This window comes from Equus caballus, chromosome 27, assembly GCF_041296265.1.
Source record: "Equus caballus isolate H_3958 breed thoroughbred chromosome 27, TB-T2T, whole genome shotgun sequence".
NCBI lineage: Eukaryota > Metazoa > Chordata > Mammalia > Perissodactyla > Equidae > Equus > Equus caballus.
Window position 1 is genome coordinate 17882099 of NC_091710.1, and position 61938 is coordinate 17944036.

Below are 61938 nucleotides of genomic sequence, written 5' to 3' on the forward strand. Positions count from 1 at the left end.
AGTTCTGTGGCTGGGCAAGTAAGTTGCCCATATGGAGGGCAGAGGTCTCCTAACTCCTAGTCTGGGGTTCTTCCCATGACATGGGTAGGGATCTGCTCCAGAAGCTCTTGCTTCCAGGATGCGGTCTCTCTGCGTGCACTGAAAATGCTCCTCAGCAAGAGACTGGTCCTTAACCGGTAACTGTCAATAGTGTCAGGAAGATGCACACGCTTGGTATAAAGCCTGTTTTTTCTTTTTCTTTTGAAATCATTTTAGATTTAGACAAATTTGCAAATCTGTCACCGGGTTTTCTCTAATGTTAACATCTTACCTAACCGGGTACATTTATCAGAACTATGAAATTAGCATTGGTACAATAAAATTAACTGCAGGCTTTATTCAGATTCCTCCAGTTTTTCTGCTAACGTTCTTTTTTCTGTTCCAGGATCCAATCCAGGATACTATACTATATTTATGGGGCATATATATCATACATACATATAGCATATATATCATATATCTATATCTCTCTCATGTCTCCTTAGTCTCCTCCAATCTATGACAATTATTTAGTCTTTCCTTGTCTTTTGTGACCTTGACACTTTTTTTTTTGGAAGATTTTATTTTTTTCCTTTTTCTCCCCAAAGCCCCCCGGTACATAGTTGTATATTCTTTGTTGTGGGTCCTTCTAGTTTTGGCATGTGGGACGCTGCCTCAGCGTGGTTTGATGAGCAGTGCCATGTCCACGCCCAGGATTCAAACCAACGAAACGCTGGGCCGCCTGCAGCAGAGAGCGAGAACTTAACCACTCAGCCACGGGGCCAGCCCCTTACCTTGACACTTTTAATGAGTAGTTATGTTAGTAGTTATGTAGTTAGTAGTAGTTAGTAGTTATGTAGAATGTTCTTGAATTTGAATTTTCTCATGAGCAGATTGAACTTTCTGCTGTAAGGGGAAGCACAGTACAGAGGCCATGTGCCCCTCTGTCGCATCGTATCTGGGGCACGTGTTATCAACATTGCTTCTGACCAGCGATGTGAACCTTCCCCACATGGTCATGGGGGTTTCTCCACCATAAAGTTACTATTTTCCCCTCAGGCACCAAGTAATCCCAGATGCAAGAGGAGGGGAGCAGAGTGGTAATCAAAGAATTTGTGGTCATGTGTTAAAGCCACTACAGTAATTAGCAAATTTTTGGAGGCATATTTTTCTTTTTTTTTTAAGGAAGATTAGCTCAGAGCTAACATCTGCCGCCAATCCTCCTCTTTTTGCTGAGGAAGACTGGCCCTGAGCTAACAGCCGTGCCCATCTTCCTCTACTTTATATGTGGGACCCCTACTACAGCATGGCTTGCCAAGCAGTGCCATGTCCGCACCCAGGATCTGAACCGGCGAACCCCGGGCCACCAAAGTGGAACGTGAGCACTTAACCACGGTGCCAACAGGCCGGCCCCTGGAGGGATATTTTTGAGGCTGTGCAAACATCCTGTTTTTCCTTAAAGTTTCATCTATTTCATCTTTCGTCAATGGGCCCTGCTGCAGCAGCTCTTACTGTGGCGTCCTCGTGGTGATTTCCTCTCCCCCTCACTGCTTCCACATTCATTCATCAGAATTCTGCTGACAGGAATAGTTGTCCCTCTCCCTCACTTATTTATTCCAATAATTTATATCGGTTGGATTCACTCTTTGGGTTGTAACTGGTATCACGTTGTTAGTTTTGTTGCTCAAATTGTCCCCAGTTTTGGTTACTGGAAGCTCTTTCAAGTTGGCTCCTCTGTCTTTTTCCGATGCCCCCACCTAATTTTTAATCCTTTCTTACTTTTTGGCATTACCAAGTGCTCAGTACAAAGGATTTAAAAAGGTAAAGTGTGTCCAGGGCCTATTTACACAGGTTGGTGGTCTGCATAAGTGGTTAGGGGGTAAATGTGAGAAAAGCAGGGGAAATAGCAATTTTTCTCTTCAAATGAGAGAAAAGTAATTTTTATATTTTTAACTTTCTATTTGGAAATAATTTCAAGATTGTGAAATGTTACAAGAATAGTTCAAAGAATTCCCACCGACCATAATCAGATGCACCTGTTGCCCCGTTAGTTTTGTCCTTTGCTTCATCTATCTGCATATTTTTTCTGAACCCCTTGAGAAGAAGCTGACTCATCATGAGCCTTCCCTTCTACACTTCAGTCTACTTCCTGAGAACATGGTCGTTGTCTTCCATGATCACAGCACAGCTGTCAGCCCCAGGAAACTTAACATTGATGCAATCCTGTTATTGTCCATATTCCAATTTGGTCCCTTGATTCAATATTGACCTTGATAGCATTTTGAAATTTACTTTTTGAACAGATTAACTAACTGACTGATGTTCATGATTTCACTGGTCCTCACCCCCAGCTGGGTGCCCAGAGCTCCTTTACCCCACTGGCTGCTGTCTGATTTGGTTGCTATGGCTCCCAGACCAAGCCCACCAGGACACTCAGGACTGAGTGCAGGTTGGACCTGGATGGGTCCAAGAAATGCCCTTGCAGAGCTTCTGGGGTGATTATATTCTCTGATGAAAGACACCAATTAGTCCCTCTTTTTTCTGGGGTCGGTGAACTTCCCCCTAAACAAGTGGAGAAAGTAGTTCACACTGGAGAGGTGATGGCAGGACCTTCGGAATCAGATAGCGCAGGTTCAGAGCTCAGCACCAGCTTTTACATTTGAACAAAAGCTTCAACCTTCTAAGCCTGGCTTCTTGTCTGGCAACTGCGGAAACAATCCTACCTCCCAGAGCTGTTGAGATCATTAGATGAGAGAATTTTCAAGATCTCACTAGCAACTGCAAAGCATGACTCACTGCTTACTGTTACTTATGTGGGGTGTCAGCACCTGATGAGAGAACAGACCAGGGACTATGAAGTCAGCAGGTCAGGCTGGATTCCTGGCTCTCCTCCTTGTCAGCTGTCGGACTAGTGGAAAGTCACTTAGCTCTCAGATTCATTTCTTCATCCACATATACAGGAATAATAGAACCTAATACAATATGTTCAGGATTAAATGAGATAACGTTTAAGTCGATGCAGGTTGCTAATATGAATATAGATGATGATGATGAGTGTTTTTTCATGGGCCAGATATTATGTTAAGTGCTCTGGATGCTAATCTCATTTACTTATCAGAACAATCCATTTCTTATATGAGAAATGTTTCCCAAGGTCACATGGACTCAAAGCTACTTCTTTACTTACTTAATTATTAAATACTTGCCTAATAATGGTTGGTGTCCTTCCTTCATGACTTAGTGTCATCTCAATTAATTCAGATAAACCTCAGAGGAAAAAACAGGACTAAGTTATTATAGGCCCATTCAATACAAGATTATTTTTCTTATGTCTTCTCTTATTTAAAATTTCCAGCTATCCAAGAACTCACTCATACTGCCTCAGGAGGTCTTTTATTTCACCTGCATCTTTTCCTTTTTCTTTTTCTTTTCTTTTCTTTTTTTTTTTTTGGCGAGGAAGATTGGCTCTGAGCTAACGTCTGTTGCCAGTCTTCCTCTTTTTTTTCCCTCCCCAAATCCCCAGTACATAGTTGTATATCCTAGTTATAGGTTATTCTAGTTCTTCTATGTGGGATGCTGCCACAGCATGGCCTGATGAGCAGTACATAGGTCCACACCAGGATACAAACCAACAAACCCCAGGTCACCAAAGTGGAGTGTGCAAACTTAACCACTCAGGCACGGGGCCAACCCCTGCACCTTTTCTTAAGACCCAAATATCATACTGTGTGCAAAATGTGAGATGGCTTTGAAGGACATTAATTGGAGGAAAAACTGTGGAGAGGGACTCAAGACTTAAATTCAAATAGTGTGACTGAATTTTGAAGGAGAGGTTAAACAGAAAATGTTTCCTGGAACAGTGCTAACCAGAGAAATGCTTTCATGCAGTGCTCCGACTCCTATCTGGGAAGGAGGAGGGGGAAGAAAACTCCCCTTACTCTGTCCACTGGGGCCTGACAGTGGGATGGGAAGAAATCCGGGGAAACATCTCAGGCCACAGTCAGCCGTGGTCATCTTAGCAGCTGGACCTAGGACCGTCCTTCCTAAGGCATCTCACTGTGAGTGAGACAGACCCCCTGAGAGGACACGGAGCAAGGGCATGTCCCCGCAGCTGCAGAGGCAGTGTCTGCCGGGCCGCCAGCATCTGTGCAGGATAGCGGGGCACACACTTTACAGAGTGCCCCTGTCAGGAGGAGTCAGTGCCCCTGGTATATGTGTGTGTGTTTGCTTGTTGTAGTCCTCATCATAACACAAATAAAACTGATAATGGTGGGCACTTCTAATAGAAGGTGTTGGAGAAGAGAAATAGGTATTAATGCAATAAGCATGGAATAATCTTAAAAACAAAATTTAACCTAGATATGCCTTGATAAAGAATTGATGATTTGCATGTTGCTCAGAACAAATGCAACCAGCACGCATGCTCTTCACGTTAGCCAGCTCTTCCCATGAGCAGCCACCTTTCTGTTGGGCTGCCCTGGTGATGTGACAGTGGTGAGAACAGGCTTTGAAGTTGGGCAGGGCTGGAATCCGATCTCCATCATTGTTGACAAGGTGACCTTGGGCAATGGCTTGCCTCTTTGCACCTCCTCTGTCAAATGCAGCTAAGAACAGGGTTCTGAGAAATGAATGTAAGATATAAAGCACTTTGAAGAATGAAGGTATTCAGTAAGTACTCAATAAAGAGCATTGAGACAAAGCAGAACTCCAAGGCCAGCAGCACCAGCCAGTAGGGGAAGGAAGGCAGGCAGCAGGTCTTGTCTGGCCTGTTAGTAGGGGCAGGTCTCCTCCATCCCTGAACTTACTTTCACTCCCTGTTGTCACCCCAGGGCTGAGCATCAGTTGCCAATACCAAAGCATTTTATCCCATTGTCTGTCTTAAAGAAGAGAAATATTTCTCCATACCCATGTTTTTATCAAAATTGAGAAAACAAAAAGATAAATGCAGTGACTCTGATACGTATTTTTAAAGAGGGGGAAGCAGATGTTATTCCTAAGTGTTTATTATGAAATTATCAGAATAACTCATTTATGTGAACTTCTGGCCACTATGCTTATTTAAATTTGCTGCTTCTGAGTTTTGAGCCATTGAGAGTGGAGGAAAACACAGCTCCCTGAATGTCAAGAAAAAGAAATTACCCTAAATTCTTAGGGAATCTCAAGATTAGAGGGAGCTAAAAAGGCATCAAAAGCACACACACGCTTACCAGAGATGTCTACTCGCCCAGTCTGCGCACCATGTGGTAAGAGCAGTCAGCAGAGATGTGAAAGGAGCAAATGTGAAGATCTAAACTTGGGTTTACAAAAACATCAGTTGCACAAGGACAGATTGGAGACACCTGAGTTTGAAAAGTCCCTCATGGAAAAAATAGGAGTTTAATCTCAAAGATCTCCAAGAGTGACTCAGGAGGCTTCAGGAATCTGGTGGCTTTACATGTCTTTACGTTCCTTACCATTTCTTATTACTGTGATTATAAAAGCACCACCCCCCTGTCCCACAGGAGATCACTCAGCTTTCCCTTCTTCCTGGCTCCAGCAAGAGAACAACTTGGGAAAGGAATCCTTTTCACTCCCATTGGAGCCCCTGAAGGGGCAGCACCGAACTCACAGGGTGTGTAGGCGATGCCTTTCTCTGCCTGGACCAGGTGCAGGTGCAACCGTCAGTGCTGGGTTTTCCATCGGTCTCCCCAGGGAAAACTGGACACCCATCTTTTTTCCTGCTCCCAGCTTGATTTTGATATTTTCCTTAAAAAGCTTTTCTAAAGTTGCTTTCAATTCTGTTTCTTGAGGGTGGAAAGTGGATGACACCAGCTACCACTGTGCTCCTCACGGTGAGCACAGTAAATGGGCAAAAATGTAAACAAGTAAACACCAAAGGGAGGGAGGACAGCACAGCCTGTCTGAAACACAAGGTGCATCTCCTCTCATTGAAGTTCTTACAAGTTGTCATGATCCTAAATGATCAAGTTCAAGGTTGCCAGAGGTTTCCAGCAGAAGGAGCAGTCAGGCTGTGGAATCACTTGGGAGGACTGAGTCCAACCTTGAGCAGCGTGGCAGCTTCAGTAAGACAGTCACTTCTCAAACATGTTGGGCATCACCCAGTGAATGTGATTATGGGGTCCGACCACAAACATTCCCAAAGACAACATCCTAAATGATATAAGGGTGAAACTCATCACCACGAGCTTTTGCTACGGGCTTCTGTGTATGCAGTCCAACGCTGGCCCTGGACAAGAAGGGAAACATCCATCTTATCTCTGTAGTCTAAGGCTTTCTAGTGCTGAAAATCCAGAAACAGAGATAAATAAATCTTAAATAGGGCTGAGTCAATAAGAAGCAAGGCATTTAATATTATGTATAAACCAGAGACAATGAGAACTTATTGAGATGGTGGTTCAAATTCAGTTAACATTTTTGATTGCTGACCAAGGGTGGGACAATAGACTGGGAGTTCCCCAAGGGCAAGCACGAGCTCTGCTGGCAGGTGAACATTCGGGAAATGGATAGATGGCAGTGTGGTAGGCACTTTCTTCTGTGTTACCACATTTAATCTCTACTACATGGAAAATGAAACTGGGGCTCAGAGCAGTGAAGGACTTATTGTCCAAAGTCACAATAATGACAACAGTCCTCTGTCCTCCTTCTCGGCTCCTTGGCTGTCCTGGCTGTCAGGACATAGCCTCCAGCCCTGGTGAATGAGGCAGGGATGGCAGTTGTGTTTGGCAGGCGGGAGCTGTGTGCACACGTCCCTTAGAGGGTGAGGTGTGGCTCAGTGGGGAGTTCCAATCCCAGCTGCTGCTGGTACGACTGCAAGAGCAAACCTGGCCAAGGAGGGTGGCATCTGCAAGCTCAGGGTCAGAGCAGGAAAGGGCTGTTCAGAGAGACTCAGTAGGAAGGAAGGAGGAAGGGAGAAAGCGAAATAGTCCAGGATGCCCTGCAGGGAAACACAGGGAGGGGGTTTGAGAAAAGCTAAGAAAGAAAGACAGCAGGCTAAAGCTGTAGACAGAGAACACATCCCTTAAGATGAGCAGCCAGGGAGCCCTCAGAGGGCATCCAGCAAAAAGCTGTCTTTTCTTTGCCCAGCACAGTGCTCCACTCCTTTTTGAGTGTGACGTCTTGCTCTGCCGACGACCGCAGTACCCACTGCTACCTGGTGCTCAGGTCCACTAGTGTCACTCCTTTATGACACATGCCTGGCCCCTGAGGACATCTCAGTTCAGGTCCCTTCTTGAAGCCGTCCGTAAGGTCACAGCCGCTGCACTCAAGCTCTCCACAAAAACAGAAGCCTCCCGACCCTAGGGGAACAGGACGCAGAGCCAGCGTGCATCAGATTCTTCACAGCCTGCTGACTGATTTCCTTTGTCTCACCCTGATTTAGTTTATTCCTGGAGTATGTGGACACCACTCTGCTTTCAGCTATTTCTCTTAGGCTAGCTTATAATTATGCAGTTACAGGGTCTGCTAGAATAAGTCGTCCTTGCATGTCCAAACCACAGCTTTTCCGAATGGAGTTGGTGTGAAACGACGCGATGATGGGAGCAGTCTGTGTTCCTGCACAGGCCTCTTTTTGTTTTGTTTTGTTTTAACAAAAAGCTCTTTAGAAGAAAATGTTAATTCTAAATTACAAGAAAAGAAAAAAATTCCGGTGGATACCTATTTGACCAAACTCTCCTTTCTCTGAATACCAGATACCTAATAGAAACTTGAAATTCTTAGGAGAACTTCGTAATAAAGGAAGGTGTGAGTAAATCACGCATTACCTTCTGTCTACTTGAATTGCAGATTCTGCATTAACACCCTGCTCCCAGTTCATCCAGCATCTTCACAGCAGAGGTCACGGCAGGAAAGAGGCCTGAGAGCCCTTCAGCTGGAACTAACCCACAGGAAGCCTCAGCGTTCCACGAAGGAAAGGTAAAATCTGTACGTGCTTTTTTGTTAACAACTCCTTCAGTGTCAAGTGACTGGGAATTACCAGGATTCTGCGGCCTGACTCTTAGCCTAGGAAGGGACATAAATGGACACACACCCTTAGAAGGGAGCGCGCCCTGCCCGCGCCCTGCAGAGCTCGCGGCAGCTGGGGACCGGGCCCCCTGTGGGGTGGCACAGGAGGCGACCGACCGGATGTGAGAGCTTCCCTTCCCCAGAGAGAACAAAAGTCTCTCCCACGAGGACCCTCCCTCAGGGTCACAGACACTCCAGCGGGGCCATTGTCATTTCCAGGCGAACTCTTTTCAGGAAAAAATTAACTTGGAAAGGGGTCATTTAATTTAATTTAATGAAGAATAACTGAGCACCTTTTATGTGCTTCAAGATCCTAAAAACAACAGCAACAAAATAAGACCTGGTCCCTCCCTGTCTTCAAGAAACTGCCCTGCTCGGGCCCAGGACTGAGCGAGACAGGCCGGCGGAGGGCGCCCCGGCTCCTTTCCATCAGCTGCCGCGTGGACAAGAGGAGGAAACAGTGGCTCACACGTGGCTGTGTGTGACAATAAGAGAGAGTCACCTCAAAGCCCCGGGCAGAGGTAGGTGGTAGACCCTCTGGAAGATGTCCTCCCACCCCGCCGCCACCGGCTGCCATCCCCACGCTGACCCACTCCCGCAAACGTGCTCCCTCACGCTCCAGGCGCAGCTTTGCCCAGGGCAGATGTAGCTACAGAAACGACCAGACGCTTAGAAGACGGGTCTAGGAGGAAAAACAAGAGAAGCAGATTTTTAAAGATTCTTTAGAGAATACTCAGCTGCTTTCAGTTACAGAAAAACAAGCTTCTTCCTGCCTCAGGGCATTTACCATCTTGTCACCTCTCTGATACAGATGTCAATCTATTATTATAAATATATTATAAAGAAAATACTCTATTCTCCATATTATAAATTACATATTCTATATTCTAATATGTTATTCTATACTATAAAATATAATTCTATAACATAGAATTCCTATTCCATGTTATAAATATAAAATAATAACTGTCTCAGTTATTCCTTGAAGCCTTTTCTAAACTCCTCTCTCACCTCCAATCCTCTGGTGGCCCTGGGCAATCCAGCTTCATGGGACCCCTGGGACCCTGCAGTGGGGGAGTGAAGGGCCGGGTCTCTCCCACTGTCCAGCCAGGGCTGAAGCTCCTCTCTGAGCAGGTGCTCCCCAGCAGGCATAGAGGGACCTGTTTTGCAGTCCTTTGCATCTACCTGCCTGCCAGAGCCACTAAGATCTGGAAAATGGGCAATGTTCAGGTAAAAGCTCAACTTTTCTTGGTATTAAACATGTACTTTCATAGGACGTACACACACATGCCACACGAGCTTATGCTGGACGCAACCATTTCTTGTGATGAGGATTGGCGGAGCAGAGAGCATCCGCTCTGAAGACTGACAGACTGAGGTTCAAATTCCCACTTTTATGAGGGAATTGTGCAATCATGAGGCTATAGGCAAGTTGTATCTCTCAGTTTCCTCCTCTGAACAGTGAGTGTAGCATCACACATCTCACAGAGCTGGAGTGAGGATCAAATGCAACAGTGTGTGTGGAATGCCTGTCACACATTATGTGCTCAATAAATGGTACAGGTGGTTGTTACTCTGTGAGGAAGGAGGGAAAGAGCACGGGATTCACTGAGCGCCATGATCTGCCGTGCATTGTGTTTAGAGTGTCTGCATACACCATGTCATTTTATACACACACTACTGTGAAGTGGCTGTTCAAGGGTATTTTTTAAGCTAAAATCATCATTATCATACAAATATAAAATGAACATGTGTCAAATATTTTATTTAACTTATGAATTAATGAGAAAACTAGTAAGATATTACAACTGATTCGAGGACAATCCAAAAAAACACACATGTACTGGCAATCAGGAATACTAAGATGAATTGATAAATAGCTGAAAATTGGTTGATATCCACAGGGATATTAACTGCATTCCACTGGACAAAATTTATTTGAATCTCTATCTTCAATAATCATTTGCATTACTATATTTTGTCCATAATTTACAGAGTTGTAAAGTAGCTTGAATATGATGAAAGAGGCAGGCCCTTATTGAATCAGGTAATCTGGAAGGGTTATTAGATAGCCTTTTTATCTTAGTTCATGTCAGAATTTTTCACAATATTTTCTGACATAACCATTATTATTCTATTTGTAGTTGAGGAAACAAAATCATAGTGACCGTGTGATTTGTCTACAGTCAGAAAATATGTAACTGACAGTGTCTGGATTCAAACTCATCTTTCTTTCATGCCTCCAAAAGTAGAGTGGCTTTATTTGAAGGACTGGGATTTGTTTTCTCTTTTATTTTTCAGGGGATGAACAATCAATACATCCGTCGTGAAGTCTTCTGCTGTGAAACTTGTCACGAGCTCAAAAGCTTCTGGGAAAAAGAAATTAGCAAACAGACTTGTTACCAGGAGCTGGAGGAAGATCGCCAGGGAAGGAGCGCCCTGAAAAGGTAGGTGGATTGTTTCTCTTCTATTTTTTTTAAAGTAGATTTCCTCAGAAATATACCAGATGTGAACATGGGGAGAACGCACTATTTTCGTTACTCGCTGTTCTAAGAATGAAGATGTTGGATGTGGTATGGTCAAGCTGGTGCAGCCACAAGAAGAAGGAGAATGAGGCCTGGAAGGAAAAAGTTTGTTATACTCATAGGTCTCAGAGAGGGGTGACCACACACCATGCAGGGCCACAGCGGAAGCATCGGGTCTTGGCCAGGTGGCAGAAGCAAGGGGAAAGTCTAAGGCATAGCCTTTATTTGCGTTTCCAAGAGAAAGACAAGGCAGGGCAGAGTAACCAGCTTACGGCTGGCTGGTTTGAACAGTTTCCAAAGGCTTTGGGCTGTAGATGTGGTCTCCAGTTGTCTGGCACCTGGCCTGGCCCTGGAATGATTTCAGGAAGGGGAATTATGGCTTCCTGTGTGAGAGGTAGATAACGAGGTGGGTGGGGTCACAGACTTGGGATTGGTTGACATGCTCGAAGCCAAGCCCTTTGCTATTTCTAAGAAAGCGTTAGCACCGGGAAGGGCATTTTTTTCCTGGCCACCAAGCTTTTTAAGATGTCAAAATATGATAAAATATAGAAAATTAAAGACATGACTGATTCATCCACTCACTCAGACTTGCCACCATGTATACCAGGGTTTCTCAACCTGAGCGCCATTGACATTTAGGGCCTTATAATTCTTTCTTATGGGGGATATCCTGTGCTTTGCAAGATGTTTAGCAGCATCCTTCAAAATGTTAGACATGTGTAGGACTCCTCTCCCCCATTGCAACAACTGAAAACAACCTGACTTGGCCAAAGGTTCCCTGGAGGGCAAAGTCATCCCTGATTGAGAACCACTGACACAGACATGAAGGAGCCTTTTTTTATAAAAACAAAAATGAGGTTCCGTTATTTATATTTTGATAAACTCAAAAAATCTCTTCCTTACCCCATCCCTTTTGCCATCCCCAGCACATGAAGTTACACTAAGTTTCAGGGTTAGGTCAACAGATATGTGTAAGTGTGAGAGAGCCCATGTCTGAGATGATACATATTCAGATTCTTGGAGGAAGGATAATGTAGTCTTCCCCTCACTGCCAAGTGAACTTGGTGTTCTAACCAAAGGAGTCTGCTGAGACGGGAGCATTTACTTTTACGAGAAGACGTGTCACATGTGTCAACATCACTTTGACTGAAAGGGCCAGCCCCTGCCCTCCCACACACAGCGCCTTGAAGTAGACAGCTCAGCTCAGCTCGTCCGGGACTGTCCAGATTCCCTGTCCCTAAAGAGGGAACAGCCCAGCCAGGCTGTCTGTTGCTAAGATGTCCACTCACAAGTGGCAGCTGTGTGTTCTGCTGGACAGCAAGACACGGTGCCTCCACATTTCTGAGCTGAAAACATATGTAATTCACATGTGTTGAACCAACATTGACTTCTAAAAACCTTTCTTAAGCCCCTGGGGAGAAATAACCTCTTCCCCAGAGAAGAGCTCTGGTGTCATTTCAGCTGCATTCCTGGTTGTCTGTCGAGCAAAACCAGGCTTCTCTACTGGCTAGAAGAGTCACATGCTAGAGCATCCAGTCCTGCAGGTGCCAGGGGAGCAAGGAGAGTCAGTGGCGTGGCCCCTGCCATCTTCCTCCCCAGTCCTGACCCACAAGCTCACTGAGAGCCAGGTCCCAGCATGGGCCCTGTACTGCATCCTCCTTTCCAGAAGCCCTGGGATGCAGAACTAAAAGCAAAATTTGCAATATTATCTGATATTTGTCAAAATATATATACAATCTATCTGTATGTTTAGGAAAAATATTAGAAGAAAATACAGAGATACTAAGGTTATTTTGACTGGTTGAATGGCAGATTTCATATGTATGTGCTCTCCTATTTTTTCCAAAGTTTCTACAATGATACTGCGCCATTTTATAATTAGGAAAAAAAATCTTAAAAAAAGGCAACCTATAATAGTCCATAGAACAAATACATTAATTCTCCAGGCTCCCACTTGCCCCAGAAATGACCCCCTTCAAAGTCTGGAGCACTTTTCTCTTCCTTCTATAGCCAAGAGAATAAATCTTCAAAATGTGCTTATCCTGAAACATTTCATCATTGTGTCCCCCAAATGAACGCTCAAAGACGTGGACAGAGCCACTGCTCTGCTCGGAGCAGAGGAAGATCAAGGGGCCCAGGAGCAGAGGCAGCTTCCTACGGTCCCTGCTCTATTCCTGTCTCACTTACCAGAGCTGTTGCCCTTAACAACTGTGAATAAAAACCCAACAGCCTTCTTAATTTGGTAAACAATGAAAGAAAACCTAGTGGTTTTGTTATTATTTTTGCTAAAAAACAAAAATAAAACAAAAAACATCCACATATATCTCAGATGAACCAGACGTTTTCAAACCAAAACCAGAAAGTTGGAACATTTGCTCAAATCCTGCAGATCTGAGTAAACGGTCTGAAACACTGCCCTAACAGAGTCATCTCTCGGTGCACTGCAGACCAGGGAGTGCCACGGACCCCAGGGCGCCATTTCAGCCCCACGGGCTGTGCCTCCCCAAACACCAGTACACACAAGCATACACGCCCAACAAACACAGAACACTCACTCACTCTTTTATTCTAACCTCCATTTGTAAAAGGCAGATTCACATCACTGTGCAATCAAGAAATGTTCTAAGTGAGCAGTAGAAGACAAAAACCTCAAATTTTCCACCAACCTCTTTGCTGATAGGACAAAGCCAGTATTGCCTTATTCCTCTCTCCCTGCTGCACTGACCCTCAAGGACTTGAGCCAAAGCTGTGTGAGTGGAAACAGGTGTTTTGCCGTGGGCATGCGCATAAGCACTCACCGGCAGGTTCGCTGACTGGGAGGAAAGCAGCCAGAGCTGCAGAGAATCCCTTTACCCTGGTGACTGGTGTACCTGGCAGAGGGCCTGGAGGTGAGACACAAGGCTCCAGAGCTGGAAACCCCTTACTCTCTGAGTCTGGCCACAAAGAAGCAAGACAACAGGGATGGGCTTGGTCCCCTGCAGGAGTTGCAAACTGTTTGCAAATAATTGATTGAGGCAATTTGAGACAAGTCAAGGGCAGTGTAGCTATGATGACCAAACCTCCTGGTTTGTTGGGACAGTCCAGGAGTACACCTGTGTTCCATTATAATTATGGATTGCACTCCCTTTAATTTTCAGATCTATTGAGTTTACATGGTAAATTATATGGACACCTAAATCTAAACGCCAGCCTGTAACTGTAACTGAGAAGCTGCACAGTGCTTATACGAAAAAATAACAGTTAACTGCCAGAAGTACAGTCTTCAAACTACCTCTTCAGAATTTAGCAGAACTCACAGTGCCAGGTCGACACCAAATCTGGTGGGCTTGAGTGGGGAGAAGGGTTTAGCAGCCTCACCCACTCGCCTCCCTCTGTTCCGATTCCTGCCTGTCAAGTGTCATTCAGGATGCTTTCAGCTGCAGGCACCAAATATCAACCTTATCACCTCCCAGTCAGAGGAAATCATTATTCAAAATTTTTATAAGATAAGACTTAGCCTACAAAGAATAATCAGTGAGAAAAATTTTAGTTCAATTTTTCATTCAAACTGAGGGGTGGGGAATGTGGCTGGTGAGCTGAGTTGGTCAGATGGGCCTGCTGAGGCCGCCAGCCTGGGCTGAGTCACGACCAGACCCGCTGGAGGGCAGCAGGTCACAGGGAAACCAGGATCAGGCCCCTCTCTCTGTTACCACAGAGAGACTGCTGTGAAGGCATGTGCGCTCCTGTGCAGGAGCAGGGGCAGCACAGTCACCATCTGACCTTCATATTAAACAAAAGAGCAGAGGTTAAGATTGGAGCACAGAGATCCGAGATGAGAATCAGGAGCTCAGTGAACCATCAGTTCCTGGTGACAGGGCTTACTTCACTACTCTCTGTTACTTATTGGGGGAGCCGCAGAAGTGCTCTGCTCGGGCTCCTTCAAGACAACTTGCAGTGGGAGCACAGCTGACTGAGAGCTCCAGCTGCCGCCTTCCTGGATCTGCCGTTGCCTCCAAGCTGAGGCCACACTTACCCCTGACTGCTCCTGGCCAATGATGAACATGGCAGGGGTACCAGACCTGGGCAGTTCCTGTACCACAGCCCTCCTCAGGTGGGCAGCTGTGCTCAGGGCCTCCCCCTCAGCCCAGCCCCAACTTTCTCAAAACTGTGCTTGGTGTGGGCTATTCCCACCCAGGCCCTCCTTCCTTTTCTCTCTCCTTTCACAGCTGTCAGACCAGCATGGAAGTCAGAAGGCTGTCCCTTACCACTTCAGTTCCTTCCCCACTTTATTTTTCATGGGTGGTTCCTCCAAATTAGATCCCTGGAGGACCCAAACTGACACATATATTTCGTGCCTAGAATGTGATAGAAAAAACCTATTTATGACCCAATTGATCTTCACTGTTTCCAAGTAAAGACATTACAATTCTGGCTTAAGAACCTCACGAAAAATACCCCGCTTTCTAGTCAAACCCTATACTTGTCAAGGAGAATCTGTGTTTCTAGATATTGACTGCAACTCCTCCACAAGTCGAATAAATCTGGAACAATAAATAGTAAACATTGTTTGGTTTCTAATTGAAAAGTGAGGTCCATATTTCTAAGCTTAAGGAAAACATGTTCGCTTAATGATATTGCATTGCTCCTCTGCTGTCTGAGTCGGTACATCAATTTTCCAGCATTATCTTCCTCATGCTGACCTTTCTTCCTAGAAAATAAAAAGTCCACATATGCACTTGTATTCAGCAGTTTACTGAGAACCTGAAGATAAAGGGAAGCAACACAGTGATGAAAGATATTGATCAGAAGGGGGCAGCGAACAATCTAAATATTCATAAAACAGGGTTTAAAGGGAACTTGGGTAGATAGAGCCCTGAATCCCTCACCATCTGCCAATAAATAGTGACATAACTGCTATAAAAAGTGAATAACTGTGTCATAAACCCCAGATTCCTAAATTCTGTTGCTGGAATAAATTTGTCATTCCAAATGTGTTAATTCGGGTCCTCTAGGCAGCAGAGGGCAAGGCCAGATTAGATAGGTGTGAGAGTTACTGGGGGAAGCACCTGTGAGAGAAAAATAAGGAGGATCTTGTACTGTGCTTTAAATATATGACAATTGGATCTCTGCAGAAAAAATGTATACACGTATATTCATCCATAAGTTTAGTACAAATTTTACTGGTGTAAAGGATGTGTAGTGCACAATTTAAAAATACAATAGCCCCCGTCATCTGTGATTCCACTTTCCTCAGTTTCAGTTACCTGCCATCAACCACAGTCCAAAAATAGTAAATGGAAAATTCCAGAAATAAACAATTCATAAGTTTTAAATTGCACACCATTCTGCGTAGCATGCTGAAATCTCATGCCGTCCTGCTCTGTCCTGCCCAGGACGTGAATCCTCCCTCTGTCCAGTGGATCCATACTGTACACGCTACCCGCCCCTTAGTTACTCAGTATCCATCTCAGTTATCAGATTGACTGTCGCAGTGTCAGTGTTTGTATTCAAATAACCCTTATTTTACTTAATAATGGCCCCAAAGCACAAGAGTAGTGATGCTGGCAATTTTGACATGACAAAGAGAAGCCATAAAGTGCATCCTTTAAGTGAAAAGGTAAAAGTTCTCAGCTTAATGAGGAAAGAAAAAAACACTATCCTGAGGTTGCTAAAATCTATGGTAACTTTTATTACAGTATAGTGTCATAATTATGCTATTGTATTATCAATTATTATTGTTAATCTGTTACTGTGCCTAATTTATAAGTTAAACTTTATCATAGGTATGTATGTATAGGAAAAACATGGTAGATATAGGCTTCAGTACTATCCATGGTTTCAGGTATCCACCGGGGGTCTTGGAACATAAACCCTGAGGATAAGGGGGGATGCCTGCGATAAGAAAATGCACAATGCTGTTTATTGTAAATTCCATATAGCCAACTGATTCTCACAGTATGCTTTTATTGGTTTTTGTCAACCTGTTGTATCTATAGCCAACGTATGGTTGCAATTCAACCATGATTCAACAAAATCAGACTGTGAATAAATGCTTAATTACTATCCAATTCAGAAAATAAATCAGATCATTAAAGATACTAGTTTTCAAGTACTGGAAGAATATTTCCACAATTTTTGTTATTCTTCTTCTTCACAATGTAATAGCTATGGACACATCACACTTCTAAATTTAATCTGCATTAAGATTTTCTCCATCACTTTCTTAAGTCTAGATGAGGGGTCAAGAAATACTTTCTATAAAGGACGAGGTAGTAAATATTTTGGGGGCCATGTGGTCTTGTTGCAATTACTCAACTCTGCCATTGTTGTGTGAAAGCAGACTGAGACAATATGTAAACAAATAGGCAGGGCTATATTCCAATAAAAATTTATTTGCAAAAACAAGCAACTGCTTAGATTTGGCCTAAGGACAAATCTTTTGTCTAGACAACGAACAAAAGAATAAATCAAGCCTCTATAGTGTTTATATTATAGTGTTTGCCAACTCTCCTGAAGTAAATAGTCCCACCATGGTCTACTCCAAGTTACCAAGATGACATCAGTGGAGATGAGTTGAGAAGAGATGTATGGCCGTAGCACCCCATCACATAGCACTGTCGCCATACAGATATCAGAGACCTACATAACCTGAGGAGCATAGATTACTGTGAAATGTAGTAAAATAATTAGGCAGTGAGGAATTTTCCATAGTTCTTGTCTTTTTCATATAATTTAATTATAAGTTTGTATAATTTACATTTTTTTCCTCCCCAAAGCCCCAGTGCATGGCTGAATATCCTAATTTTAAGTCCTTCTAGTTCTTCTATGTGAGCCGCCACCACAGCATGGCAACTGACAAACAGGTGGTATGGTTCTGGGCTGGGAACCAAACCCAGGCTGCTGAAGCAGTGAGCCCTGAACTTTAATCACTAGGCCATCAGAACTGGCCCATGTGTAATTTACTTTTAATAATGTCTGCATTTAATAACCAGCTCACAAAATTCCTAAGCAATTGATAGTTGCCCTCACAAACTAATAGCATACCACTAGGAGGGAGCCAGACAAGTTAAGGCAAGTCATCAGACTGGGGTGCAGGTCTGAACTCCGTGAAGGAGAAAGAGAAGGAAGTAGGACTGGGTAGACAGCAGGGCAGACCTAATAAAGGTTTGGGCAGACTAGTGGGGAGTCCTAAGTCAGCTGTTAAAGAAGTCCTGTACCTTCAGAGATGGGCCTGACCTACCACTGCCACGCGCAGTCGCCGGCTGAGAGCAGTCCAAGGAGGTGTGGCCTCAGTGTGAATGCCTAGGCAGATGCAGGTGGGAAATCGGGTGTCCTCCCCACAGCAGGACCTCTGAGTGGCCCACTTTCATGCCCACCACACCAGTGAAAAGGGAAAACTGCTTTAATTAATGAATGAATCCACATTATATTAAGAAGCCCCTCAAGTTCAGGGAAACATGCAGGCAGCAGCCCTTGTTGGTCAGCTTTAAAAGATCCCAGGTGACGACAGTCATGTACTTTTGGAGGTGGACTTAGGGAAGCTTTCAGAGATGCTTAACAAGGAGAGCTTGTGGGCCTGGTATTCTCCAGGTTAGAGAGGTCGATTACAAATTAAAATACAGGATGAATACGTAATAACCATATTGAAGAAACATAACTAAGAAAATTCCTAATAGGTGGATATCAACAGAAGGTCATATAACTCAATCAGTCGTCACTCCTTAAGTAGAGTGTGCAAGGACCCATGTGTGAGGCAGCTGCCACCAACGCCAGAGCAGCAGCCCCACGCCTTATCTCCCCTTTCAAACAGGCAAGTGATTTTTTTACGTCATTCACTTTTATTTAAAGTTGAGGTGGAATGAGGATGATAACCAATGTCTTAGCAATATTCCCCATGCTCCTAATTCTTCTTTCAATGTTTCAACTTTCAATCTTTGATTGCTAACGTGCTTAAGCAACAACCACCACCAAACAAGAGGCCAATGCTCCAGATTCTTTCCGTTCTTTCTGGGGCTCATAATTGAGCAGAGTTTTAAGTGAGAATTTTCCAGGAGCCAATTTGGTAATGCGTGCCTAGAGTCTTCAAAAAATTTATACCCTCTCAGTTATTCACCTCTGGGAGTCTCTCCAAGGAAAATAGACTAGTATAGGGTGACTGCATAATCTCACTCATTTATGAGTGAAAAGCTAAGTTTGAATCCAGTAATTTTCCTTTATTCTTTATTATGTATTATGATTTTCCTGCAATAGCATGCATTACTTTGCTTTAGCATTGTTACGAACTGAATCATCTCCCCTCAAAATTCCTATGTCCCTACTGCCAGTACTTCAGAACGTGGCGCTATTTGGGGATAGGACCTTTAAAAGAGGTGACTTAGTAAAACGAGACTTTTAAAGTGGGCCTGTAATCCACTCTGACCAGTGTCCTGATAAAATGGAAATTGAATACACAGAGAGACAACAGGGACGCACACGTGGAGGAAAGGCCACATGTGGATGGAGTTAGAAAGCTGTCGACATGCCCAGGAGAGAGGCCTGGGGAGAAGCCAAGCATGCTGGCTTTCTGATCTCCGTCCAGTCTCCAGCACTGTGAGAAACAAATGTCTGTTGTTAAGCCGCCCAGGCGGTGTTGTTCTGTTCTGGCAGCCGAGCAGACTAGAGCTGGAGCTCTAATTCATCCAAAAAACATTTATCCCATCTTTTCATTTTCATTATTCCTAGGAAACTAGCACAAATGTATATAATTTTTAAATTCAAGCATCACAAAAGGGTGTATATTTAGAAGTGAGTTTCCTTCCCACTTACTTCCTAGGCCTGCCATCCAGAGAAAACTGCCATCCCCACTTTCTTGTATATCTCTCCCCAAAAACTCCAGTTTGAATAAGCAAAAAAATATGTATCCTGTATTTTTATGTAAAATGAGACTATACTATCTTCACTATTGTGCACCTTACCTTTTCAACTTAGTCTACCTTAGGAGTTTCTGTATCAATGCATTTAGTTCTTCTTCAATGTTTCCCATTGCAACAATGCAATAATTCATGGAACCAATTGCGTGAAAGGACAGTTAGGTGGTTTTTCATTTTCTGGCTTTACAATTTTGTAACAAGTACACTTGTACACACATTTTTGCATACATGGATAAGTATTATGTGATAAGTTCATAGAAATGAAAAAATAGGTCAAAGGATAAAATTTTTTAAAATTTTGATGGCTATTGCCTTCTTGTTTTGCAGAGAGGTTGTGTTAATTTAAACTCCCACCCTGAGTATGGAAGTGCCAATTTCCACAGTCACCAACACTGTGTGTTGTCAAATTCTTAATCATTCCTAATCTCACTGGTGGAAATGGCATCTTACTGTTTTAAATGGAATTTAATTAATTACAAGTTTGGTTGAGATCTTTTCACATGTGTAAGAAACAGCTGGATTTCTTCTTTCGGGCTGCCTATTTATAGCCTGTGCCCTTCTGAGTCTAGGGTTTCTTTGTCTTAAGCGATTTATCACTGTTCATTTCTGTCCTTTTTGTATACAGTTCTATAAGTTTTGACAAATGCTGGGGGTTGTGTATCACCGTAATCAAGATACAGAACAGCCCCACCACACGAAAAATTCCCTCCTGCTGCTCCTTTATGGCTAATTCCTCCGCCAGCTTCGCATCCCTGGCAGCTGTTGTCTGCTCTCTAGTTTTGCCTTTTCTAGAATGTCATAAATGAATTATACAGTATGTAGTTTTTGAGTCTGGCTGTTTTCACTTAGCAAAATGTATTTGGGATTAATTCTTATCGTTGTGTGTATCAATCACCCATTCCTTCTCCTTGCTGAGTACTATTCTAGTGTATGGACATATCACAACTTGGTGATCCATCCCCCAGTTGAAGGAAATTTAGGTTATTTCCACTTTTTTTGCTGCCTATGAGTAAAACTGTTATGCACATTCACATACAGGTTTCTGTGTGAACATAAGTTTCCATTTCTCTTGAGTAAATGCCCAGGGCTGAGATCACTGGGTCATATGATACACGTGTGGGTACCTGTATAAGAAACTGCCAGGCTGTTTTCCAGACTGACTGTACCATTTTGCATTTCCACAGAACGCAAGAGAGTTCCAGTTACTCAGCATCCTTGCCAACACCTGGTTTGGGTTTTATTGTGAGAGTTTCTTCGGCTTTGTTGAGTTTGGTTTTTGTTTGGATCTTTTTGGTTTTGGGTTTGGGAGGGTTTTTTTGGTCTTTTTGTTTTGGTCATTCTGTGAGGTGTTTTGGTCATTCTGGAGGACCTGGAAGATGATACTGCCTCTGTGTCCTCTATGGCTTCCACAGCTTCTGGGACTGAGTCATCATTCACTCTGTCCTCTGCCTTCTCAGAAGTCCCTCCAGGAGACCTAACACCATCCCCCCCATCTGACCCTTCCCCACCGCCCCCCTCCGTTCTCTCACCTAACCCAACGACACCCTTAGCTGACTTTCTTTCACCCTCACCACCGGGTCACTCTATGCCACCAGAGCCTTTTCCTCCCTTGGAGTCCAAATTCCCAGCAGACCATTCCCCACCCCAACCCCTTGCCCTTCCCCCTCTCCCACCACATGACACCCAGGCAATGGATCCTATTCTCCAACCAGAGGCCACTCTGTCTCTGAATACGATCTTCTCTCTTGACCGCACCCTTTCCCAAGATATTAACCCCTTACCAAATTTGTCCCAGATAATGAATCCCAATGACTCACTGGCTTGTCATCACGCACCACCAAGCCTGTCTGTCTCACCACCGACAAACCACCCTTTAACTGTGACTCAATCTAAATCGGTTTCCATCTTATTGAAGTCTGTTCCAGAGAACTCATCTCCAGATAGCCCTGGTGGGTCGTCCACTTATATCCCAACAATCAGAGGCACTGACCATTCAAGCCTGTCAATTTCAGAATTATCCTGGTGGCAAGCTTGTGCCAAAGACTTGTTCTTAGCACCTTCCACCTTGGCACCATGTGATTTTAATCGAGAGTTTCTTGCCCTCCATTCTTCAGAGTCCTCTCGGGAGAGACACCCTACAGCTAACCTTATAGAGCCTGGTAACCTCTCATTTCTCAGCCCTCATGTCCTGGCACTCCTGGAGAGACAAGTCCGAAAGAGGAGTGATTTCCTGATGTGGAAGGAAAAGGAGAAGGAGAAGGGTTCTTTTCCAAAAAAACTTAGGCCAGGCTACCCACTAAATCCTTCGGGGAAAATGTCAGAGTCAAATGCTGATGATTGTGACTCAGCATTCTCCCTTCCTTTTTGGAGCAGTGCAGACAAACCAAAGGAGCTGCACATGCATGAGCAGCCCCCACGGACGCCAGGGGAATGGATGAGCCCGGCCCGGGAGAGAGCAGCAGAGCACGGCCAGACTCCGCAAGGCTCGGCTCTGCGCAGGCAGGCGCGGCTCACCAACGCCTCCCAGGACTGAGACCCAGCAGCCCCGCGCTCCCTCCCCTCGGGCGGTGGACTGCGGACAGCGACAGGGACACCCTCCTGGGAGAACTCCTGGGGCCCCGCCCACACGCTGCTTCGGACCTCCGCGGAGCGGCAAGGTGCGCTGACACGGACGCAGGGTCCCCACTACGCTCGCTCTCGGGGAACTGCAGCCTCCTCGGGTTTGACTTGAATGGCACACCCGAAACCATGCAACGCCTACAAGAAAACATAGGCAGTATGCTCTTTGACATCAGTCTTAGCAGCCTATTTTCAAGTACCACGTCTGACTGGGCAATGCAAACAAAACACAAAAGGAACAAATGGGACTGCATCAAAGTCAAAAAAAAATCTTCTGCACGGCAAAGGAAACCATCCACAAAACCAAAACACGACCTAACAACTGGGAGAAGATACCTGCAAACCATATATCGGATAAGGGGTTTATATCCAAAATACAGAAAGAACTCACCCAGCTCAACAACAACAAAGACCAACAACACAATTAAAAAGACGGGCAAAAGATCTGAGCAGTGATCTCTCCAAAGAAGACATACGGATGGCCAACAGGCATATGGAAAGGTGCTCAACATCATTAGCGATCAGAGAAATGCAAATCAAAACTACAAGGAGAGGTCACCTTACTCTGCTCAGAATGGCTCTAATTAAGGAGACAAGAGACAAGTGTCAGAGAGGATGTGGAGAGAAGGGAACTCTCCTACACTGCTGGTGGGAGTGCAGTCTGGTGCAGCCACTATGGAAAGCAGTATGGAGTATCCTCGGAAAACTAAGAATACATCTACCATATATATGATCCAGCTAGCCCACTGCTGGGTATTTATCCAAAGAACTTGAAAACACCAATGCAGAAAGACACATGCACCCCTAGGTTCACCGCAGCATTATTCACAACAGCCAAAACTTGGAAGCAACCTAGGTGCCCATCAAGGGAAGAATGGATAAAGAATACGTGGTACGTATACACAATGGAATGCTACTCAGCCCTAAGAAATGATGAGATCCGGCCATTTGTGACAACGTGGATGGACCTTGAGGGTATTATGTGAAGTGAAATAAACCAGAGGGAGAAAGTCAAACACCGTGTGATCTCACTCATAAGTAGAAGTGAAAAACAATGACAAACACACACAGAGCAATGGAGATTGGATTGGTGGTTACCAGAGGGGAAGGGGGGAGGGGAGAGAGCCAAAGGGGCGATGAGGCTTACATGTGAGGTGAGGGACTATAATTAGTTTTCAGGTAGTCAGAAGTTTGTGTGTTCTAATCATGTTGGGGTCAAGGTTGTGACTTCTCTTTAGCAACCGATGTAAATTTTGTCTGGCACCTCCCAACGTCAGACTCTCTCTTACCTTTTCTTTACTCCCAAGGGAGTTCTTGTGAACAACTCAGCGATGGACAGGCACCTAAGCTCGACGGTAAGGATGACCTAGAAGGGAAGAAAAACCCACACAAGCTGAAATTTAGGTTGTTATGTTCATTTCCTTATCTGGGCTGTGCTTCAGATATGACATTAAAACAGGGCATGAGGAGACTTTGTTAATGAATTTACCCTGGTGTGAAAGTGGTTTTACTGGGTCCCCAAATGGATATGGCATGGTGTCCCTGGGTGGATATTTGTGTCACCTTGATGAAGAAGTTAGTTTCCCAATTCTCTTCTCCTCCTCCCACCCCTCACACACACACAAATACACACACGCACATTTTTCATACTTTGAGTTTCCTTTGTCAAAAGCCCCTGAACACTGTGGTTAAAGGGAAAATACTGTGAAGCTGATGAACAATTTATGTTGAGGGTGCGGTCCTTGAACTCTCTGAGAGAGGAAAATTATCCTGACATTTACCTCCTTTTTACTTAGGATTCATCTAATTGCGTCTCTCCAATAGGACTATGAAACAATCAAGTTCCACATACAAACCAGTTGTCGTAACCTGAGAACGAGGAAAAACCCAAGTTTGCAGAAATGGAGATCTTTGTGGCTTTGTCAGGATTAAGCTTTCACTGCGTCAGCCTCACTCCCCATTCAGTTTAAAACCTGTCCTTTGCTGAGCTTAAAGAAATAATATAAAGGCTCTTCTAGGTACGGTTTTTAAAAGGCACAATTGATGAAATCTTCAAATTGACAGCATAGCACTTGCTTTGAGGTCCAAGTGACTTGAACACTCAACCTTCGGGTCCAAAGTCAGATGTGCTAACACTGTGCCAGGAAGTCACAGACACCAACCCTTTTCATATATTTAACGTATGCTAATTTCTCAGTTGCCAAGTTCGGTATTTACTATCTATGTGTCCAGACAGTTTGGGATTCCTTCTAGGCTCCTTGTCCTTTCATCAGGAGGATGTACAAAAGCAAGATGAAAAGGTGGGAAAAGTAGAGAAAAACTTAGAGCAGACTTGTGGATGGGGGCTCAGGGAATACTTGCCTTTAGCAACCGCAAACAACCAGCTCTCCCTGGGGCTTTTGAGGCTCTGGCTACGCTCTGAGCTGGTCCCGCCCTTTTTCCAGGACTTCTGGTTCCAGCTGCCATTGAGCTTTACTCAGAAGGAATGTGAGGTGGGACGGGGAGAGTTCCCTTTGGCAAGGGAGCGTCCTAAGGACCAGAAGGCGCCTGGGGGAATTTCTACCCACGGGGGAAATGGGAGAGGAGCCAATGGAAGCAAACGCTTGGAGTCGTTTGTCTTCCCAGGAGCGGGTGTTTGGGAGCAGCCTGGGTTCTTAGCTGGAGCCCTGTCCTATTTGGGGGACACAAAGTGGCCTGGGGACCCAACCTGTCCACTCCCTCGCTTCCTACCTTCACGTTCCTGAGAATGGCCTGCAGGACTGACTCCCCATGTCATCTGCCCAGGGAGGGTCATGCTTGACCCTCCCTCCCTCCCTCCCATCCCTACGTTCAGATGCCTGGAATTTAGCTGGAGCTCTGAGCGTCCTGGGTCTTCTGTAAAGAGAAACGTGGGCACTGCTGTGGGAATGGGCTCTCTGTGTGGTGGCTTCGCTTCTGAAGGTTTTCTTCTCTTTAGAGTGACCCTAAGAGCAGTTTTCCTAATTTGTTTCCCAAACATTTCCATAATCCTAATAAGTCTGACATACACATACACAGACACACACACACACACACCATGTTCTAGGATGTCCAAGCACTGTTTTAGTTGCTGGTGACAGGTCAGAGAACAAACGAGACCCAGCTTTCAGGGAGGCATCAGTCTCAGAATGTACCTGAAGATATTTGACACCTGACAGGCACAAAACATAGGGAAGCCTGAGGAGACGATGATGTCTGGATAGGGCTTCTCTTCCTTCTAGCCCTTCATACAAGAGTGTACTAGAGTCACACCTATGAAGATGACTTTGGTTTTTCTCTATTTTATTTTATTTTAGCGTGTGTGTGAGTGAGGAAGATTGGCCCTGAGCTAAGATCTGTTGCCAATCTTCCTCTTTTTTTTTTCTCCCCAAAGCCCCAGTACATAGTTGTATATCCTACTTGTAAGTTAGTCTAGTTTTTCTACGTAGGACGCTGCCACAGCATGGCTTGACAGGTGGTGGGCAGGTCCACGCCCAGGATCCGAACAGGCAAAGCCCAGGCCACGGAAGCAGAGTGCTCGAACTTAACCACTATGTCACTGGCCGGCCCCTCTCTCTATTTTAAAAAGAGGATGATTGCTACTTTCTTTTCCTCTTAAAGAGTAAAATATGATTTTTTTTAAATACAGGAAATTTGGAGGAGAAAAGTTAAAATTACCCATAATCAAACATCTCAGAGAAATCAAGGCTGTTGTGGTGATGTGTAGCTTCCCTCGTATTTTTCTATATCTGTATATCCTGAAACATTGCTTTCTTATAAAAAATTTTTTTGTACAACAATTTCCCCAGTAGTACTATACTGACAGGTATTACCTATACATTTAATGTGTATTTTCAAAAGAGCTTTATGAAAGGAAGGAGGGAGGGAGGCAAGGAGGGAGGAAAGAAACTCAAGAGAGAAAGAAAAAGGTTTCCAACTGGCTACCCCAGTGGAGAGCCCAGTACACTTCCCATCGCAAAATCCTGTACAGCCTGATAGCCAGGAACCGCAACCAGTGTTGCCTTCCCAGGGTTCTTGGCTTACATTCATTCCACATTTCTGGGTGCAGGACATTGAATTGGTTTCTTTTCCAGAAAATCTGAAAGATTCCTCATTAGTCATTCGGGTATTAGATCATTTGAAAAATGGAAATTTCCAAAACAATTAAGTCACACAAGTTTTTTTTTTTTACCCCCAAGAAAAGAGATTTCTGGTGTGAAGCATGTAGAAGCTTCTCTCATTAAAACCCCTGGAAAGAGGCGGCTGGGCCTTATCGGGGAGTCCATAAGCTGTGCTGGTTGTGGCTCCTCCCCCTAGTGAAATCCAGTTCTTCTTCCTCTTCTGCTTCGAGCCAAAAGCCCTGCACATTGTAGGGACTGAGAAGACATTGAAGCTACTTAGAGAGGAAGGAAAGCAACTCAACTCTAGCCAAGAAGAATGTGAAATTGCCCATGGTTGCAAGGGCTTCTAGGAGCAACCAACTGGTTTCCTGGGCCCTTCGTTACCCACTAGCCTCGGAATCGTCAGACTGAGAGCAGGTTCCAAGGTGTCCTTTAGGCTCTGCTAGTTTCAGCTCTGCACAGGTGGAGCGTCTGCAGCATTTTCTCCAACCCAGTGGGGCACAATTTGGGACACACTGCTGCTTCCTACATCAGGGCCACGGGCCACCTGACCCTCAGTTCTTGCCTCTGCAGAACCGAGATGCAGAAATCTTTGGTTTCTGGGACTGAGACACGGGTCCTTGATCCTCTTTAGTTACGTAAGGGGCTCCTGGAGCCTCTGGAACTGTCCAGCAACTGACGGACAAGAAATGAAACTAGGGGTGGGATTCAGGGTTCTGGCCCAGAGTCTCCTGTTCTTCCAGTTGAGATGGGACTGAATGAGGATGCCAACCCACTAGGATGAGCCTTGGGAGCAAAATGTAAGGGGGTGTCTAAAACCTCAGTAATCAACATCAATAATATTTTAGTTGTGATGAAATACACGCAACATAAAATTTTCCACTGGGACCATTTTTAGGTGTACGGTTCAGTGGCATTAAGTACATTCATACTGTCATGCAACCACCACTACCATCCATCCACACAACTCTTTGCATTTTGCAAAACTGAAACAAACTCCCCATTCCCCTCTGCCCTAGCCCCTGGCAACCACGCTTCTACTTTCTGTCTCTGTTTGGCTGCTCTAGGTGCTACTTTAGATACATGCTCACAAAAGTCCTGAGAAGGCCCTAGAATTTCGTCTTTGGCTGATCTCCAGGCTCAGTGCAAGTGAAGCGAAGTGAAGGAAGTGGAGGCAGAATTGTAAATGAACGGAGTATTGAATGAAGACCCAGGCATAGAGCTAACCTGCAAAGAATGAGAGTTTCTCTCTCTCTCTTTTTGCCTCCTGACGTTCAAGAAATCTCTGTCAAAACACTAGCTGAATGCAAGCGAAAGGAACAGAGACTTCAGAGACCACCCAGGACAAAGAATACAGACTTTACAAAAATAGTTTAGAAAAGACACTAAACAATCAGCTGCAGCCTACAGCAAGCAACAGAAAAACCCTGAACGGGGGATGAATCAGATTTTCAGGGTTACCACATTCTACTATTAAAAAAATTCATTTTCAGCAAAATGTTGTGAAGCATGCAAAGAAATAAGAAAGATGATCCATTCATATAAATCAACAGAAATTCTTGATGAGCCTGAGTGTAGAAGCTTTATTTTACTCTATAATTATAGGGATATACTGGAGCCAGAATTTCTAACTTTTTAATTTTTAAAATTGTAATTCAGGGGCTGGCCTGGTGGCTTAGCGATTAAGTTCACATTGCTTTGCTTCAGCGGCCTGGGGTTTGCTGATTCGGATCCCGGGCGCAGACATTGGCATCGCCCATCAGGTCATACTGTGGCAATGTCCCATATACAAAATAGAGGAAGATTGGCACAGATGTTAGCTCAGGAACACTCTTCCTCAAGCAAAAAACGGAAGATCGGCAACAGATGTTAGCTCTGGGCCAATCTTCCTCACCAAAAAAATAAATAAATAAAATAAAGCTGTAATTCAAGCCTAGAGAAAAATTGTAATAGTAAATGAATTCCCATATTCTCCCCATCTAGACTTACTAGTTTTTAGCATTTTGTTGTATTTGCTTTGTAGGTATATAAATTCATACACATATACACACATATACATATATTTATATGCAAACATATATACATATTATTTGTATTATTGTCATTGTTGTGAATCATTTGAGAGTAAGTTGCAGACCTCATGACGCTTAAGCCCTAGACGTTTTAGCATGTATCATGATAAATTTTAGCATGTATTATGCTAAAGAACAGAGGCATTCTCTTATATAATCACAGCACAATGGTCAAATCTTGGAAATGTAACATTAATACAACAACAATATCTAATATATACAACATACTTAGATTTTAAAAATTGGCTGAATAATGTCTTATACAGATTTTTTCCCTAATTCAGCATCCAATCCAGGATTATGCATTGCATTTAGTTTTCATGTCTCTTTAGTTTCCTTTAACCTGGTATATTTTCAGCCTGCCCTTGTTTTTTACTACATTGATGTTTTTGAAGAATATAGGCTCACCGTTTTTTAGAATGATCCTCAATTGGGGTTTATCTGATTGCTTCTTCATGATAAGATTTAGGTTATACAGGATTTTTTTTGCTAGCGAAAATGCACAGGATAATGTATCCTTCTCAGGAGGAAATTCTAAAGCAGTGGCTGACATTCCCCAATATGCTGAAAAAGACGTTAAGGGGTTTGTACACCCGGAGGAAAAAAGGGAAGCACTTACTCCCTCAAGATAGTAACAACTACTAATAGCCAATATTTATTGAGTTCTTCTTCTCTCATTTAGTCTTCACAATAACCCATGAGGTAGGTACAATTATTATGCCTATTTTGCACATAACAAAACTGTAACTCAGGTTAAATCACTCTTTCAATGGCCCATGCCAGTGGGCTTTGGAATTGGGGTTTGAATCCTGGAATCTGGCTTAGCAACAAAGCACTTAACCATTATCTCTGAAAGATTACTAGCACTTCGCTAAGAAGGCAGAAGAGGTGTGGTAAATAATGTCACAGAAATCATTGAGTTGGTTGGGACCCAGCTGGAGGAAAGAAACAATCAACTGGAGGAAAGTTTGAACACACTAAACAAAAAGAGTGAATGGGGGAACTGCTGACAAAAATCACCTCACCGAGGAGAAGCAGCACAGGCTCAAACTCAGCCTTCAGAGCACAGTATATGTCCTTCACTCAGCGAAGCTGATGCATGGGTTTGGAGCTTCAACAAAATTAGAGGTAGACAGGCAGGGGAGAAAGAATCCTTCACCTACAACTACTCAAGGCCATGCATCATTCCCAACCTGCTCGGGAAGCTAAAAGACTCTACAGTGAAGGCAAACAAATGCCATGACCTCCACTCACTTTAAGAGAAGAATTCCCTCACTATATAAATAGTGCTCAGATAAACAAGATGAGTCAAAGAGAACGCACCAAAGCAAGCATTTTATATAAAGAGTGGACCCTGAAAGATCTGTTTATCTTCAAAGATGATTAAATTGAGTTCTATTTATGGTTGACCAGAGGTTTGGACCAACCCTCCCATGGAGTACAAGCTAAATAAAATAAAACAGACGGTTGAAGCCATCAGAGAGCTACGCAGGCAATGAAAATTTGCAGAGACAAGATCTAGAGGAGCCAAAGGAGGCTGAGCTCAACATTTGGGGCCACATTTCTCTTTAAGAGGATTGCTAATTACAAAACCTAAAGTGGTAGCTAAGAGGCTGAGACACTGAAAAGAGCTTCCAGCAACTTCTCAGGGCTGGAGGGACAAAAATCAGAGTCCAGGGCTCACCGTGGAGGATGAGACCTGGTGAACAGTGCAGCCTTTTCACTCGGACCACTGAGGGGCTGGAGCGTAAACAGGGTGAACGAGACATAGACCAGACCTCTCCAGGACGGAAGTCCAGCTCAAACCTTGATTGTCTATTTCTCTTTACGTCATTTTTACCATTTCATTTTTAACTTCTAATTTATTGATTATCACTGAATTTGGTGTTGTCAGTGATATTTTAATTTTTCCACATATTTCATGATTTCTCATATATACTTTCACTTACTATTTGCTTTTTAAATGTTTCCAAAACTTATCTAAGTTAGTTTAAATATTTTTATTTGCTCTTAAGTTTACTTTTGAATTGATTATATTTGCATTGTTTTCTTTCTCCTAGATTCTTTAACATTTTTGTTTCGTTTTCCTGAAATATGAAATATTCAAACAGTTTATCTTTTCACTTTCTTTTCTAATAATGAAAATATTTAAATGATATTATTTTTCCCCTGAATATTTGTTTGGCTTTCTTTCATGAGTCTCGACATGGTAGACTCGTATTTTAAAATGATTCAATAGAAATATAATAAGATTTTATTCATTTTTATGAGCAAAATGACCAAAAATAAGTATGAATCTAGAATATGTGAACACTAAAACTTATTTTAAAAACATAAGTGATGCTACACCTTAAATATTAACAGTCAAGTTTACCTTCAAAACTTATTTTAAAATTATAATTTACTTGGCCTGATAAAAATGCAAATAAATGGAAAGAAGGAAAATTTATAGGTCAATTTTGTGATTATAAGGCAATAAAATTTATAATTAATACTGAGTCAACTTATATACACAAAAAATAAAACCTCAAATACTGAGAAATTTAAAATTAATTTTTTAATAGTAATTGAGAAAATATGAATAAAAAAGACTCAGGAGTCTGTTTTGTCGTGAAAGAAAGACTCATAGCAGCAATAGTGTAGCAGAACAAACTGTTCCCTAATAAAGGATATGTGGAAAAGTTAAGGATAATGATGATAAATGTAAATAATAGACGTGATTTATTGAGTGACTCTCAGAGGTCAGGATACTTTTTTATTTATTAACTAAAACATATATACAAACACTCCCCTCTGGATATAAATGCACTTTTTAACGTATGCAGTTACTCATTCTGGAGTTTGAAACAAGTTGAACAGTGGAATTTGTTAGGAAAGAAGAATTTCTGTGCCGGATGTGAAGACGCTCCCATTGATCAGCTCACCTGCCCTTTCCGACTTTCGACCTTCCATCTTTGAGTTTGTGCTTCCTTGCTTTGGTTTAATAGATGCAAAACATTCAGGGAGAGGAAATAAAAGAGCACAGGGTCACTTTTCCATTTGGAGAGAAGCTGATGCAGAGAATCAGATAGGGCAGAACTGCTAATGATTTTTACAGAACCTCTTTGTGGAGATGAGGGGGAGGTTATCATTGAAGTGTCCTCTGCCCCTTACATCCTTACATAGCGTGTATCCTCCTGGATGAGCTCCTTGCAGAATAGGGGAACACATCTGAAGGCATTGCTTTTACATTGATGGATCCTCTGCAGCTCATAGTGTAACCAAACTCACTGGGTTCGCCTCTTGGCGAGTGTGGAGCTAAAAACACTACCAAGGATGAAGTGGGTGGAGAAAAAGGTTTATTGCTTGCTCAAGCAATGGAGAACACTGGGGATAGCTCCCCAAACAGTGTCTCTCCAAGCTTAGTGCTGGTGGAGACTTTGTACATCAGAGTGCACAGGATATGTTACAACTGTGTAACAACTGGGCTCAATCAGGGCACAGGTACAGATCATTACATAATGAGTTCAAGGCACCATTTACATAACAAAGTCAGGGTACCATGACATAGCAAGTTCAATGGAACATGCCATTACATACTGAATTCAAGGAACATCTCATTACCTAATGGGTCCATGGTAACTTTTGGTCACTTAGAGCTGGAGTAATTTGTAGGAGTCTTGCAGCAATTGTGTAAGTTTCATTGTAGGATGGCAATGTCTGCAAAAAGGGGGACATCAACCTCTGAAAAACTGCTCATTTATTTTTCTCCTTGTCTGGAAAACATTTGACAGACCATGTTAATTACGGATCAAATTCTCAGTAACCCTTTCCTTGCCTGGTTTCTGGTCACAATAGGAGGCATAGAAAGGTCTTGGGAGTCCAGACAGTGGGACTGAATTGGAAATGGTTTGGGGCTAGAAATCATAGGGCCCATCTGTTCCTGAAACATTAAAAGATCCAATTCACCTGGTCTTCCCCTAAGATACCTACTTTATGCTTTCTGATTATCTATGTAAATAGCTTTGAAAATAGTCCTGCTTACTTGCTGGTTCCTCTGGAAATCTTAAAGGAGCTCTATACCTGGAGCAATCTGAGCTCAGGAGAGTTCCCACTCGCACTCCTGTAATTTCATCAGGTTCCCTGGCTAGGACTTCAGGATCCCTTAAGACCCCTCACTGGGTTAATTGGAACGAATTCTGGACATTTCAAGGATTGAGGCAAACAAACTCCTTCCCAGAGCAGCATGGTGTTTGCCCTATGAATGAAACTCCTGGGGAAAGAGAGAAAAATGTAGTCCCATAACCCTAGCTGCAGAGGAAAATGAGAGAATCACTAAGATGCTCCAGAACATTCTTTCCTATGCTCTAGGCTCTTGTTGCCTCTAAGTCTGTTTTTCAGGTACTTACCTTATTTACTCTGTATGCATAGTATGGTCTTAGTTTAGTCAGCTTGGATCTGAAGGTTCAAAATTATTTCCTTACCTTGGGCAGCAAAGTGGAATCATGGCCCTTAAAAAGTGGACCTGAGTCCCTGGACACTGTCCTTCATCAGCTCTGAGGTCCAGGCTTCAACACAGAAAAGCACAGAACTACAGAACAAGAAGAGGTATTAGAGAGGATTTATTTTAGAATTTTTCATTTTACAGTTCCCCAAATAAGTATAAACAACATGAAGCATTCTGTAGATTCTAAGGCACTGTGGAGTGACAAGATGCACCATTGTTTTCTGTCACCAATAAAGAAAAAACACTGCCAACTGAATTATGACATAATACTTTCTTATTGTTTTGACCTTTTATTTCACATTATTAATAGATCCCTTTTAGACTTATTTAGACCTACTTTTAATCATACATTTTAAAATGAGATATGACTCTCGTACTCATTTAAAAAGGAAAATAAAATGGTTAAGGCATTGCTAAACTTTTCGTGTTCAGAATCCTATTCTTTTTGTGGTGAGGAAGATTGACCCTGAGCTAACATCTGCTGTCAATCTTCCTCCTTTTGCTTGAGGAAGATTGCCCCTGAGCTGATATCTGTGCCAATCTTCTTCCATTTTGTGTATGGGATGCTGCCACAGCATGGCTTGATGAGTGGTGTGTAGGTCTACGCCCAGGATCTGAACCCGTGATCCCTGGGCAGCTGAAGAAGAGTGTGTGAACTTAACCACCAGCCCAGCCCCCAGAATCCTATTCTTCTGAATCATTTTTCCATTCAGTACTGTCTGTGCCTATGTTTTTCCACCCAGTATTGTTTTCCTTGCCGCCAAGAGTATTAGTACCACAGCAATTCTTAAGTATGCTCCACTATTGTGTCTGAGATTGTTACTGAGCAAGAGCTTGTTGCCTGATGTGCATAGAAGCCAATACAATGGCACTGGCTTTGAGAGAAGAAAGAGCTTTATTGCAACGTCAACCAGCAAGGAGATAGGAGGCAAGGCTCAAATCTGTCTCCCTGAGCTGAAGCTGGGACAGACTTTTAAGGAGTTGGGAATAGGAGTAATTATGCATAACACTAGCTTGTTGGAATCTGATTGGAGGGTGGGAGTGTAACACTCTTATCAGTCCAGTGTGCTACAAATCAAGGGACCCTTCGCTTCTTATTAGGTTCCCCTCACCACTTTCTTCTCACACTGAGTTCCATAGTCAGGGAACTTTTGGTTCCCTGTGGCTTGAGGTCATCTGAGGGCAAGGTTTCCATCTTCTGAGCACATTCCAGCTGCATGTTTTGCAGTTCTTGGTCATTGCCCCTGCAAGATGACCTTGACATGTCGTTATTGATACAATAGGGCCAGTACAAATTGGTTTACGATGGTTCCAGGATTTTCTTCCAAGCTGTTGAAACCTATCCTATGTGCCTGTGTATTGGCACGAGCATGACTACTCACCACTAGCACCTGTTCAACAACAATTATAAGGTACTTCTGGATTTCAGATATGAAAATATAAAAATATTGCACCTATTAAAATCAGTGAAAACAGAAGGATTCACAGTATAGTCTTCTTTTCACAATAATACAATCACTCCTGAATCATTTCTGAGTAGCTGGTAAATTGTGTGTTCCTTGCCTGTGGTGTTTAGATTCAAGCTGAGAAGTGCCATAATCATAGTCTCTTGACTAGCTTTGTGAGTCTTGTATGGACAGTAGTAGTATTGTGGGTATCTGCGCAGCACACAACAGAAAGATGTCTTGTTAATTTAATCATACTTGTTAGAATTTTGCACTTCAGCTGGTATTTATATTTTACAGTTTTAACTTTAACTTATAGGACCTAAAGTTGGCTGCTGTGTTTTTGTTGGGGAAGATGTTGATACTGTTGTTGGGAAAAATGAATTATTTAAAACAAAACAAAATGAAATAAACATACATGCATTTGAAAAGTATTACCCTCTTTGGTGGCCCAGGGTTCGCCAGTTTGGGTCCCGGGTGCGGACATGGCACTGCTTGGCAAGCCATGCTGTGGTGGGTGTACCACATATAAAGTAGAGGAAGATGGGCACGGATGTTAACTCAGGGCCAGTCTTCCTTAGCAAAAAAGAGGAGGATTAGTGGCAGATGTTAGCTTGGGGGTAATCTTCCTCAAAAATAAATAAATAAATAAATAAAATTAAATTTAAAAAAAAGAAAAAGAAAAATATTACCCTATAAGTGCTTCGAAAGCATCTTGATGCTGACTCCATCAGGATGGGCTAAGTTATGCTATAGAATTGAACAACCTGAAAAATCTCAGAGATAACAACCAAGGTGTCTTTCTCACTCATTCTACATATCCATATCTTCACTCCAGAATGCAGGCTGATGGAATAGTCTTATATGAGATATTCTAAGTCTCACGGCAGAGGGAAAGGAAATGGTAGATGAGAAGCTGACTCTTAAACAGGACAAAAATGCACATCTTTCTCAAAGAGGAGATTAATGTGAGTCACAGGTCCAAGCCTGAGTTCTACTGGGCAGGCAAGTATGATCCTCCTGCAAGTAGGGGCAGCAAAGATTTTGAACAATAATGTAACTACCATGGGTGCATAGTTAACATATACCTATGGAGGGACAACCTTGAAGTAATCTGTGCTTCCTTCCATACTATGCCTTCAGAATTGAGTACAGGGAAGTTGTATTAGTCAGGATTCTCCAGAGAAATACAACCAATAGGATATTCATAGATAGATAAAAACAGATTTACTATGAGGGATTGGCTCATGCAATTGTGGAGCTGAGAAGTCCCATGACCTGCCACCTCCAAGCTGGAGGCCCAGGGAAGCCAGTGGCATAGTTCTAGTCCAAGCCTGAAGGCATGAGAACAAGGGGAGTCAATGGTGTGAGTCCTGGTCCAAGTCAGACGCCCCGAGATAAGAGTGCCAATGTCCGTGGGCAGAAGACAGATGTCTTAGCTCAAGCAGAAAGAGTAAATATACCCTTCCTCCACCCTTTTAGTCTATTCAGACCCTCAGTGGATTGGATGATGCCCACCAGCATTGGCGAGGGCAATCTTTACCACTCTACCGATTCAAATGCTAATGTCTTCCAGAAACACTGTCACGGACACACCCAGAAATGTTTTACCAACTATCTGGACATCCCTTAGCCCAGTCAAGTAAACACATAAAATTAACCTTCACAGAAGATGGATATATTCCCATCTGAAAATCTCTCATTTTTCTGTGGAATAGATGGTGGTGAATTCATTGACTAAGAAAGAGGGGTTTGGTGATGAGGTAGAGAGCTGAGGAGAGCAGTATCTGGAAAGGCTCTGGAGTCAGAAAAAAGGACAACCACAGAGAAAATGAGATAACCATGGAGAAATAAAGGACTGCTAAATGATGCTAGGACCTAGCTGAGGTTGAGAATAGTAAGTGTGGAATGGCAGCTTCCCGACACTCAACTTTGTCGGACTCTTTGCTTAGCACTTGGCACAGTGCTGCACAAAACATGCATGGTCTTTGATCTCATGGAACTTACAGTCAAGTGGGGAAGATGTCCATTAAATAGCAGCACAAATTAATGTATAGGTACAAATTGTGGCAAGTCTATGTGATGCCAGCCCTGATATCAGTTCCCCTACATTAAACCCAGCATGCATGGTGTTAAAACCAAATCACTCTTTCCCTGCTTACTCCCTGGCTCCCAGAATTCCCTATCCGCTGTGAAGACAAACAGCCAAGGTCGCCCACCTGGGTTCCTTATCATCTCCTCCTTCTTCCTGCAAGCAGCATCCCAAGGTGGAACACAGGCAGGTGGGAAAGCTCCGACCAGCCAGGCCACTGACTCCCCCCACTCTCTACAAGCAGCCACATTCCTCACAAACCTTTAAAACCCCTCACTTCCCCTCTTTTGGGGAGGAGAGAGGAAACGAGACAAATATGAGGGCTCACTCTTGTCTCCTGGCTGATGTCATCCGAAATAAAAACCCTCTCCTTGCCATAAGCCTGGAGTTCCAGTTTGTATTTGGCCCCTCTTGTGTGGCAGGTAAAGAACCTACGTTTGTAGGTGCTAACATACAGAAATAAAAGGGTTCTGTGAGAGAACTAATTTGAATTAAGTGGAAGGAGGTCAGGGAAGGCTTCACTGAAGAAGAGACATTTGAATTGAAATCTGAAGGATGACTAGAGGGAGATGTTCTAAACAGAGGAAATGTGTAGATTAAGGGACAGCAAAGAATTTGGGATGTGGGAGATACTAAAAAACCCATGTGGCCCGAGGACAGAGAACAACAGGAAGATAGCAGCAGGTAATTCAGGACTTGCAGAGCCAGATTGCAGGGTTTTATAAACTGTGTTAAGGGGTTTACGCCTTACTCCAGGGCAGAGGGCAGCCACTGAAGGGTTCTGAGAAGAGTGACATAAACAGATGAATCTTTAAATGTCCATCCTGGCTGCCTTGAACAGCAAGGCTCGAGGAAAGGCAAGATTAGATGTCGAGACACGATTCAGGCGACTATGGTAATTTGGACTAGAATGACACTTGTGATACAATTGGTCTTTCCCCGATTTCCATGAAGAATTGGAGCTACAGCCCAGAGTCTCTGACACTGAGTAAAAAAGCCTCTTTTGTCTTGGTTTATGTTTGGCTCAGGGCGAGGGGCCCTTCCTGGACCTAAACTCCAGGTCCGCACAATTCTCCACTTCAGAGCCAACCTCCCTACTTCTTTTTCACATCTTACTCTTCCTCGTGAACTCATTCTTAATCATGTTTCTTCTTCTACGTCTCTTCAATCAGCCCTGCCCTTGCTCTTTATTTACCAGCCAGAATGCTTTCAACAAAATCAGCAGTAGCAACTCAGTTTACAGATTTGGGGCTTTATTCTAAGAAAGAATGAGAGATACCAGGGAAAAGACTTTGTGTATCAGGTCCTCATCCCCCCAACCCCAAATAATCATCAGACACTAAAATCATTTGGAGCGTTTGGAGCCCTAGCAATCAGGTGGGGAATTATCTCCATTTTAAGGCTGACAGGAGAGACCCGCCGTCCTGCCCCCGAGGACAGGCACCGAGTCCCCGAGACCTCTGGGAACTGCAGTCCTTCAAGCTGGACCCCCGACCGGGGGCGGTCGCCTCCAAGTGCGCAGATGCGACTCCAGACGGAGCCTGAGCCTTTTGTCTCCCCGCGGCTCCGTGGGTCCGCGAGGCGGCTCTGTCCCTCCCGCCCGTCCCAGAGCGCAGCCCGGCGGGATCCAGCCCTGTGGCCGGAGCCACGTCCGCAGCGTGTCGCGGGTAAGAGAAAGCGGGCCTGAGCGCGGGTCTCCGCGACCTGCCCGTCCCTGCACGGCTCTAACGCCTCCCGCCGCAGCCCGGGCCGGGCCCTCAGCTTCCGGCCTCGGCGGAGGACGGGCTGGGCCCTGCCTGAGCCCTGGCCCCACGCCCGGGCTCTGCGCGCGCTACCCCAGCGGGGTCTCCAGCCAGCTTTGAGACTTTCTGAGCGGACGGCGTCCCGGAAGCGGGGTTACCGCTAAGCCCTCTGGGAAGTGGAGTCCGGCAGCGTGAAGGGGGCGTGGCGCAGCGGGGGATTCTGGGAGTGGGAGTCCGGGGGCTGAGGGCTTATGGTCCCACGTGCGGAGAGCTTGGGCCCCTCCCCCTGATTTTGGCCTTACGTCTTGTCACTCCACCGAGAGCGTTAAGGTTTTGAACTTTTGGGGTAGAAAGGAAAAAACGGAGTCCCCTTCTGTGCTTTGCCCTAACAGAGTTTTTAGCCTGCCTGTGCTTGGGGGCCAGTTCAAGGGGTTCGACTTCGAACGTGCAAGGGAATCCTGGCCTGTATATTCTCAGTCTTAAAGAGCGAGTGAGGAATCGGCTGTCTGAGAGCCCCGTCTATCAACTGCCTTGTGTTTACGAACAGCAGGGATGAACCAAGTGAGGGACCCCCGCTTCTAGTTACTGCCACCATGATCACAGGCCGCCTATGGCCGCTTGTGTGTTTAGGGTGTTTCTCATGGGAGTTTCTGCACGGTCTGGAACCGGGTGTGTGCCTGAGGCTCATACTTCACTGCCCTGATTCTTTCCTCCTTTTGCCCTGGTGTGGCATGTAGTGACTGATCTTGGTGATCCAGAGGATGGTCTTCCAGCTGTGGAGATTAATTTAGCCTAAATAATAAAGATTCCAAGTAAATTAGGATTACTTCTGAGGCCCTAGCACTTAAATGCATAGGAATAAGCCTCCTAGGAATAGAGAGAGAAGATGATGCCTCAAGGAGCAGGAATCAGTTCCAGAGGAGGGGAAGACTAACCTCAAAATCTCCTCCCAGAGCTTCAGAGTAGAGTTGAATGATTTACACGAAGAAGCAGATTATGTATTGCTAAAGTCCGTGTTTCTCTCATTTGAAACAGTGAATAAGGAGGGAGTCATAGCAATAACAGGACAAAGAAGAGAAGCTGATCATGGATTATCTGACCACTGAAGTTGAGGAAGAAGGTAGGAATTACAGAAATACGCATGGAGTTGAAAGTGGAGGAAATACCCTTGATGGGAATGAACAGGGAACAGACACATGTCAGGAGAAAGCCCTGAAGTAGAGAAGTTCTCACTTCAAAACTTCAAAAGTTCAAAACTACCGTGTTTGAAAATCACTAAGTGGTCTCCTTGTGGCACATTCTCCGGCCCCATCTTCCTCTTTCAGCACTTCTGTGCTCATCCACATTCCCTCTGAAGCTGTGGAAGGGAGAATGTTCCATAGTGCTTGCTTTTGTGATAAAGGCCAGGTCACACTCTTCCACCCCCAGTGGACTGTTCCAAAAGGTTGATGTATTTGTGGCTCTGTGGGTTTAACTTTTTGGTGAAAGCACTTTCACTTAATTGTCTTACCCTAGCTTCATCTGAACTTTTTGAGTTAAGTAGAGTAGGCCTTATATATATAATTCAGCTGGCTTGCGATAACTTTCGTCCTAGTGAATTTGGGAGTGAGAAGATAGAGTTTACCTCCTTCATGGCTTTTTTCCTGCTCCTTCCAGCCATGACTCCTGCTGATGCTTCTCTGCCCCAAAAGCAGAGCACAGAAGAAATGGAATCTACTCTTGAGCTCCTTCCTGTGGAGTTCCAGGCGAGTTTGGGTTTAATTTCCCTCCTCTGAAATCTTAGCTTGTTTTTCACAGTGTGTCCTCATTTCTTTCTTCATCTTGCTTCTGAGGTCCATGGAAATCCCCTCTAGAGAACTGAGCCAAAGTAATTTTTCCTTGAAGACTTGAAGCTCTGGGAACAGCTCAGGCCAGAGCTTTAAATTTGGGAATAATCTGTGTGGATGGTATTTTAAACCATGAAACTGTGATCAGTAAGGGAATAAGTGTAGCTAGAAAAGAGATGAGATCTTATTACTGAGTCCTATAGCTCTCCAACACTTAGAGTTCAGGGAGATGAAGAGAAACCAGCAAAGGAGACTGAGATGAGGTGACCAGTGAGGTAGGAGGAAGCCAAAAGTGTGGCATCCTGGTAACCAATTGAAGAAAGTGTTTCAAGGAGAGGGGAGTGATCTCCTGGGTTAAATGCTCCTGCTAAGTCAAGTAAGATGGGGCCTGAGAATTGGCCATTGGATTTTAAAATAGGAAGATCATTGGTGACTGCCAAGGGCCATTCCATGGAGCGGTAGGAGTGAAGCCTTGTTGGAATGGGTTCAGAGAAAAGTAAGAGGAGAGAAATTGGAGCCGGGGACTACAGATAACTATTTTGGAGAGTTTTATTCTCCGGGAAAGGAGAGAAGTAGGGTGATAGCTGGAAGGAGTAGTAAAACCAAAGAGGTTTTTTTTTCCCCTAAAGACAGGAGAAATAAGAGATTGTTCATAGGTGTGTAAGATGGATGGAGACAAGAAGATGTCTAAGGACTGAACTCTGGAGAACTCCAGCGTTTAGAGCCACTTTTCAAACATTGCTTTATTTTAAATTAAATAATCCTGTGATTATTTATAACCTGTTTCACAGATGAAGAAACTGAGGCTACAGTAACATGCTCAGAATCATAAATGGTTGAGCCCTGATCAGAACTCAGGTATGTCTGATGCTAAATCCTATGCCTCTAATGACTCTATTCTTTTACAGACATCCTTTCCCACATTCTCCAATTAATTATGGTCAACAAAGGACACTCATGTGACTGTCAATATAACATAAAGTATGAATGTTATCTTAAAACATTTGATCCTTTTCAATGTAAAATCAGTAAATTCACTCATTCAGAACAACTTTAATTGCTAAAGGATAACTAAATAAATGTAAAAGTCATGGCCCTAAGTACAGAGAAAGAAGGCGCCTCTATTAGAAGAGCATGAGAACAGCGTGAATGTCTACATACATTCAGGATATCAAGCTGAATTTCTGTAAAATCTTGGACTAGCCCAGGAATCAGTATAAATTACTTATCTGAGCCTTATCCCATCTACAATATAATCAGCAATTAACGTTTGGTTATCATTCAGTGGTTATATTACATTTATTTAACAAAATATGTAAGAGGCAGAAGAATATAGTTATATAATATAAAAGAATATATATATATATATATATCTATCTTCTATATAATATAGAAGAATATAGTTAAAAGTATAGCTTTCGAGTGAGACTGCCTGGGTCCAAATCTCAGATCTGATCCTTACAGCTGTAAATAATGTTAATAATAGTACTTACTTCATATAGTTATTATTACAAGAGATAGTTCATTCAAAGGACTTAGCACATAGAAAATAAATTATAAATGTTAGCTATTATTATTATTTTCCCTAATGCAGATTAATACTTGGAAATTTTAGAATATTCCGTTAAAATGGTTAAAATAAAGATTTAACCTTCAGATTAAAAGACACTTCCTCTTCTAGATTTTTCTCTTCCCTCAAGGATTACGAAGAATGTGCTTGTACTTCCAGGAACTGGTGACAGTGAAGGATGAGGAAATGGATTTTGCCCATGTGGAGGTGGACCAGCTGAATTCTGCCCAGAGGAACGTGGGCCTGGATCTGAAGGTGGAGAATTGTGGAAGCCTGGTATTTTGGGGTAAGGAAGTCATTTTGTAATGCAGAATGCTTACTGAGACGTCAGCTTCCTTAACAACTAATGGCATCTAAAATGCCATAGTTTTGCTTAGGATCTGGAGAGCCCCTGATAACTTGGAGCTCAGAATTGGGCTTCTTTTCTCTTTTGGCAAGCAAAAGTTCACCATATGTGGAACTGAAAAAGGACAGCTTCGTTGTATTGCTTTTAAGACTTAGAAGCTACAGTAATTCAAACAGTGTGGTATGGGTGAAAAGATAGGTGTAAACCAATGGAACAGATCAGATAGTCCAGAAGTAGACCCACACTTATATGGTCAATTAATTTCTGACAAAGGTGCAAAAGCAATTCAGTGTTAAAAAGAGAATCTTTTCAACAAATGGTGCTGGAACAGGTGGACACCTGTATTTAAAAAAAAAAAAAGAATCTCAATCTATACCTCCCACCATATATAGTAAGTAACTCAAAGTGGGTCACAGACCTAAGTATAAAATCTAAAACTATACAACTTCTAGAAGATAACATTACGGACAGTCTTTGTAACCTTTTGTAAGGCAAAATTTTATTATATATGACACCAAAAGCTCGATCCAGTAAAGCCATCTGGATCTCAAGTTTGCTTTCTTGGAAGGTTTTTAACCTTGAATCTAAGTCCTTTGCTAGATACAGGACTGTTCAGATTATCTATTTCTTTTTGAGTGAGCTCTGGGAATGGTTTCTCATCTTTCATTCCTGATATTGGTAATTTGTATCTTCTCTCTTTTTTTTCCTTTGTTGGTCTTCCTAGAGGTTTAACAATATTATTGATCTTTTCAGAGAACCAGCTTTTGGTTTCATCGATTTTCTCTATTGTCTGTTTTCAATTTTATTCATTGCTATTCTTATCTATTATTTTCTCCTCTTTGCTAATTTTGTGTTTAATTTGCTCTCTTTTATTAGTTTTTTAAGGTGGAAGCTTGATCATTGTATAAGATCTTAATATAATGTAATACAGTCACATGCTGCGTAATGACGTTTCGGTCAATGACAGACCACAAACATGATGGTGGTCCCATAAGATTAGTACCATATAACCTGGGTGTGTAGTAGTCTATACCATCTAGGTTTGTGTAAGTATACTCTGTGATGTTTGAACAATGACGAGATTGCCTAACGATGCATTTCTCAGAATGATCCATCATTAAGTGACACATGACTGTCTAATGTAGTATGTTTCTTATTCTATCTTGATCATTAATATAAGATCTTCATATAACATCTTTATTCTCTTCTAATAGGAACATTTAATGCTATAAATTTCCTTCTAACTGCTTTAGCTATGTTCCACAATGTTTTTTTTTTTATTTTTTAATTTTTTTGTGAGGAAGATTGGCCCTCAGCTAGCATCTGTTGCCAATCTTCCTCTTTTGCTGAGGAAGACTGGCTCTGAGCTAACATATGTGCCCATCTTCCTCTATTTTGTATGTGGGATGCTGTCACAGCGTGGCTTGATAAGTGGTGCCTTGGTCCACACCTGGGATTCGAACCTGTAAACCATGGGCCACTAAAGTGGAGCTCACGAACTTAGCCGCCACACCACCAGGCTGGCCCCATGTTCCACAATTTTGATTTGTGGTATTTTCATTTCCATTCAGTTCAAAATAATTTCTGTTTTCACTTGTGATTTCCTCTTTGACTCATGGGTTATTTACAAGTTTTCAAATTTTAGGTGATTTTCAATAAATTTCTAGTTTTGATTTTATAGTTTGATTCTGCTGTGGTCAGAGATACTTTGTATGATTTCAGTTCTTAAAAGTTTTTGAAGTTTGTTGTATTATCTATAATCTAATCTTGATAATTGTTCCACGTGCACTTGAAAATCAATGTCAATTATTGTCAGGTTGATTGACAGTGTTGTTCAGGTCTTCTCTGTCCTTACTGATTTCCCATTGGCTTCTATTGATTACTGACAGAGGAGTGTTGAATTCTCCAATTATAATTGTGGATTTGTCTATTTCTCCTTTTAGTTCTGTTAGTTTTTGCTTAATGTATACAGAAACACTTTTGTTAGGTGCATACACATTAAGAATTGTTATGTCTTCTTGGTGAATTGACCTCTTTTTCATATAATGTCCTTCTGTAACCTTGGTAATATTCCTTGTTTGGAAGTTGATTTTGTCTGATATTAATATAGCCACTCTAGCCTCCTTCTCATTAGTGTTTGCATGGTATATTTTCCCATTCTTTTTGCTTAACTTAAGTGAGTTTCTTGTGGACAGCATGTAATTGGGTCTGGTTGTTAAATCCATTCTGACAATCTGTGATTTTCAGTTGGTGTGTTTAGACCATTTACATTTAAAGTAATTATTGGTATGGTTGGATTTAAGTCTTTCATACACGTAATTGTTTTCTTTTTTCTTTTTTTTTTAAAGATTGGCACCTGGGCTAACAACTGTTGCCAATCTTCTGTTTTTTTCCCCCTGCTTTATCTTCCCAAACCCCCCTGGTACATAGTTGTATATCTTGGTTGCAGGTCCTTCTAGTTGTGGGATGTGGGACGCCGCCTCAACGTGGCCTGACGAGCGGTGCCATGTCCGCGCCCAGAATCCAAACCCTGGGCTGCCGCAGCGGAGCGCACAAACTTAACCACTCGGCCACGGAGCCAGCCCTGTAGTTGTTTTCTATTTGTTCTTTTTAGTGTTCGTTTTTTTCTTTTTCTGCCTGTTTTTTTGATTATTTCTTATTATTGCGTTTTATCTGCACTATTAGCTTATCATTAAAACTTTTTTATTTTATTGATGTCATAATAGTTTATAAGATTGTGAGATTTCAGTGGTACGTTACTATTTGTCAGTCACCATATATATGTGCCCCTTCACCCCTTATGCCCACCCCCTTCCCCTCTGGTAACCACTAATCTGTTCTCTTTATCCACGTGATTAAACCTTATTTTTAAAGATTTTCTTTAAGGGTCCTTCTAGAGTTCCCAATATGCTTCTTTCATTAATCATAGTATCCCTTTACAGAATGTTATAACAATTCATATGTAGTATAGGAACCTTACTTCTATAAGCTTCTAGTTCTTCCGTCCCATCTTTTGTATGATTGTTGTCACGCATTTTGCCTTTATATATGCTATAAATCTACAATATATGCTACTATTTTTGATTAACACAGTCAATTATCTCTTGGAGCATTTTAAAATAAGAAAAAGTGAATTTTATATTCCATTTCTAGCACCCTTCATTTTTTTTATATAGAGCAGGCGCCGGCAAACTTTCTCTGTAAAGGACCAGATAGTGAATATTTTCTGTTTTGTGGGCCATACACTCTCTGTTGCAACTGCTTAACTCTGCCATTGTGGCATGAAGGCAGCCGTAAACAGTAGTAAACAAAGGGAGTGGGCAGATTTGGCCTGTGGGCCGTAATTTGCTGAACCCTGATGTAGATCTAAGTTTCTTAACACTGAGAACCATCAACATTTAAGAAGAAGAAACAGAAAAAGTTCCAAAGAGATAGAGATCAGGAGAAAAACATGGAGAGCTTAGAATCGCAGAGTTGAGGGGGAGAATATATGTCAAATATATCTGAATAAAGTTGGGGAACAAAAGGGAGAATGTTGTTAGGAGGAAGGCATGGTCGAGACTGTCAAGTGCTGTTGAGAGGCCAAGCTAAGCAAGAAATGAAAAAGATCTGCTGGATTTAGGTGACATACAAATGGCTAGTGATGTCAGTGAGAGCAGATTCAGTCAAGTGGTGGGGAGAGAAGCCAGGCTGCAGTGGCTTCAGGAGCAAGTAGGTGATGAGCAGATATACAAAACCTGTTTGAGAAATTTTGCTATAACAAAAAAGGAAGGAAGAAAGGAAGGAGAGAGAAGGAAGGCAAGGAGAGAGGGAGGAAGGAAAGAAGGAAGAAAGGTGGCCGTGGTTAGTGGATACACAAAATCATATTTAAAGCATATGCTAAACATATTTTAAAAATCTGTGCCTTTAAAAAAGGGTTAAGGGGAATGATTTAAAAAGTCAAAACTGGTTGTCTCCAGCTGGTATTATTATAAGTGATTTTTTTCTAATGCTTTTTCAAAACTGCCCAATCTCAACCTATGTTTTCATCTTTCCCCTCCTTCCTCATTTTATGTTAACATTTATTCTCCTCCCTTCTGCTCATCCTTGTCCCTGGTTAGTCTGTTCAGTTTTCCATTCTCTTAGGTAGAGCATCTTCATTGTCTGACCTTTTGTTGTGCCTTATCTTAGTGATTCTCCCATCTCTGTTATTTCCTGAGACTTATTCATCTGCCATTGCCACAAAGCTCTTTCTGAAAACGTTCAAATAAGCATTTTTAATAGACATCACTTTTATTTTTTGTATTCTCTTGCCACCTCAGCAGTTTTCCTTCTCTCGGCACAGAGAGCACAAACATTTGTCCTTTTTATTTATTTCAGATTCTGAATCTATACCTGAAACTAAAGTGTCCCTTTCAAAGCAGGAAGTTTATGAAGTATCATCTGAAAGGGAGCTGGTAATAGAAAGACTTAAAAAGGATGATTCCTGGGATCCCAGATTGATAGAAGCCTGGGAATGTGAAGGCACATTGGAAAGGCAGAAAAGAAATCAGAAGAAAGATTTAAGGCAAGTCATAATTAAACACAAGAAAACCCTTATGGAAGATTGTAGTGATATGGGGGAAAAGTCAAGCCCAATTAAACATCAGAAGATTTACTCGGTAAAAAAGCCTTGGAAGTGCAATGAGTGTGGGAAGTCCTTCGGTTACTACTCAGCCTTTATCCTACATCAGAGAATTCATACTGGAGAGAAGCCCTATGTATGTAATGAATGTGGGAAGGCCTTCAGTCGGAGCTTATCACTTATTCAGCATCAGAGAATTCACACTGGAGAGAAACCTTATGGGTGTAACAAATGTGGGAAAGCTTTCAGTCATCGCTCAGCCCTTATTCAGCATCATATTATTAATACTGGAGAAAAACCCTATGAATGCAATGAATGTGGGAAGGCCTTCCACCAAAGCACTTACCTTATTCAACACCACAGAATACACACTGGAGAGAAACCCTATAAATGCAAAGAATGTGGGAAAGCTTTTAATGACACCTCATCCCTTCTTAAACATCAAAGGGTTCATACTGGAGAGAAACCCTATGGATGTAAAGAGTGTGGGAGAGCCTTTAGTGACAGGTCAGGGCTTGCTCAACATCAGAGAACTCATACAGGGGAAAAGCCATATGAATGTAGTGAATGTGGGAAAGCTTTCAGTTACTGTTCAGCCCTTATTCAACATCAAGTCACCCATACTGGGGAGAAACCTTACAAATGTAACGAATGTGGGAAAGCCTTCAGTGACCGCTCAGCTCTTGTAAGACATCAGAGAATTCATACTGGAGAGAAACCTTACAAATGTAAAGAATGTGAGAAGGCCTTCAGTCAGAGCTCATCCCTTACAAAGCATCTGAGAACTCATACTGGAGAGAAACCGTATAAATGCAATGATTGTGACAAAGCCTTCAGCCAGAGTTCATCTCTTATTCAACATCAGAAAACTCACACAGGAGAAAAACCCTACAAATGTAAGAAAATTGAGAAAACCTTCAGTGTGCATTCAGCCTTTCATCAACATAAAGAAATTCATGATGAACTGAATGCAGTAGATTCATGAAATAATTATGTATTTTCTCCTGATTGGATAGACCTGTTCTAACTATGACAGGGTATATTGCAAAAACTTGTGATGCTGTGTCACACAGAAAATAGCCCTCTTTCTTGAAATGCTATTAGGTATGGAAGAGGACGAGAGGTACATGTGGGTGTCTTGGTTACGAAACCAGAATACCTGAAGCAGTGGAGAAGAGAATTTCCAGGGAAGCACAGAAGGAGAAAGTCTAGTCAGAGAACAGAGTAAAGAGCTAGGCATCTGTATCAGTAGAAAACCAATCAGGGCAGCAGACTGAATGTTACTTGAGGCTGGTGACTCTCTAGATAGTAGTTTCAACCTGAAACCAAAGTGGGGAGGATCAGGACCCCAAAGAGGAAAATTACCAGGAAGTTTCTCTAGGGAATTAAAAAGAGAAAAAAGTCTGCGCCCAGAAGAGCCTCCTTTCTCTGTCCCTGCCCTCCAATTGTTCACTCACACATTTGCAAACATTTAAACCGGTGGTTATTGACCCTGGATGCACATTGAAATCATCTGAGAAGCTTTAAAAAAAATACCCGGGTCCCAGCCCCAGCGATTCTGATTAAATTGGATTGGGGTGTAGCCTGGGCATCAGGAATTTTTAGAACTTCTCAGGTAATTCCAACATGCAGCCCAGATTAAGAACCATTGATTCAGATTCTGCACAAGGATCAACTCAATACGATAAGAGGATTACAGGCAACCAAAAGGATAAGAGCTCCTTGTGTCCTTGCTGCTGCTTTTCCTTTCTCTTGCTAATTGTATATAATCTTTTTGACCTGATTTTGGATCCCTTTCCTTGGGCCTTTTTTGTTTTCTCTGACTTTGTGTGAACCAACTTGCCTGACACTAACTTCTGCTTTGACCGTGAATCTTGCTAAATGTGCTCCTTGAAGCTTGGTTATTGCTTTCTCAACCATTTCTACCTACTAGAGTCATAAATTGTGCCTGCTACCCATGGCTCAGTCATAGCAAAAATTAACTGTAAGAAACAAGCTTAGAGGAGGGCCTGAAGATCAGAAATCAGGATTGGAGACAGAGTGACGGGAAGGGACTTTCGAAGAGTTAAAATTTTGACTCCAACTGGATAGTATGTATCTTAGAATTTCCAGAAATTATAGTAAAATTTAGTTGTGTGCATGAATTAATACTCAACTTTAAGGGGTATAGGTGGGAGGGAGGGTAAATCGAGAATGTTCCTATATCTAACATGAAGCCCAGGAATAACTCTAAGGAGATTATTACAGATGATGTCATCTCTATAGAACATCCATTAAAAGATACAGCAAGTAGAGGAATTTACATATTAAAAAAATCTTTAACCCAAAAGAAGTCAGAAAAGGAGGAAGAGAGAAACAAGCAGCTGAGACAAATAGCAGAGAGAAAATGGTAGACCTAAATTTAACCCTGTCAGTAATTACATTAAATGAAAAAGAAACACCCCAGATAAAATTCAAAGATTGTCAGACTGAATAAAGAAGCTTAACTCAACTGTATCTGAAAGAGGCACACTTTAAATACAGAAGGGCTTACAGGTTGAAAGTTCAAAAGATGAACATGGATGTTGGCTGTGGGTTTGTAATAAATGGCCTTTATCATGTTGAGATACTTTCCTTCTGTACCCGTTTTGTTGAGAGTTTTTATCATAAAGGTATGTTGGATCTTGTCAAATGCTTTCTCCATGTCTATTGGGATGATCCTGTGATTTTTATTCTTCATTTTCTTTTTTTTCCTAAAGCTTGGCACCTGAGCTAACAACTGTTGCCAATCTTCTTTTTTTTTTCCTCCTTTTTTTCTCCCCAAATCCCCCCAGCACATAGTTGTGTATTTTGGTTGTGGGTCCTCCTAGTTGTGGCATGTGGGATGCCACCTCAACATGGCCTGATGAGCAGTGCCGTGTCTGCGCCCAGGATTCGAACTAGCGAAACCCTGGGCCACTGAAGTGGAGTGCGTGAACTTGACCATTTGTGTTCCCGAGACCAGCTAGGCAGCCAGCTGAAGGGGTGGATGGAAGTAATAGACAGAACACAGTCTATCTAATAGACACAACACACTCTACATTTTTTAACAGGACAGGGGACCAACCATCAGTCTCTAGGACCAAGGTGACATCCCTCTGATCGCCACGTATTTATTTGTAGGCCAAGAAGTACAAGCATAGCAGGAACTCTTGCCAGCAGGCATATGCAAGTCAAAGCTCAGCAGTTCTAATCTCCCCCCCTTCAAGGTACCCCGGTGCTACGCAAGGCCATTCTCTGAGGGAGTATCCTGGGAACAAACAATCTGGCAAGTTATGCAGATGGTGTTCCATTCCTGCAAGGGCCCAGCATCCTTAAGCCCCTTGCCTTCATGTTTGTTAAGATACTACCTTCTGGCCTTTGATTCCAAAGCACAAACAATCTAACACAGTAATTTATGAGAATCAGCAGATTGCATATTTCTCAGTCACACATTTTGTAATTTGTTCTTGCTAAGCTTAAAGCCTTGCAATAATGTAGCTCTGCTCTCCTGCAATGTATGTTCAATGTTGATTTGGGCTTTGCTCCTTCAGTTCTTCTTCACCATTATAATTTCCCTCTTCTCTCTTTGTGTCTAGCCTTACAGACTTCCATGATTTTTAGCTCACTGATAGATTTTTAAAATATTTTATCTACTATTTTATGTGCTTGAGGCTGAAAGGGGAATTGTGTTTGTTATCTGCCATCTCACCTGGAAGGCCAAGTCTCACTTTTATATCTCCACTCTAAGAATACACAGTAAATAAGACACCTCATTGCCCTCCAGATTAAGTAAGAACATTTCATGAATGATTGTGGCCTTTCTGTAGTCCCACTTTCTTCTCCAGTCTCATCTGTGTCTACCATCCCTGCTTCCACATTGTGCACCAGCATTTATGATCATTCAGTTCCTCAAGCATCACCCCCTCTCTTGATTGGGGGCCTTTGCATATACAGTAGCTTCTGCCTGGAACACTCTTGTGACCTCCCTTCATCTGGTTTACTCCTCTTCATCCTTCCAGTATTAATTCAAGTTATCCCTGACTTACCTCTAATATCATGTTTTTCCAGCCACCTTTAGTTCTCCTGACATCATCACATTTTCTTATCATTTCTTGTTCAATGTCTTTCCCATGATATGATAAGCAGATACTTTACTATAATTGCTTGTTGAGCATCATTCCAATGATATTATTAGTTCTGTAAGGGCAAAGAAATAGTCTCTCTTGTTTACTGCTTTATTTTCATTGCATGCCATGTATTATATATTTAATAAATCATGGTGAAATGATAGAGTGGATGAACCATGCCTAACTTGACAGCTACTCAGAATGGTATATTTGCTTTGGAATTAGAATCAACATGAAAAGAACCTTGGATTTGGACCAAGGAGTAGTCCTTAATTTGCCACTAACTCACTCCATGATTGGGGGCAAGTCTCTTAAATTAGGAAGGCATGGTATCCTATTTTGGATGGTGAAAATTATGAGTTAGATAATTAAATGTCTTCTAAATCTCCAGTGCTCGGTGTTCTCTGTGTCTGGAGTCACTAGGATCCCATAACTTGCCCACTTGGTCCCCACAGAGCAAAATTCGTTCCCTTTCAAAGAGGGGAAGGATAGATTATTGTTTTAAACACTTCTCTACTTTTCCACCCCAGTTCTTAGCCCTCTAGATGATATTCTGTGAGACATCAACGAATTCATTGAGTTACTGAAGAGTTCCTGGGAGCCTCCGTGGGCCTCCATCTGTTACTATAACCCTGATGTTGTTGCGAGACGTTTCTCACTTTATTTCCAAGCAGTTTCATCCAGCTGCTCCTCATGGTCTAAAACCAAGGGGGAGTAAGTACAGAAGCCTGAAATTACCAGAATTAGCTGAATTGATTCCAATTAGCACACTAGCAGCTCTGAAGCAAAACCTTTGTCCCCATGGCCTTGAGGTCAAGACCAATTGCAGTGGGGTCTGAGTCCTTTCCTAGGCCCGGAAAGGCTCTTGAGAAGTGAGTCCTTCTGAGGTTCCTTGAAGAGTTGCATCAGAGTTGGGAGGGAATGTTTGGGGAATGGGGGAAGCATTTCTAAGTCCACTTACGTGGACTCACTTATATGAACTCACTTATATGGACTCATTTAATGAGTGAGGATAAATGATACCCTAGAGAGAAAGCCAAGAGCAAAACAAATTTCATGTTACTGAGTCTCAGGGCTCTAAACACTGCAGTCCTGAGTTGTTTTCAAACAGGTCTCATTTCCTTTCCCAAGACCCATCGAGATTTCTTTTAAGTCTGAGGAACCGGAGAGTGTGAAATTTTAATTTCTCTTCTCAGACAAATACTATTTGATCCCGAAAGATCCTGAGAGAGATCAATAGGATAGGAGGGTCCTGAATATGTAGATTAATGGTCAGCAGGTGCCCAACAGCCTCCTACAGGGTCATTACCACAGGCTCCATCAGAGGCACCACTGACTCTTCTTTCTTGATCCTCTGCACCTCTCACCCCTCAATGTGAAGGTGACCTGCATCCCAGAATGTTTCCCTGCTCTCTGCTTGCCTTATTCCTGAGTGCCCTGCCCATCACCAACACCACAGAGTTAGAGAATCTAAACAAAAAGATGGGAACCCCAAGTTTGGAGCAACCAGGGGATGTGATCATTGGAGGCATCTTTCCGATTTACATGACAGAGCCTTCATCACCATTGAATTTCACCTCTGGACCCATTAAAGTGAGTAACTTAGTTGGTTATGACCACTGGTCTAGCACTTGGACAGAGAAGGTGAGGTGCATTTTCTAACGATATCCTCAAATATCCTGGCGCATAGGGGGCACTCAGTAACTTGTAACTACTTTTATTTTAGATGCTATCAATGTTAACAACATCTTGGCCTGTCTTTGAGTGAAGGCCAGCTTGTTCTGCTCTATTGTGTTCAATGTCACTCTTTTTTTTAAAATGTCGTTAAAATGCTGTCCAGTATATTCTTGATTATGTTTTTAACAAAACTTTTATATGCGTGATTTTCTATATAGGTGGATTTTTAGCAATGATTTTTATTGAGTTTTCTTCAAAAATTACAACAGAAATACATGTTTACCACAACCTGTGAAACAATATAGAAATATATATTAAAAAGCCGTAGTGTTTAGCTCCTACTTTCCATTTCCTCACTCACATCCTTGAGAGCACAGTATATATCGTTCTGTACATTTCTTCAATTATCTTCTATTCAAATATGTATAAATGAATAGGTTTTTAAAAAATTCACTTTACTGTTTATTGTCTATAAAAAGTGAAATTGTCCTATATGAATTACAATGTAACTTGCTTTTCACTTTTTTTTTTTTAAAGATTGGCACCTGGGCTAACAACTGTTGCCAGTCTTCCTTTTTTTTTCCTGCTTTATCTCCCCAAAGCCCCCCTGTACACAGTTGTATATCTTAGTTGCAGGTCCTTCTAGTTGTGGGATGTGGGATGCCGCCTCAATGTGGCCTGACGAGTGGTGCCATGTCCGTGCCCAGGATCCGAACCCCGGGCCGCAGCAGTGGAGCATGCGAACTTAACCACTCAGCCATGGAGCCGGCCCCGCTTTTCTCTTTTAACATTAGCTTTTCATTTTACAGAAAAGATTTGGAAAGTGGGATTGATGGGCCAATATGAACATATATTTTTTTAACATGAAATTTTTGTATTAATAAAAATGGCAGATTACTTTCCACAAATCTACAAAGTAATGGTTCTCCATGTAGTGTATGAGACAGTCAGTGACCATCAGTCCATGCATGCCCACAAATGCTGCTCTCAAATAATTTCCTCAGCTGGCCTCTGGACTGCAACAGATGGGTGCAGGTCAAACTCTATTCTAGTGGTTCTTGAATTTTGTTGTGTATATAAAAATCAACTGAAATGCTTGTTAAAATTTTAGATCCCTTAGGCTCACCCCCGGAGGCTTTCTCTCGGTAGATATGAAGAAGAATACAGGAAATAGCCCTTTTATACTGCATGTGCCACTTGAGGTGGTTGTTTCAAGAGCCATGCTTTGAGGAACACTCTTCAACCCATGGCACCATGAGTTCAGAATTTTTGGTGGTCTGGTTCAGTTCAAAGGTGATTTAATGTAAGATTTGGTGGATACAGAACCTTATGTTTCCGTCCTCTCATTCCAAGCTTGCATATCCCACACGATATACAAAACAATAATAAAAAGCCTAGTTTTCTAAGGATGTGTGTTTTGTTAGCTCTCAGCACGGGAACCATTCTCAAGTTGTTCACTTTCCAGGAATTACTTGTTGAGAATGGAAGACTAACTCCAACTAAAATTACCAGGGAAATTCCCAAAAGGAGTGTGTGTGATATAGGAGTTTATCTGAGTTGCCGAATAGAAGAAGCTGATTAAAAGGTTCCTAGAGGGGCCGGCTCCGTGGCCGAGTGGTTAAGTTCACACGCTCTGCCTCGGTGGCCCAGGGTTTGGATCCTGGGTGCGGTCATGGCACCGCTCATCAGGCCACGTTGAGGTGGCATCCCACGTCCCACAACTAGAAGGACCTGCAACTAAGATGTACAGCTATGTACAGGGGGACTTTGGGGAGATAAAAGCAGAAAAGAAAAAAAAGTTTGGCAACAGTTGTTAGCCCAGGTGCCAATCTTTAAATAAATAAATAAAAAGTTCCTAGAAAAATGTATAAAAGTTCTGACTGTGGCATCCAATAAAATGCTCAGTTGTCACCAATCTATATTTTTCGTATCTTTTCACAGATATGATCTTGTATCTCATTCATAAGTATGTAATGCCTAGAACATGACTCCTGAAAGGAAACCCTCTAAAGTAAGTGGGTGCCTATAATAGAAAGCACTGAATGAAATTGAGGGTTTTTCCAAGAATGCAGGAATTGATGTAATACAATTATTATTACTATTTTATTATTTTATTTATTACAAAGCTTATGTGGCATTACATATATTAACTCATTTAATGCTCATAACTCTATGATCATTATCTTCGTTTTACATGGGACAAACGAATGCAAAAATAAATGAAATAATTTACCAAAAGTCAAAATAAATAAAATAATTTACCAAAAATCACATAGCTAGTAAGTGATAGAGCTAGGATTAAAACCCAGGCGGTCTTTGTGGTTTATAGTCGAAACCACTTATCATAAACTGCTTCTGAAATAGGTAGACAATAGATAATTGGGATTTGACTAGATGAAGAATAACAAATGAGGGTTGTCAGCCAAGTTCAATCATATTTTATTATAGGAGAATTCTGAGGAAAGGCTTCCGCACTACAACTGGAAAGGAGCATGGAGCTACCTAGTCCATCAGGGCAGAAGATGAGAGCATTGGCAGGGAGTCTGCTCTACACAGAAACAGAATTTCAGAATGAGGAAGAAAGGGGCAGTGATTTGGATTCTTAGTGAACAGCTTTGGACATTACTAAGCCGTTCCACCCCACCCACTCCCTATGTCCACATGCTACCCAGACTCCCAACCGTCATGAACAGAGAAATACTAACATCCTAGAGGGAGGTAGACCCACATTAGAAAGGTGATCAGAGAAAAGAGGAAACCAGTGATATTGATATTGGAGGATACCAGGGGAGAAAGAAGAATCAGAGAAATATTTACCATTCTTCCCCTTGCCTCCAGTGAGACCTCTCTTTAAGCCCCCGACAAATCATAGTGTCTCTTTTCAGGCATAATGTCTGTAACACAGAATTTTTGAGATGCAAAGATCCAAGGAGATTATCAAGTCAAAGCATTTTAAAAGTTGTAGAAGGAACTAGAATAGATCTGGGAAAAGCATCCCTTCATGCTACTAAGTCAGATTCCCTTTCTATATCTCCCATAGCATGCTCTGATCTATCCCTTTTCAATTATTGCTGTGTTTATTGTGTTGGATGTGGTTTTTCTCTAAATACTCCCATTTCAGTGTTATATTATGATTTTTATCTCCTTTTACACTATATTTATTGATTTTAAGAGCCTTACTTTTTCAAATTTTAACACAGCTGAAAATAAGACGTATCTTAGAATCAAAACATTTTATAATTATAATTGGCAGTGCTTTTTCCTTCCTATTGGTACATAAAATAATGTTGCATCTTACAATCAATGGCATCATAGATTCAAAATATTTGGGAGTTATGCCTTGTCTTCTGGAGTTTCCTGAATTGTAACTCCTTTAAGGAGTTTCCTCCCTGAGGATAGTTTAGGTTTTGTTGCAAGTATTTTAGTTACTTATGTTTCCCTTCCCTTTCTCAAACACATCTAAAAATGTCCACCTTCATAGACTCATTCTTTGGATCCTGCACTGTTTTAATGTCTTATATATCTAATATATCATAAAAATGTAAACAGTAAGAAGAAAATAATATCATCTAATTTGGAATCTTCTGGTTCTCAGTAGAATAGTGTTTTTGAGAAGATCCATGTTACCTCGAAAGCTACATGAAATGCAAAAAAGTCTCTCTTAAATGCATGCGAGAGCTGCTGAAGCAATGAGGACTAAAGGGACTAAGATTCAAGAAAAGAGAGAACTGCAGAGAAGTGAGCTGAAAATCTGCTCTACTTTTCTCTGGGGTCAGTTGCTGACTCTAGGCATGGGCGAGAGGCAAAATCCAGGCTTTGACTAGTCGCAGGGATACTTCTGGGGAGCATAAAAACTAGCAGGGCTTTAGGAAGTCTAATAGAAATGGAGTGACAGAGGAGGAGACATTTTAGGAGCCTCAAAGAGAAGACCTGTTCTCCTCTTAAGACAAGTCTGTGACTTCTGCCTGCTGCCCTCTCTCCTGTGTTCATTCTCTCTCCATCTCTCTCTCTCTGTCTCTCTCTGCATCTCTCTGGGCCTCTGTCTCTCTCTGTGGGGCTGTGTCATTTTCTGTCTCTCTTAGTCTCTCCCGGTCTCTGTTTCTCTGTCTCTTTCTCTCTCCATTTCCATCTCTTCTTCTTTGTCTCTCTGTCTCTCCTCTCTGGCTTTATGTCTGTGTCTCTCTCAGTCTTTCTCTCTGTCTCTCTGATCCGTTGTTCAGGAGAAGCAAGATGAGATATTCTGAGCTGCGCTTGGTGGCCTGCGTGCAAAGAGCTAGTAGAGGGTCCCGGCTCCCAGACAGAAAAGACTCCCAAATCCATCCAAATGGCGTCCTGCCAATAGTCGGGCAGTGGTGTCTGAGACAGCCCCTGCCCCTCTAGCCTCCGTTGAGCCTGCAGCCTCAGCCTCCCGGGAGACCTGGAGGCAGAGGTTCCTAGCTGAGCTGAGCCTGGATCCTGGGAGAGAAACCTGTTTGTTCTTCTGAGTGCTAAGTTAGGGTCATGTTCACACCCAGTATAGACAGCTGGGAGCTCCTTCCAGGCCTGAGTCTGGCCCTGCCCTCCTCTCCTCCAGCCTCCTCTCCTCCCCAGCTCTCTCCAGCCACTCTAGCTCCTTTCTCACCTCCTCTCGGCCAGATTCCCTTGTGCCTCCGAGTGTCTGGCCCTCGGAGCTTCCCTTGGCACACTGCTCCCAGATGTGTGCAGGGCTGGCTCCTCTTGTCCTTCTGCTCATGGCACAAATGTCCACTCAGAGGCCTTTAGACCCACCTCAGGTGCCGGAGTCCAGCTCCAGCTGAGTCCAGGTTCCTGAGGGAGGAGCCACGTCGGCAAAGGGAGGGGAAGGGAATGAGACTGCACACCAAGTTGGTGAAAGCACGTCTGATGTCTTTATTGTCAAGTGTGCGTTTATATACATTTTAAGGATTACATAAGCGTCTGGGGTACATCTATTTTCTGCCCTGAAATAGCTGGGTTTTTCCCCATGATATCATTTTACTTCCTTAATCTATTTGAGTCACGAGCAATTTCTAAAGGTTACTTCCCTTATTCAGCTTGGGTAAAGAGTTGTTCTTCTCATTTTCTGGGTAAGTGCAGTTAATATTTATAGATCTCTACAGTATTCTTTGCAGGGGGCAAGACTCAGGTTATGCTGGACAGAACAAGCCTTGGGGCAAAGGTGAGCCAAGGTACGTCTAGAACTGGCACATACAGGTCCCCACATCCTCTTCTATAACTCCCACACTGAGACATCTGACCTTTTCATCCTCTTTTTTTGGCAGTGTCCCGGGGATATTGAAGGAGTGTTAGTCAGAAGAGGGTCTTTCTTGTCTATTACAGTGAGATTCACCTTTCCTGGCAGATTCCTCTGGGTAAGCACAAGCGTCATGAAGAGAGCCAATACAGCAACTAGTAACATCAGATTGAGCAAGGAGGGCCCTTGGCCATTCCTGCCGCGGTTGCTTTGCAAACTCCCATGGTTCATGTGACCCGACATTGTCACTGGGCTACAGCAGTTGCAGGACTGCATCTGGCACTCAGGGCTGCAGGCCCTACCTCCAGCACCCTGTTTCATTGCCCTCTAGCACCTGCGTGTCTTTTCCACATGGATTTGCTTTCCTCACTTGATCCCTTCCCCTCACAGTCGGTGAGCTCCTGGAGGCCATGGGCCGCGTGAGGGCTTTCAGAACCGCCCCCAGGCTCACAGCGTGCCTTCACAGAGTGAGTGCAGGGCCCACAGCAGCTGAAAGAAGGGGATGATCTCAGAGGGCCTTCCACCTCTGAGCAGCTCCCATCGTGGCCATGAATGCCAATCATGAAAGGTACCTGTTGCTTTGGCTGGAGGAATGCCCAGAATGACCGCTGAGTGTGCCTTCCCTCTTCCAGTTACTCCTCTGAGCAGGAGTGGCCACCAAACCCCTGGTGGTCAGGCCCAGCATTGCAGCAACAAGCAGGACAGTGGGAGAGAAAAGACTCACCTTTGTTCGGGGCCTGGAGGCAGCGGTTCCACCAGTGCCCAGGGCGCAAATGAGAAGGCCGTGCAGGCTCCGGGGGTGATGTGAGGGACCTGCAAAGCCTCTCTTGCTCCCTCTCTCCCTGCACTGGCCGCGGCATATGCACTTTCCCCACGAGGCCTCCTCACCGCAGCCAGGGCACTGACTCCACTCCACGTCCAAATGAGGACCCCGAGGCTCCAACAAGGATGGCCTCGGTCCTGCTCTCCAGAGGAGGGGTCCCGTGCTTTGCCACGTTCTGCAGTAGCCAGGTGCCCAGCTCAGGCTGCCCTCTGCCCAGAAAGGCCTCGAGGGACTAGAAGGCCCTGTCCAAGGCCTCGGAGCACAGTGGGTCATGGATGGACAACTGAGATCGATAGACTCTTCTACAAGCTTGTGGGGTCCTTGGAGTCACTCCTCTAGGCTCCTCAATTGATGGAGGAGTAACCTCAGGCCTTCTATCCACTAGCCCCTTCCACACTGGGGGCGGGGACAGGGGGGTGTCACATCCTCCATCCAGGTGCCCAGAGTGGTGGACACAGGACCCCAGACATTGTCAAGCATCTCTCCTCCTCATGCTGCAGACCTGGGCATGTTCCTAGGGGACTGGAAACCCCTGGGCTGAGGCAGAGCCACCTCCAACCTCTTTCTTCTTTGCGGCTGTCACCTCCCCAGTGTGCACTCCCCTCCTGACCCCCACCCTGGGCAGGCAGAGTGTGTGTGAGTGTGAGAGTGAGTGTGCGCCCAGGTGCGGATGCCCAAAGGAAAGGGCCCCCAATGGGAGGGCGTGGACAGAGGTCCCCCAGGATCTTAGGGGCTCTCCTTCCCAAGGCCAGTCTCCTGGGATGCTAGAGCTGGCCCAGGGGCCTGGAAGCCTCGCTTCTCCTCTGGACTCTGCCCACCTCGTGGGCCCAGGGCCAGTCCCTGTTTCCCCTGGCCTCAGCTTCCCAACTGTCCCGTGAGGGTTGCGCAGGAACAGCATCAGCCCTGCTCAGCACGAACACAGCCCTGGGCTCCTGCCCCCCTGGGTGTGATGGGGCCGCCCTCAGGGGCTCCCTGGCCTCTCTCCCTCGGGGCAGCCGGGCCTCCTGTACCCAGCCAGGCATACAGAGCAGCCCTGCTGGCAGCATACGTGGGGGTCCCCGCCCCCAGCATGCATGTGGGCCACAAGAGGCTCCTCACACGGCTGCTTTCGATCAGTGCTTCTGAAAATATGGAAGCAGACTAGGATGGCCACCTATTGCATGACACCGCTTATCGCATACATCCAGAAAAGATTGACCACAACCTGCCAGAACACACATTATGGGTTGTCAGGCAGTGAGGGAGGAACGGGGGATGAGCACTTTGGGAACAGGCTTCCCTTGTGGTGAAGGGAATGTTCAGCAAGTGGACAGTGGTGGTGGAGGCCGAGCATTGGGACTGTACTTAACGCTCAGGAATTGTACAATTGAAAAGGAGAAAATGCAGAGTTCTTAAAATATAAATAAATTTATTTTACAATTTACATAAACACCAAAAAAAGACAAGAAAACGAGAAACATAAACGGCTACACAGACATACAGGTTAAGGGGCAAGAGGAAGGGAGGTTGTGGTGAGGGAGAGGGTGGAAGGGATGGGTCAGGAGCTGGGGATGACGGGGGTTGGAGAGTGAGCTCTCCCGGGGACAATGCTGGGGCCTGAGCGGGCTCCAGGGCTCCAGGAGGATCTGGAGCAGGGGATGGCTCTCCCTGCTCCCTGGCGACAGCTTCAGCCTGCCCCAGGGCACTGGCAGGAGCCGGAGCAGGGGATGGCCCTCCCTGCTCAGCTGGTTCCATGAGAGCCGGCTGCATGGCTCCTGCCCGAGCCTGAGGAGGGGCTGGCTCTCCCTGCTCCCGTCCTGGGGTGCCGCTTGTCTCCTGCCCTTGTGCAGGAGCTGCTGGATGTGATTGTGCTCCCCGCACACGGGCTGGGTCCTGTGCTGGCTCTGATCCTTGTCCAACAGTCCCTGAGGATGCCAGCCTTTTCCCCACGCCTGCCGCTACGCTGTTCCTGCCCAGCTTCTCCTCCCTCGGGGAGCTGGACTCCGTGTCCCGAGTGGACCTCTGCAAAGACAGTGACCAACAGTCAGCCCAGAAGCATCAGAGCCCTGCTCAGCTGCCCCTGCTCTTTCTTCTGCCCTCTGCGCCTAATGCTCCCAGATCAGGCACCACCCTGTGTCTGTGCAGAATTCTTCCCGGGATGAAACAGATAGACCTCAGGGGCTCGGGAGAAACCTCAGGCAGACAGTGCTGCCAGGCACTCCACGTCCCACCCGATCAGCCATGAGCCGGGGTGGGAATGGGACCCGCCCACCAGGCTTCTAACCCCTCATCAGCCTGCTCCTCCTCGCGGTGGTCCACTCACACAAACCACCCTTCCACATACACACACACACACGCACACACACGCACGCACACACACACTAACACACACACACCCCCTCAGGGAGGGGACGTAGGGCTGTCCAAGTGGGACCACAGTGATGGCCTGGCCTGCATTGGCCCACCCTGGCCGTCCCCGTGTTACCTTTGTGTCCCTCCGCACAAACGTCCTGAGATGTCTCGAGCGGGACAGGAGCCCGCATCTGCATCCTGGGCGCTCCTTGCGGGCTCTGCTGAGGCTGCGGCCCCAGCACATGGGAAGACAACAGGAAATCATGGTGCTCCTTCTAGACAACTGCTAGATGAGTGAGCTGTTGGGGGCTGTCTCTAGGAGCTGGGAACTTAATGCTCAGGAATTGTACAATTTAAAAGGAGAAAACACAGATTTCTTAAAATATAAATCCATAAATCTATTTCAAGGTGACACAAACACCACATCAAGACAAGAAAACGAAAATTATAAACGGCTACACAGATATACAGGTTAAGGTGGGAGACGAAGGGAGGTTGTGGTGAGGAAGAAGGTGGAAGGGATGGGTCAGAAGCTGGGGATGATGGGTGTTGGAGAGTGAGCTCTCCCGAGGACGGGGCTGGGGCCTGAGCAGGCTCCAGGATTCCAGGAGGATGTGGAGCAGGGGATGGCTGTCCATGGTCTCCAGCTGTGGCTTCAGCTGGCTCGCCAGCCCCAGCAGGAGGCAGATCAGTGGATGGCTCTTTCTGGACCGTGGCTGGGGCTTCAGCAGTCTCCCAGGCACAGGCAGAATCTGGAGCAGGGGATGGCTCTCCCTCTTCCCTGGCTGCGACTTCAGCTTGCTCCTGGGCCCTGGCAGGAGCTGGAGCAGGGCATGGCTCTCCCTGTTCCATGGCTGAGTCTTCAGCCAGGCCAGAGTCCCAGCAGGAGAGGGAGCAGGGAATGGCTCTCCCAGCTCCTGGGCCCTGTCTTCAGCTGGCTCCACAGCCCTAGCAGGAGCTGAAAAGTCAAAGCCCGTGTCTTTCCAGTGCTGGCAGTCCCCATCTCCCTACCCCAAGCTCCACTCACAAAGCCAACCTGTGGCTGTGACAGCAGTGCCCGGCTGCCCCCTGCCCTGGATTACAATGGGCACAGATATATTGGGGGGTTTCCTGCCAACCTCTGCCCAGTGTCCACTCACAGAGTGGCATCAATACTTCCTCAGTCCCAGGACTGGCGTGCTCTGCTCTCATCTGAGAGCTTCCCAAGGTCCCCTCTCTTAGCTGGGGCTGGGAAGGACCCTACATGTCCTCACATCCAGACCCAGTGGCTCAGAAAGGTGGCCCAAGATGGCCATGGGGTCCTAAAGGTCAGCCTGGGAGATGCTGCCAGGAGGGTCCTGTGGTAGGTGGGCAAGTTTCTCTTGGTGCCATCAGCTTG

The 61938-nt window shown here is 43.8% G+C and overlaps 2 protein-coding genes across 3 annotated transcripts; both read left to right on the plus strand.

Moving 5' to 3' along the window:
- The first annotated feature begins 10323 nt into the window (after positions 1 to 10323).
- On the plus strand, positions 10324 to 10534 carry LOC138921124 (protein FAM240B-like). The gene has a single exon (XM_070253538.1). The coding sequence runs from the start codon at positions 10324 to 10326 to the stop codon at positions 10468 to 10470; it is 147 nt and encodes a 48-aa protein (XP_070109639.1). The 3' UTR covers positions 10471 to 10534.
- A 27192-nt stretch (positions 10535 to 37726) lies between these two features.
- LOC100067882 (zinc finger protein 892) lies at positions 37727 to 49022 on the plus strand. Of its 2 annotated transcripts, XM_005613633.4 has the most exons (6): positions 37727 to 37931; positions 39042 to 39126; positions 39663 to 39751; positions 40624 to 40690; positions 41562 to 41688; positions 46108 to 49022. In XM_005613633.4, exons 5-6 carry the CDS (start codon positions 41589 to 41591, stop codon positions 47334 to 47336), a joined length of 1329 nt encoding a protein of 442 aa, XP_005613690.4. In that variant the 5' UTR covers positions 37727 to 37931; positions 39042 to 39126; positions 39663 to 39751; positions 40624 to 40690; positions 41562 to 41588; the 3' UTR covers positions 47337 to 49022. The 2 variants fall into 2 exon arrangements, with proteins under 2 accessions (XP_005613690.4, XP_070109638.1); XM_070253537.1 differs by lacking the exon at positions 37727 to 37931 and having other exon boundaries at positions 39042 to 40690.
- The last annotated feature ends 12916 nt before the right edge of the window (positions 49023 to 61938 follow it).

Coding starts and splice junctions, on each gene's coding strand:
- LOC138921124 (XM_070253538.1), top strand. CDS start 10,324: ATGAACAATCAATACATCCGTCGTGAAGTCTTCTGCTGTGAAACTTGT.
- LOC100067882 (XM_005613633.4), top strand. CDS start 41,589: ATGGATTTTGCCCATGTGGAGGTGGACCAGCTGAATTCTGCCCAGAGG. Junction 41,689..46,107: donor TGGAAGCCTGGTATTTTGGG/GTAAGGAAGTCA, acceptor TATTTATTTCAG/ATTCTGAATCTATACCTGAA.